We start from the raw sequence: 59,254 nt of genomic DNA, 5'->3' as shown, positions 1-59,254 counted from the left end.
AAACCCAGCCCCAAGACCTCCATACCCCAGGGGGATGCCCGGACCCCCCTGGGACAGGGTCCCCACGCAGACACCTCCTGGGGCAGCAGCCCAGAGCGAAGCAGGGAGGGTTTGGGACTGCTGCAAACCTTCCCCGCCAGCTCCTTTTCTCTCCCCTCCTGCAGGCGCAGCCCCCTGGGGACCCCCTGCAGCCCCCTGGGGACCCCTTTGGGGACCACGGGCGGTGCAATGGGCCCGGTGTTTGTGCTGTGGGAGGTGTGTGTGTGTGTGTGTGTGTGTGTGTGTGTGTGTGTGTGCACACGCGTGGGCAGGGTCCCAGCACGGAGCCGAGCCGGGGACGTGACGCCAGCCCGGGGCGCGGCGCCGCCCAGACGTGGGTTTGGCAAACACTTGGCGCTGGGTCACGGACTGCACAACGGCACCCGTGGGCCCTGCCAGCGCCGTGCTGCCCGTGGCCAGGTCACCCCAGCACCAGCAGGGTGGAAACGGGGCAGCCAGGAGCCCCCCAGCGTGCCGCATCTCCCCAGGGTGCTGAGGGGGAGCAGGATTTAGCTCTGCTCAGCCCCTAGCAGCGAGCCCGAAAGCCCTGGGTCCCCAGCACCTCTCCTTGGGGTGGTGATGAAAAGCAGAGGCTGGGCGAGGCGAGGCGCTTGGTGCCCCTGGGGGTGGTCAGGGGGCATTTGGGCAATGCCCTCGGGAAGGTGCTTTAATTTCGTGATGTGCTCAGGCAGCTGGGACCTGATCTTTGTGGGTCCCTTCCAAGTGATCTGTCCTGTCCTGTCCTGTCCTATCCCATCCCATCCTATCCTATCTCACCCTATCCTACCCAATCTGCCCCATATTTACGGGCACAGCCGAGCTCCAGCTGAAGCAGCGGCGCGTGCCGTGGCGTTTGCAGCTCCATCCCCAGCCCTTTGCTACCCGTGTGGCGCTGACTCACGGCGTGACCTGGGGCTGGCCACCTCGTCACCTCCCTGTGTCATCGGGCTTCCCGAGGAGAGGGCTCGGCCGTGGAATTTCCCCACCTCTCCATCCCCAGGACCTGCCCCAGCGCGGCACCCACAAACCCGGGGGCTCTGCCCCGGCTGGCCCCCAGCCGACCTCGTGCCCTGCCAAAAAAAAAATCCTGGCAGGAGGAGGCCGGCTGCAGGCGAGTGCCAGGCTCCTGCCCTTTGTTTATTTACGGAGGTGAACGCTGCTGGCAGCTTGTTTGGAAACAAGGCGAGCAACTCGGGGCCCCGCACGCCCTTGACCTGCTGCGGCTCCTGGCCGGGGCTGGGTGCGATCCCCGGGGGGTGGGAGGGCTCCGAGCGCCCCCACCTCACCCAGCCCCCCAGCGGGGGTCCCGACCTGGATTCCTGAGGGCTGAGCAGCAAGGATGAGGTTGCAGCAAGGGGAAGGAAAGGGGAGCAAAAGCCCCGAGCCCGGGGTCCCTGCGGTGCCGGACCGGGATGGTCCCGATGCGGTGCTGCCCCGTGGCCAGGACCCACTGCGGACACCACAGAACTGTTTAGGTTGGAAAGGAGCCTTAAAATCAAGCCCAGCCATCAACCTGACCTACCAAGCCCACCTCTACACGTGTTCCTAAGCACCACGTCCACCCTAAATACCTCCAGGGGTGGCAACTCTCCTGGGCAGCCCCTTGCAGTGCTTAACCACCCTCCAGGAGGAAATTATCCTTAACGAAGCCGTGTCCAGGGCCAGGATCTGACCTGGAGCAGCCTGTGGGGTGCTGTGCCCAGGGTGGGCAGCTCCTGCCTGCCTTTGGGGCACCCCGATAGTAGAGATGCAGCAAAATGTCCAGGGGACAGCATGATGCACAAGGAAGGTCATTGGCCAGCTTTGGGTTATCCTAGAGGCACAGGAGCTTCGTGTCCACCTAAAGCCTGAGCTTGGCTGTCAGGCTTCACTCTCAGTGCCGGGACAGCAGCAGAGCTCACACCACACGTGGCCGTCCCCACGCTCCCCACCCTGCTCTCAGCTTCCTCCTGCTTGCCTGCAAAGCCTGGCTGCAAACAGCAGCGTCCGTGTGTTTTGAGGGGACAGAAAATGGAAAGTTTGCTCGAGGGAGCCGGACCCTTGTGTGGTCCCTGGAGCTGTGGAAGGAAGCTGCTGAGAGATTTGGGTCCCCCAGCAAGGCTGGGACAAGTCCTGAAGCTGCAGGAGGGATTTAAGCCAGTTGCCAGGAGGAGATGACCACCAGCAGGGCTTCACGATGGGCTTGGGGAGAGCTGTAGGAGCCCCTCGACCTCCTGCAGCTGCATCCCCGAGCGCAGCTCGTGCCGGTCACCACGTACCAGCTCTGGCCACCTCCACACACCCACTGCTAGCCCCAGCTGGCCGGGAGGTGGCCACAGGAGCTTGGTGACCCCCTGGGACACCCCAACAGTGCTTGTGGCCACGTGTGCATTGACGGGGACCCTTCCGGCGTGGGGCTGCTGAGCCCACGTCACCGCGTGGATGGTTCCAAGCGCAGCCCGAGGCCGCCCGACCTTCTGCTGATGGTGCACTGGCCTCCTGCCAGCTTGGCTCCGAGCAGCTCCCGGGTGACATCAAGGAGCACACCAACCGTCCCGGTCCTGCTGGGCGAAGGCGCTCTGCCAGCACCAACCAGTACAGCTTTACTGCCCCCGCTTCGCCCCGCGCCGAGAGCAGGGCGCTGCCCCGGTGCCGTCACCGCCGCACGGATCCTGGAGGACCTGGGGAAATCTGATCAAACCAAGCCAGGCATTCGACTGAGACGTGCGTGGGAGCAGCCTGACGAGCCTGTCCCCAGGCTGGGGGGTGCCTGTGGGTGCTCCCCCGCTGCTGGCCGCTGCTAGGGGTGAGAAGGGGTGACAGCGAAAGGCCCCGTTTGGAGCCCTGGAACAAGGCTCAGGAGTGGCACAATTTCAGTACCCGTGGCTAGATTGCTACAGCCCCCGCTGCACCCTTCCTCCTGGCATTCCCCCCTCCGATGTGGTTTGGATAAATTCCGTGCCATCAGCATCACCACGAAATAGGGGCACCGGCACCCCTGGGGGTGAACCTCTCCCCGTCCCCGCAGGCTGCCTGGCTCCGGCAGCCCCGGCTCTCCCCACCCTGCAGCCTCCTGGCTCAAACTGGATCCAGGTTTTTATTGCAGACCGGGGGAACACGGGGAGGTGGCCACGGGGACACGGGGAGCGCGGGGCCCTCCCTGCCAGCTGCTCGTCTGTCCCCACGCGCTGTTTGCTCAGCGCCGCGTGCCATGGGAAGGCAAACACGGCCGTGCAGGAGGGAGCAAAACCAGGGCAAACAGAGGCTGGTGCAGCCCCGACGAGCAGAGTTTGGGGCTTCCCAGTGTCCCAGCAGCGTCGGGATGAGGGAGCACAGCTCAGAGCACAGCCTGCATGGACCCCCAGTGACCCCCTGTCCCAGGAGGGTTGTGGCTGGTCCCTGGATGTGGGAAGTTCCAGCAGCACCCAGAGTGCTCGGTCCCAAACAGCACCCAGAGGTGAAGGTTTTAAATGTCCCCTGCTGGCCTGACCCTGCAGGTGGGCTCGGGGGGACCCTGCCTGGCAGGGCTGAGCACCCCGGGGTGCCTCGAGGTGCCCGTGTGAGCTGACAAGGATCGTGCTGGGACCCTGCGCATCGCTGCTCTGCGGCTCGCAGCCATGTCAGGGCTGACCCCAGTCCTGGCTGACCCCGGTGTGGGAGCCCCTGAGCCAGCAGAAATCACCTCCTCTCACTGTAACCAGCACCACAGTTTGCTGGGGAGCTGTGCAGGTTCCCCGTACGACCTCCCAGGGCTGAGCACCCCCAGTTTTCCTCCTGGCACCTTCTGGGGACACTCCGCACCCACCCCTCCACTTGCACCCTTGGATCCATTCACAGCTCTCAGGAGGAACCCCCAAATATCTCCTCATCCCCCCCCGACCCAGGAGGCTCGGGAGCCCCTGCCATGCCAGCACTGATCCGGACGGGAGGGCTGTGGCCCCGGGAGCGTGTCCTGGTTGCATCAGAGCCCCGGCATCTCCAGGGCCACCGCTGCCAAGTGGGAGCAGACCAGAGAAGTGCAGCCTTCGCGGGCCGATAGCCACGCAGAGGTGTGTCTGCAGATAATGACAGCCGGGTCTGAAGTCCGGGAGATAAGAGGCTGGGAAAAGCAGCCGAAGGGAGACGTTGCCAGGAGAGATGTCAGGGTTTTGCGGGAGAAGCAGGCTCCTGGTGCTGGCACAGGGCAGGTCCCCCCGGGTCAGACCTGGTGGAGGGGTAGGGGGATGTCCCTGCAGGATCTGGGGAGGCTGTGGGGCTGCTGGAGGTGGCTGCAGGACAGGGCACGGCCAGGCTGGTGTGGGCAGAGGGGGTAAATGCTGCTCCAGCAAAAGCTCCTGGCTGCACAAGAGCCCTTTGTCCGTGCCCCACGTCCCTGCCGCTGCTCCCCGAGCCAGCGCCGGAGCCCCGTGGCCCCGGTGGCTCTCAGAAGCAAAATGAGGACAATTAGGAGGTGCCTTTTATTACAGGTGTCTCCGAGGGCCTGGCGGAGCCAGGATCCGGGGGGCCCTTTGATCTCAGCCCTTGGAAGCCCACGGCCATGCTGACAGAGCTGCTCTGTGTTCCCAGCTCGCCGGGATGATCATTTCCATGCAGGACAATGAGCTCTTTGTGCCTCCCTGCGTGCCGGGCCCTCCCCGTGCCCTCCCTGTGCCCAGCGGGGTTGGCGCACCTCGAGGCCCCGTCCCTGCACCGTGGTGGGGTGCAGGAGCCTGGGGATGGCAGCGGGAGCAGCCCCGAGTCCCCGGCTCCCTGGGGACAAGCCTGGCCATCACAGCACGCTCAGCATCCCCACCACGTGCCCTGTGGGTTTTAGCACCAGGAGGCCAAATTTCCCCCGTGTGGAGCCCCTTGGAGAGGACATCACACCCCCAGGATGCGCCGTGAGATCCTCCTGCTCCCCTGGGGACAAACCCTGCCTGTCCCCAGCCCCTGAGGCTGACTCAGTGCTCAGTGTCCCGGGTGCCAAGCGGGCGCAGGGCTGGTTTCTGCACACCCATGGTTTCTGTGCTTTCCCAAGGGGCGAGGTGCTGCGGCACTTCCCCTAAAACATCCCCTCCTGACCCAAAACCCTGCCGTAAATCTGCATCAGGGGGAAAAGCAGGGGGGGAGGCACACCCAGAGGGGAACTCGCCCAGCCCCAGCATCCCTCCCCTGCCTCACCAAAGCCCCTGTGCTCGGCTCTGAGGTCTGGCTCTGTGCCCCACGGAGATGGCAAGGACACCTTTGTCTTGTCTTTGGCTTTGCCTCCACCGCTCCATGGGTCCCAGCGTGGCATGGGGCTGCTGGAGGCTGCGATTTGCCCCTGCCTGTGTCCAACACCACATTGCTCTGCAGCAGCAATCAGGGGGACCAGTCGTGCAAGTTGCCTTGGCTGCGACAGCTTTTCCTGGGGTTTGAGGCAAGGTTTTGAGTAGATGACCTCCAAGATCTGCTCCCTGGGGAATGTGGTGACCCCACGAGTGCTCTAGGGCTCCTATCTGAGACCCATCTGGGGCCAGCCCGACCCCTTGGGGGTTGCTTGGGTGGCGATTGCCATTCCCATACGGAGCTGGCTGTAAACCAGCTGGAGGCAGGAGACGAGCCCTGGGGAAAGCAGCAGCACCAGCCGCTGTTTCCATCCTCCAGCAGCTCCATCTCTCACCAAATTCCTCTCTCCTGTGCCCACGGAGGCCGTGCAGAGGCCCAAGCCCAGGTCCTACAGCCAGCAGCTGCCCTGCGGTCACGGTGCCGATCGGCCGATGGATAACACCAACAGAGCCAGCAGTGTCCCCGCGGGTGCTCTCTGGGCTTTTTTTTTTTTTGCCCTCTCCTTGCACTGGCTGTCACCTTCTGGTTTTGCAAAGCAAATATCACTTTGGGGTGGCCGTGCAGGGGTGGTGGTGGTGGCGGTGTGGGGCACCTGCTCATTTGCCAGGTAAATTCCCCGGGGAGCAGAGGACGCAGAGCAGGGCACCCTTCCCCTCCTGGCCCCACCGAGCTGCTGGTGAGGTCTGGGGGGTACCCGGCTCCACGCCACCCCCTGGCAGCCCAGAGGCTGCTGCTCGCTCTCTTCTCAGTCAGATCCACCTCCAGGTAACCCAGCCAGAGCAAGGAGCGTCCCTCCCCTGCCGAGCTGGTGCCAGGGCTGGCACATACCTCGCATACCTGGCTGCAGGCATCACCAGCCCTGCTAACCCTTTCCTACTCTCCTACAGCAACGCCCGCCTGGCCCTGGCCTCCCCCGGCTGCCGACAGCCTCCTGACCCAGCCCCCCAAAGATCCAGGCACCGACACGGGCACGGAGCCGAGGGAGCAGAGGTGGTGCCAAAATTTGTGCTTCTCCACCTCTGCTGTGTGCGAGCCGCTTCGCTCCACCAGCAGCCCAGAGGGCAGCTCGCAGGGTTTGAACCCTGCTGCCCAGGGGCTGCTTCACACCTCCTCCTCTTTCCCATCCCTTGCACCTCCCTCCGGCAGCCCCCGAGGCGAGGATGCTCCAGCAAAGCAGAAGGCACGGTGCGTAAAGGTGTAAAGGCTCCGTTGCAGGAGGTGGGGGCTTGGCAGCAGCTTTTTGCCCCTCCTGTGCCCTCCCTCACCCTGCTGCCTGCCAGGGCATGAGACCTGGCTGGAGCAAATCCCCTGAGCCAACCCTCCTGTCCTGGCCGTGTCCAGAGACACAGAGCCCACATCCAAGCTCCCAAGCCCCCTCCATCCAAATGCCAAATTCACGGGGAGGCGGCCGGGGTACCCTCAGCCGTGCAGGCTGCCCAGCCTCTAGACTGCTGCTCCAGCTCCTCAGAGACCTGTGTAGCCCATGGTGGAGCAGGAGGGCTGCAGAATGGGGCAAAACCCTCAGCAGGATGTTTTGTGCCAGAGGAGTTTTTGCCTGTGCAGTCCCAAGGCTTGAGCAAGGCTTTAGAGGCGTGGGCAGCTCAGGTGGCTGCAGGGGGTTCCACTTGGAGCATGAGCAGAGCCATTTGAAAGCCACTTTGAAACCCCAGAAAATGGTCCAGAGGAAAAAAGGGGCATGCCAGACCTGAGGGACACCGTGAGGACATGTGGGTGCCTTTGGAGGACACCAAAAGTGAGTTTTGGGTCCAGGCAGTGCTGGGTGCACGCGGTAGTGCCAGCCCTTTGCTGGACAGAAAGGTGGGATGGAGCCTATGCTAACATTGGGCACGAGGAGATTTGGGGCTGTTCCCTGAAGGGATGGGTCCCAGGAGACATCAGGGGCTGCCAGCCAAGGCTCTCACTGCTGCTGGGTCCCGCCTGCTGGCCCCGTAACCCCAGAGGCTCTGCCAGGCGCTGCCTGCCCCAAGCTGCTCCAGCCTGGGCACGGCGCGGTGCCACTGGCACCCCGGGGCTGGCGGTTACTTTTCGGGTGACTAATGGCAAGTGCCCAGGTGACAAGGCTGGCACCGGTCCCCGAGGGCAAGCTGGGTTGGCTCGAGCTGGAGATGTGAGCGGCAGAGCCCTGCTCCACGCCTGGCGCTGAGCCCCGGGGGATGAGCAGGGGCAGCCCGGCGGAGCGCTCAGGGCGCCGGGAGCAGAGCGCAGTCTGGCACCTCCGCTGGGTTTCCATCTCCCCAGGTGCTGTTGCCGTTCCTGTATTGCCAGCTCCCGAGCGAGAGGAGCTGAAGGAAACCGCAGCTCGGTGCTGAGACCAGATTTAGATCTTGTGGCTGCCGCAGGAAGCCCGCTCCGGGGCATCTTCCAGCACCTTGCACCCTGCCTGGAGCGGGTTCCCAAGCTGCCGGGAGCCCTGCTCAGGTCCAGACAGCGTGCCTCATGCTCACCGAGGCTGCCTGCAGTCCTGAGGCAGCCCCACGCTGGGGAAAGTGGTGGGTGAGTGTGCCTGGGGTGATGCACACCAGAGTGCATGGCCACACTGCAGGGTGCCCAGCATCCCCCAGCAAGCAGAACTGGTAATGTGGAAGGGGACACGGCTCTGGGGCATCCCCCAGCAAGCAAACCAGTAAGGGAAAAAGTGACAGGGCTCTGGGGCTTATGTGGCCGAGCCAAGACCACCCGGCAGCCCTGGGTGCTGTGCCCAGAGCAGCTCTGGGATCCCCTGAGGAGCCACGAGCCTCCCCACCTGGCCAGAAAACCAAGATCTGAGCCCAGGCACCGCGTCCAAAGGCTGCTCGCACCCTGCCCCATGAGCCTGGGGCTGCCGGGGAGTTGCACAACGCCAGAGCCCAGCCCCGGCACCTGCTCCACCGCTGCCAGCCCTGGGGGGACCCAGCCCCGTCCCCACGGCCCCTGCGTCCCCTCCTGCCCAGGGGTGCGCAGCCACGGGCAGGGCCGTGGAGCAGCCCAGGCGGTGACAGCTCCGGGGACCTCGCCTGCAGCCTGCCCAGTGCCCTGTCCCCTCTGTCCTGGTGTCACCGTGCCCCAGGTGGGTGGCAGCACCGTCCCGGCACGCTGCCATCGTGCCTTGTTTCCGTGCCAGGGACCTGCATCACTTTGGAGCAAGAGGAGAGGAGAGGAAGGCATCTCGCACAGCCAACCGGCTCTTTTTGGAGCTGGTGAAGGCACAGAGAGGGGATGGGGGTGTCCCAGTGAGACCGGCCCCCCCGGTGATGGAGGAGAGGGGAGAGGGGCCTGCATTTTCCTCTCCGCTCCTCCTTTTGTGAGCTGTTTGCTCTGTGCTTTGGTACGAGGCGTTTCCATCACCCAGCGGCTGGGCTGGCCCCTCTGCACACCTTGGGGTGCCTGGGGGAGACGACTGCTGACCTTCCCAGGGTCTGCAGCTCTGACACCCCTCCGGGAAGCTGTGCCCCCAAAATAAGGACCCTACAGGGTGCTGTGCTGCCCGCAGGTGCCACCGCGCGCAGGGGGAGGCAGCCTGGCCATGTGGGGACAGAGCAAACGGAGCAGCCTGGGGCACACAGCGGGTGACTCAGCCTCCACGGGTGGGGCGAGAGGTCCGGGCTTCACCAAAGCCAGCCTTTCGCAACCTGTTTACCAGGACGCAGGCAGCCTGCGACTTCCAGGAGGGGCAGCCCGGCCGCAGCCCCAAACCTGCTCGCCGGGCTCAGCCAGGCACAGGAGGGGCCGGGTCTCCACCCCGGCCTCGCTGGCTCTGGGCTCAGAGCCTCGCCAGCAGCCTCCCGACAGGGCTGTGGGGGCTCAGCCTCTGCCCCGTGCACGCGGGGAAGTGATGCACACCGTGCTGGGGTCGGGAAACGAGCTCCCAAAGCAGCCAAAAAATACCCCAGAGCTTCCCAACGCAGCCCATGGGGAGGTGGTGGCGCATCGGAGGATTTGTACCCGCATGAAGTCACCCTGGGGAGACGGGCAGAAATTTCCCTGCTTTCCCTTCCCCGCTGGCTAACCAGTGTCCCAACGGCGTGGCCACCCCCTGCCAGCCCCCCCCGTACGTGTCCCAGGTGGGCAGGCACGGAGAGGGACGGGCACGTCCCGGCTCACAGATGGGTTTGGAGCAAAGCTCCCAGCTTGGAAACTCCGCGGAGCAAAGCCAAGGACAACAGGTCCAAGTAATGTTTTACTCCGTTTCAACATTTTGTGGAGCTTGGGACGGGAAATGCTGGTCAGAGGCAGCGAGCACCAATGTTTTGTTCTGCAGTGAGCTGGGATGGGCGGCGTCTGGTGGGGGCCACGTCCTGGCAGTCCCCAGCTGCTGAATTTGGCTGCGCTGTTGCAGCGCCGCCGGGGATGAACTCACAACAACAAGGGTTGGCCACAGCACTCCTGAAAACCCCAGAGCCTGGGAATGCCAGCCCCTGGGCTGGAGCTCCTGGCACATGGGGTCCCCCAGGGAAAAAGGGCTTTGGGGGCATCCTGGAGACCCCAGGCACTTCTGGCAGGGCTGTGTCGATCCCTGCTGGATGTGGGGCACCGCAGAGCGATGCCGCTTGCAGGTCACACCTGACCAGCGAGGCCCCTTTGTCACGCTGCCAAAATAACGATTTTTCAGCACTTGGCCTCAAATCGCAGCTCCCAGTTAACCCAGCTGTGTGCTGGGAATGGCTCCCTAAAGAAAACCCCGTGTGCGCCCCTGTCCTGCCGGCCTCTTGCTGGCAGCTTTCCGTCGCGTGACTCGTGCCAGCTCCAGCACCGGCGGCTGGGAAGGGACCCGTGCCACTGCTTTGTCCCCGGGGCATTTATTGGCATTTATTGCCCACCCTGCAGGGTCACCAGCCGAGGTCCTGGCTGGCAGCAGCTCACGCCGTGGGCACAAATCGGCGTTCCCAGCCTGGCACAGCAGCAGCGAGGGCAGATATTCAGCTGGGCACTGCTTGGTGCTGCTGGAGACGGTGCCCGGGGAGGGCTCAGCACCTCCGCTGCCCCGCGGGCACCCGCTCCTCCCCGCCGGTGCCCGCGCTTTCACCCCGGCTCCTCCGCTGCCCCAGCGCTGCGGCAGGAACGTCGGGGAGGGCAGGGCCCGCAGATGAAAGAGAAACGTCTGCACCCACCCCATGCCAGGAATATCTGCCCGCAGGGTGTGTGCTCCGTGGGCACGGCTGCTCCTACATCAGCTGCTTCGCGGAGATGGGGCCCCAGCACGGATAGGGGCCCCATCCAGCCCTGTCCCCAGCCCCTTCCCCTCCTGGTGCTGTGCCCGTGGCTGCTCTGCCTCGGCATGAGAGGACCCGCAGCCTCCCCAGTGCAGAGAAGCTGGGCAGCTTTTGGCTCCTGTGGGTTACAAATCGTGCCCAAATCGATGGGGTCAGAGGGTGCCCGGGGAGGAGCCGCGCAGCACATCCCAGGGCTGTAAAGCGGTGACGCAGCTCCTCTGCTGCTCCTGTTTTCTCACTCGTGTGACTTTCCCCCCCCCGCCGTGGCCTCTCCCTGGGGCTGGCGGGCAGGAGCGGGTGACGACACGATGGGTGGCTGCCACCTGCCCCGGGCTGCCACCGCCCTGCGGTGGCACGGGGACACGCAGGGAGGGGGGCGCGAGGCGGGGTAGGGAGGGCTGCGCTCCCCCCTGGGCCAGAAAATGGTCGTGGCAGGGAAAATTGGGGCTGGGGGCTCACCCTGAGACCCCCAGACTCGAGTCTTTTCTCTCTCCATCCTTGTTTAATGATGCCCCCCCCGTTTGGTACTTGCTCTCCCCCCGAAACCATCCGGCCAGCAGCAGCTTGGGGGGCTCCAGATGGCACCCCCTGAGGTACCCCTGGCTCTCCAGCTGGCTCTGGGACTGAAATTAAGTTTTATTTAATTATTGTCTCCGTAACGGCGAGGGACAGAGCAGGCACAGCAAAAATAGCCAGTTTCTATGGCAACCGGGAATCGGGTGGAATCGTCTCCTTGGAGAGAGCGCCGTCCCCATCGGTCCCCAGCCCAGTGACACCGCAGGTCCGTGACAGAGGACGCACAGGGGGGTGTTGGGCACAAAAAGGATGTGAAAGGACCCGGGTGGTGTGGAGCAGAGGCTGCCACGAGCAGGATCCCTCCCCTGTGAGCCCTGCCAGCCTCCCAGCACCTTCCCTCCCCAGCTCGGTGCCGTCCCGTGGGGCTCACAGGCAGCAGGGCCGGGAGGAATTTCAGCAGTTTCGCAGCTGGAGGAGCAGGACAGGGACCTGCCCTCTCTCGGCCCGTGAGTCACCGCCCAGCCTGCACCACCTGCAGCATTTGGCCACGGATGAGTGGAAAAAGAAATAATAAACCAAAAAAAACAAACAAACAGAGCCCTGGTCCTGTGCTCTCACCAGCACTGCTCAGCCAGCCGCACCGGGGCAGGGATGGGGGTCCCATGTGGGGAGCTCACTGGGGGTCCAGCAGCCCGTGATCTCTGGGGGAAGGCGAGGTGTGCTCTGTGGGATAACCACTCGTGGGGCTGCACCAGGGGGTCCCGCACCCATCCCTGGAGCAGCCAGAGGGAGGCCAGGTACTCGGGGCACCGCACGAAGCTGCAGCGCCCACCGCCGAACCTCAGCCCTGGAGGCTCCATCAGGACATGGGCTTGGGCTGGTGGCACACATCGACCCCAGGAGGAGCCTCCAGCCTCAACCCTTCACCAGCCTCATCCTCCAGGAGCCTCTGGGGTCTTTTCCAGTGACCCCGGCCCCGGGAAGAGGTCACCACAGAGGCTGTGGAGGCTCTGCTGGGACTTGGGCTCGGGCTGACCCTACTCAGACCACGGCTGGGGGGACACGGTGGGACCCCAGGAGGAGCCTCCAGCCTCAGCCCTTCTCCATCCCCAGCCTCCAGCAGCCCCCGCGGGCTCCTCGCCGGCCTCGGCCTCCCCGAGGGAGGCCCCCCTGTGGTCACGTGACCCCATTAATTAATTCCCATTTCAGCTGCTCTGACGTCATTCTTCATCAATTAATTAATTAATTTGCTGTCCCGGCAGGGATGTTGCTCGCCCGGCCAGCCCTTGGGTAACCTGGAGGCTCCCAGCCAGGTCCAATCAGAACGCAGCCGGGGGGGGTGAGAGGAGGGCTCTGATTGGCTGCTTGGGGCTCTCCTGAGTGCTGATGGTGAGAGCTGGGCTCTGATTGGCCGCTCTGGTCCCTCCTGAGTGCTCATTGGTGGAGCTTGGATCCTGCTGCTGGCAGCTGCTGGGGGCAGCACCCATGGGTGGCGAATGGGGCCGGGGGGGGGAGCCTGGGGGACGGGGGTCCCATGGGGCGGGGGTCCCGTGGGGCAGCGAGGGAACCTGCCCCTGCCTCACCCCATGGGCATGGGTTGGGACAGGGGCAAGCCCAGGCATGGGGTGGGGCACCCATGGGTGCTGGCAGGGCACCTGTGGGGTGATGGGGGGACACCCATGGGTGCTGGTGGGACCCCCATGGGAGCTGGTGGGACACCCCCGGGTGCTGGTGTGACACCAAAAGGGATGCTGGTGGAACCCATAGTAGCTGGTGGGACACCCATGGGTGCTGCTGGGACACTCATGGGGTGCTGCTGGGACCCCTGTGGGGTGATGGAGGGACACCCATGGGTGCTGGTGGGACCCCCCTGGGATCTACCAGACGTGTGCTGACCTAGCTGCCGGTCTCTGGCACCACAGGGGCCTCCTGGGGCTCTCGGTGCTCTGGTTGAGGATCCCCGGGGGGCTCAGCCGCTGCCCTCCGCCTCCAGAGAGGCCCCCGGAGCCGAAATCACCCCGGCTCGTCCCCATAACCCAGCACTGAGCCCCCCCATGAGGCTCCCCTGGGATCCGGTGCGCTCCCCTCGCCTCTGGGTGAGGCCGTTTCTCTGGGTGAAGGCCCTGCTATTATTTTTTTCCTCCTTTCATTCAAACTGACATGTTCAACGTTTCATTTTTCCCATTCGAGGCACCTCTCCTGACCTCGCCGTGCAGAGCCCGGCCCGGGAAGTTCCCTGGCCCTGCTGCAGCACCGGGGCTCACCGCTGGCACCTTTCACCTCCCCTCCCGCTGAACCCCACCGCTCCTTGGCTCCGGCCCTTTTGGCAGGCAACCACCTTCTGTGTGCTTAAAAAAAATGTTCGAATGTTACTCCGAATGTACGTTTTCATGCCTTTAGCAAGTCATTTTTTTAAAAAAAAACCCTTTTGGCTCGCCTTCCTCTGGTTTCGCGTTTCACTTGCCCCCATTTCTGCTCGGTGCTGCTCGCCGTGTTTGGACACGGTTATAACTTAATCAAAGATATCACTTTACTTCCAGCAGGCTCCTGCACTTGCTTTTAGAAAAACATTTGCTATAATACTGCTGGAATCTCTTTGGACAAACAGTGTGCATTTACTGAGTGCCTCCAGTACCACCTCTGCGTAATTCCGTGCTATCAGCAGACATTTTACTCTTTTGGTGGCCTCTCTAATTGCTTAATTTCCCTGTTTTCTCGGTTTCTTGATTTTAATTGAGTCCATCTTGCACGTAAATATTTCTGCAGATTTTACAGCGCTGTTTTTTCTGTCCTAGGACATGATCGTGATCATCAGAGCCACATTTTGGGCTGGGCTCAATGCCTGCTTGTAGAGCCTGGTAACAGATGGGCTGCAACTGGGATGGATGCAACGTGTGTGTGGGAATGGCCGGGTGTGAAAGCACCACGAGAAACCCTAAAGAGGAAATCGTGAGAGTGGCCTACGCTGATAACCAGTGCCACGATCACCATCGGGCATCCCTCTGGTAGCGGGACGTGAGCAAGGCTCAGAGGCCAAAGCAGCCATTGTGGAAATGATTTAATTCTTATAGGGCATCAAAACCTGTCCCCACCGTTGTTGCCAGCAGCAAAGAGGTGCCCCAGCCTGCTGGCGTGGCCTTGGAGGGTCCCCTTGGGGGTCGGTAGGAAAGGGGTGCCCAAGGGGTGCGTGCCCGCAGCGGGGCGGAGGTGCCCGTGACGGACACCCTGCAGGGGAAGAGGTCCCCAAAAAACCCTGGTGTCCCCCCTCTGGCAGCGTGGTGACAGGTTGGTGTCCTTCCCCTGCCACCCCATCCGCCTGCATTCCTGCGGGCTGACTCAGGGGCGTGCAGACACCACCCACCCTGCCCTGCAGTGCGGGAGGGTGCTGCTCCTCCTCGGGGCACGGCAGGGGCAGGATTCGGCCATCTGAGGCCACGAAGTTGTTTGGGACGGTGGGGACGGTCCTGGCTTCAAGCTCGGACCATCCTGCAGGGCTCCTTTTTCCGCCAGGAGGAGGAGGAGGAGGGTCCCCCTTGGGGTCTGGGCACTGCTCTGCCCTCTCGCAGCTCCCCCGGGGGCTCTTCTCCCGGGGGGATGCTGGGCACAGACCCCCCTGCAGGACCCCGTCTTGCATCCTTGAACAGACAGGAATAAAAATGAGAAAATAGTGAAAGAGAAAAGTAATTTCAGCAAACAGCTATTTTTTTTAAAAAGCACATAAAAATAGGTGCCCAGAGGTGTGTTTGGGTTGGGGGCCGGAGGCGTGCCTGTATGCCAGCGGGCAGCGAAATGCATCGTAGACCAAAAACTGTGCTGGAGCTCGGAAATAGCAGCCCTGTCCCCAAATGCCAGGGACCATTTGGGACTGAAACCGAAGCAGGAATTGCCCCCAGGGAGCTCCCAACCCTTGTGGCACCGATCGCCGGGGCTGGTGGGAGCGGAGCAGAACCGCGGTGCTGCGGCAGAAGCCACGATTGTCCTCCGAGCGTGCGGCAGAGCCCGAGCCAGGCCCCGGTGGCAGGGGATTTCTCTTTTAAACAAAGCCGACTCAGTCTCTCACCCTTCCCTCCTGACCGTCCTCCCTTGCAGGGTGTTTGCCCAAGGGGCACGGCCAGCTCTGCGCTGCGGCACGCAGGGAGCAGGGTGCCCACAGGGTGCCCACAGGGTGCCCACAGGGTGCCCGCAGCCCCGCTGCGTCCCGCAGGATCCTCCAGGCTGGTCAGGGACAGGACTTGGACAGGCATCAGTGGTTATTCAGGCAGGAATTCAGACCCTCTTTTATCTCCAAACCTTGCTCACTTTACCCTCTATAAGACTAAGGCAGGGCAGCTGCTTTTCGCCTCCTCATTTTGGGTGTCTTTTTGGCTGCTGTAGGGTTGGGATGGGGGGAGGCACAGGGCATGTGTTGGCACCATCGTCCTGCCCTGAGCGCTCAGAGCTCCTGGAGTTAGTGGGGTCACCGCATTTCTCAGTGCTTATCAGCCTGCTGGGGTCTTGGGTCCCACTGGTTATCGACAAAGGCCGCTCACATAACCCCTGCCCTGGTGCTTTTCCTGGTGCTGTCACGGTGGGGTGTTCCATCCACGTTTCAGACCAATTTTAACATTTTATTTACAGTCTCTGTGCCCCGATCCTGCTCTGCGCTCAGCAGTTCTGGGTGCAACGTGCGATCTGCAGGTTGGGCCACTGAGGTCCAGCCGAGCAGTTTGGCTGTTTGCTAAGGAATATTTGTGGTGCCTCAGAAAGCCGCCGCACAAGGGGCACGTTTAATGGTGCTAGGGCTGGCCCGAGGGTCTGTCCAATGCAAAAAAATCTCCGAGTAAGGTTTGGCAGTTTGGATTGCAGAAGATGGGAGCTGCTTTGACCAAGGAGGGGTTTTAAGAACTTTTTCAGCACAGTTCTAGGTTAAGATGTACTTCACACGATCTCCATCCTAGCACCATTTGGAAAACATCCTATTAAAATCCGGAGCTGATTTCCTCACCGTGTTACTTCTAAACCCAGCGCGTTTAGAAGGTGCAACCTGCAGCTGCGCCGTGCCACCGAGTGGCTCAGGTGGTGGGAGGGATTTCCTCCCCAGCACTTTTCCCACAGTGTCCGTCCCCGCTGCGTCCTGGCACCGCTGGCAGCGCCGCTGCCGGGCTGGCACCCTGCCCTCTGCCTGCCCCGAGCCTGGCACGGCGCTGGCTCACACACCTTCCTTCCCGCAGCACCTTATCTGCCAGGCAGCCACAGCTGTTCCCACATTTCAGGGTGTTGTTTTTTTTTTTTTGTGGCCATGACCCAGAGCTTGCAGCAGCCCCGGGGACACGGGGCAGGGGTGGCTCTGCGCCTTCCTCCCCTCTCTGCCCTCACGCAGCATCCCGCAGACAACGCGGTGCTGTGCCACGGGTGGTGCTGGTGGGACGTCACCACTCAGACCCCGCTGTCTCTCTGTCCCACATCCTCTCTGCCTTTGCTCTGTGCTGGCAGCCCCAGGTTTGCTCCCACACAATGAACTTAGGGAAAGTGCTTGTGTTTTTGTATGACCCTACAAGGATGGAGAGACCCTCCAGGCTGGGCAGGACTTTGTGCCCCATGAGCTCACTTTGTGCCCCATGAGCTCACTTTGTGCCCATGCTTAGGACAACACGATTCAGATGCCCTTGTAGGATGTGGAACCATCTCTCCAAGCACACAGAGCCCCAGGGGCTCAGGGGAGCCCTGGGACTGTGGCTGGTCCTGGAGCTCTGCTCTCCGTCCTGTTGTCCAGCCCTCCCATGGCAGGGTGCGCTGGGTCCCCATGGGTGACGTGCCCATGGCACACTGTCCTGCCTGCACAGCACCTCAGGGGAGCCACCCGCTCTGTATTTGACCCCCAGCAGGCAGCAGAAGTCAAAGCACATCCCAGAGACCCCAGGGGTGTCCTGGATGTGCTGGCAGCATCCCCCTGCTGTGTTTCGCACGTCCCCACCATGGGGCTCCAGGACCCCATGGGCTGGGGCTGTGTGGCTGGGGGGAGCGCAGCTCTGCTCTGGTCCCAGCACCCGGTGCTTGGGGACACTGTTCAGTGGTGACATCGGTGTAGGGGATGGTTGGACCAGGTGATCTTGGAGGGATTTTCCATCCCTAATGACTCTGGGACTCAATGAGCCAGCGGAGCAGCTCCTGGCGAGGTGAGCAGGGCACGGCAGGCAGCAGCCCGTGCCATGGCCACGAGCACCTTGCTGCCAGGGGACAGGTCCAGAGGGACGAGGAATCAGCCACCAGCCCCAGAAGCTTTCCTTGGAACTAGACAGCTCCTGGGGGCAATGGCCCAAACCCTGGCGGGGCCGGGACTCCTATCAGCCGAGCTGTTAAGCCTTTTGGCAGCTGCCTCGGCGAGGTGTGAGTAACCTTAAGATATCCCCTGCCTACAGTCACGAGTGCTGGGCAGGAGCAGGGGCAGGCTATCAGCCCCACGCTGCAATTAGTGCTGCATCACCCGTGGGCCAGCTGGGCTGGCGTCACGCAGCGCGCTGCCACGCCTGGCAGATACCAGCGGGATGGGGCCGTCACCCGCTGACTCAGGGCCACCGACGCCGCAGGCACTGACCTGGATCTCAGGGAGAGAGCATCTTGCGAGCTGCTGCCTCGCTGCAGCCTTGAGAAACCCCAGCACGATGTGGGCTGCTGGCTGGCGGCACCCTGGGTTGGTGTCTGGGTGCTGAGCAGCTCGCGGCGCGGGGCTGAGTCACAAGAGAGCGAGGCACCGGGGGGTTTCTCCGTCTGGGAGGGAGGCTTTGCCTTCCCCTCACCTGTAGCATCCAGCATCGTCTGAGTTGCTGCTCAGCACCACGTCCCTGGGGAACAGGGCTTTTGGGGTGAGAGCTTGGGGGTTTTCCATCCTGAGCCAGGTCTGGAGGCACCTCCAAGCACACGGTGCCGATCCTGTGCGTCTCCGGCACCTCGGAGGGGTCCTGCGCACCCCAACACCTGTGTGTGGCCACACAGCACCAGCACAGCCCCAGAACAGTGCTGCCCACAGGCACCAATCTTGTGGGACAGATGATGGCTGTGCCCCCCACCCTGAGCTCCTGCCCCCCAGGATGATCCTCTCCCCACTTCTTTGGTGCCAGCGATGAGAACGGGACCAGCTCCAGGGGACACCCGTGGCACCTGAGGTCTAGCAGTGCCCCTGCCCCATCCAGCAACGTCTCCTCTGGGTCCGTTGGGGCCGGGAGGGGGGTTTCTGGCTTATTCCCACCCTGATTCACCTATGGGCTGCCCTGGGGTCACAGCCGTGCCTCTGTGGCCAGGACATCTCCAGGTGGAGGACAGGTTCCCGAGGCCACTGCGCTGAGCTGGTGGCCTGGGAGGTGGCGGCACAGAGAGCCCCTCAGCACCGGGGGGGGGGCTTGGAGAAGGGGAGGGCTTCTTGGGCAGAGGGTCCCCAGCCCCGGCCCTCATTTGCATGCTCACAGAGCAGGGAATTTCCCCATTTTTTTCCGTCAGCAAGCAGCCGAACTTTCTGCAGGGTGACCTTCGTCCCCACCCAGGGTGGGGCGACCGCGGCAGCTGCCAAATGTCACCGCAGCGCTCCGCTCCCCGCCGGCACTCTGGGGACAAATCCCCCTGCCTGGGGCTCAGCAGAGCTGTGGGCAGCCCAGGGCATGGCCAGGACCCTCCCCAGCACCCTCACAGCACTGGTTTGGTGCAGGGCGAGCAGGCAGACCCCCCCCCAGCCCTGCGTGTCCCCAGGGTCCCCCAACTGGCAGCACCCCGCAGGCAGGGGCGCACGGTGGTGCCGGCTCTGCGGGGCCTGGTGGCAGCCACCAGCGAGGATGGGCAGCTCTGGGGATGCTCAGCACCTCGCAGCATCAGGCCCCCAGCGCCGTGGTGAGGAGCCACACGGTTTGAAGGGAAATGGGGGGCAACCAGGAGAGGCTTCTCAGGAGATTGAGCTTTGATTTGGGGTGTGGGCTCCAAATGGCAGCGTGGAGACCTGTGTGCCCCCTGCGAGCTGCTCACTGCCAGGTCCCCCCGGGTGCACCACGGCCCCTCACACAGCTCCAGGTCCATCTGTGCCCAGCGCTGGGCATGGCCCCGTCCTGCAGGGACAGTGCCAGGCCCCCCCTGCCAGCCCCGTGGCACTCAGGCACCAAACCACGGTGTTCCCGGAACGCACACACCATGGGATCATTGAATTCTTTAGGGTGGAGAAGTTCAGGATCACCAAACCCCACCACCAACCTGACCTACCGAGTCCCATCACCAACCCACATCCCTCGGTGCCGCGTCCACGTCTGCTAAATACCTCCAGGGACGGGGACTCCAGCATCTCCCAGTCAGCCCGATCCAATGCCCAACCACCCTCTGCGTGAAGAAATTCTGCCCCACATCCGAGCTACCTCTCCCCTGGCACCACTTCAGGCTGTTTCCCCATATCCTATCACTTGTCGCTCACTTTTGCTCCCCGACCTTGGCCGGTTTGAGCAGCGCACGGGAGGCACCCGACGCACAGCACCGAGGGCTGCTCAGCTCCCGTCCTCCTGCGGGGGGGTGATTTTCCACCCGGGCTTCCCAGCACTGGGGTTGCAATCGCTGGGCACCCTCACTGCCTCTCCCTCTGCCAACACCGATGGCTCCGTCCCCTCGCCCCTTTGGGAGCCCCACGGCCCCGGCTGAGCCCTGCGCCCCGTGGGGTTTTAGCCCCCAAGATGCAGAAGGAGCCAGGACTTCAGCAGTGATGTCCCCGAAGATTTAGGAGGGGATGCTGTGATAGTTGCCCGAATCCCAGCTCTGTGCAGCTCGGAAGCCCCCAGCTGCAGCGTGGCACAGCCTGAGCAGGGGACGCAGCAGCTCGGGAGCCTGAGGTTTTACCCAAAGTAGGGAAAACGAGGGGTCACCAGAAGAGTCAGAGGCACCGAGCTGAAGCAAACGGAGAGACCAGGTACCACCTTTCCCCCAAAAAATGAAGGTAGAGGGTTTGAAGATGGCCTATTTTCTGCAAGGACCTCGGTTTTGCTGCCAGTTGCAGCTGTGCACTTGTGAGCCCTCCTGCCTGTGGAGGGGATCGCAGGGCGAGGAGCCCGGTGGGCTCGGACAAAGGGGCCGAGCTCGGCACCTCCCCGAGCAGCCTCTCACTGCTTCCAGGACACGGCTCGTTTTATTGCCCTGGCAAATATTGTCTTTTCCCTAAGCTGAACTAGCCTTGGGCTTTCAGTTCCTCCCCCTGGACACAAAGCGACCGCCCCGCTGCCAACAGAGAGGCCGATAAAACACCTCCTGGTGCAGACAGCCCCGCAGCCCCCAGGCAGCCCCGGCAGCTCCTGCTCAAAGAAAAGCCCCTCATCCTCTTGGTTTCCCCACTGTGGAGCTGGGCTGAGCCCTCACATCGTGCTTTAATGCGGCTCCTGGTGGGAATGCTGCCCGCAGGGAGGAGGAGGAGAGCTGGAGGCCCCATGCGTTTGCTCTGCACGAGCTCCTGGGGAGGAGCTGGGGGAGCTGTGGGCAGCTCGTGGAAGCTTTCCACGGCTCCTGAGCAGCTGGAGAAGCTGCTCCAACATCGCTGCTTCACCCCCCCAAAATCACCCAGTTTCTGGGCTGAGCCACCAGTGTGCAGAGTCAGTGCCACCAGGACCCCAATGGGAACGCCAAGCATCCCGCAGCGAGGTGGGCTCAGCACATGTGGGGTTAATCCGGACACACAGAGCGGGGTCTCGGCCACCAGCAGTGAGACTGGGGGGAACGGGGGCTGTAGTGGTGCTGGTGCCCACCGCAGGGCGTCCTCGCCCGTGCCCACCTCCAGCAGCCCCACACCCACAGCCCCATGTCCACGCTCGGCGGCTGCGCCCGCCCCAGCCCCGTTTGTGTTTGCCGTGTCCCTTCCCTGCCCTCTGCTCACTTTCCTGAGAAGCAAGCACATCACCGTGAGGGCACAGGGCAGACGTGCCCAACCCCCTGCTGCTGCTTTGCTCCCGTGGAGGCTGGAGGTGCAAACACCAGGGAGCCCTTTGCCTCCCCTCGGGAAGCGTTTGGGTCTCGCCTGCCCCGGGCGCCCCAGCAATAGGGGACGTGTGAGGTGCCACCAGGCGGGTGGGTGACACCAGGTGGGTCACCGTGCTCCTGGCGAGAGCAGAGCACACAGTGGATGGCTTCAGGGTGTCCCAGAGGCTTTGGGGAGGCTGCTCGCAGTGACACGGCTCGGCACAGTGGTGTGGCCCCTGGTGGCCGAGCAGCAGGCACATGGCCACATGAAGGAGACCCCCAGGGTCTGATGCACGCCACAAGGAGCTCGTCCCTGCTGCTAATCTCTCTGCAAACAGCTCAGCATCGCTGGTGCTGTCACCTCCCAGAGGACGAGCTCCTGGCTCTGTGCACAGACAGCACCATATCCATGGATAGGCACCCACCCAGCTCCCCGTCAGCGCACTTGTGGGCACATCTCTGCCAGATTTTCTATTCCAGCCTCCTCCATCCCAACCGTGCGTGGACACGGTGGTTGGGAGGTGAAGCTGAGAGGCTTCGTGACTGCCCTTGGCTGTGACAAAGAGCTCTTGTCAGAAAGCAGCAGCTTCAGAAAGCCCCATCGGACCCCAGATGGGGAGGATGTTTGGTGTGGCTCTGAAACTCTCCTGGCTTTGCCCCTTTTCTATCAGATAATTCTGGATTTGTTCCCGTGGGGTGCTGTCCCCATGGGCCCGGAGCAGGGACCTGCAATTCTTAGGTTGGATGCAGCATCTGGAAGAGGGGATTTGGGAAGAAACCTCTCCCGGGTCACACTTGGGAGCTCTGCCTGATGCAGCTCCTCCCCGGAGACGTCTGCAGGACGCAGGCACACACCCATCTCCCGAGAAACAGCCTCAGCCTGTCTGTGAATCTGGGCTGGGGGAGATAAAATGTGGTTCCTAAACAGTGTCTGGGGCTGCTGTCTGGCCCCCAGTTTGGGGGCAGCCAGGACCCTCTGCTGGGGGAGCTCCTGGACGAGGGGCGAGGAGCTCGGGGCGGCGGCTCGGGCAGCTCGCCGGGGTCACCGCCGTGGCACCCGGGTGTCACCTTGCCCCAGTGAACTCTGCTGTTGTCTTCAGGCAGTTCCCTGACACACCTGGCCGTTGTGCAACAGCAATGAAATGAAACTAAAAATAGCTCCCTCTCCTTCCAGAAAAAACAGCGGGCTGAGGGTGCCAGCCGCCTGCACCCTGCCAGCAGCCGAGGAGCGCACCGAGGGCTCCCTCCTCCGAGCTGGTGCGGGCACTGGGGAAGGCTCTGCTCCTCCTCCTCCTCTTCCTCCTCCTTCTTCTCCTCCCTCTCCTCCTCCTCCACCACCACACCAGGGAGCAGCTCCCCATCTCCTACCTAATTACAGCCCAAGTTGCCGTGCCCTGGCTGCGCTCACATCCCCACACCCGAGCCCAGCGCCGTGCCCCTCTGCACTCGTTTTCAGCTTGCCCAGCTCACACGTTTTAGGGGTTTGTTCCCTGCTAATGAGAACATTTGGTTCATTTGAGATATGGTTTACTGGGCTCAGGCTAGAGCGGTCACAACCCCTGGGGCTGCTCTCCCGATCCTTCCCAGGTCCTCCCCTCTGGCTACAGCCACCTGCAGCCCGATCCTTCACGACCCTCGGGCATCACCGAGCTCTGGCTGAGCTGTTCTTCCCCTTCTGCAGGTGGAATCTTGAAGAATCAGACCAGAAATCACTTCAACGGGAGCACTGGACCAGAAATCCCCTTGAGGTTCGTGTCCCTGTGCACCCCCTGCTCCCAGGACAGACCTCAGCCATTTCCACTGCCTGCCCCTGCAGAGCCCAGCAGGATCCAAAGGATGCTCCCAAAACACAGCGCTCCCAGGAGACCTGGAGCAGCACCTGGGGGTGGGAGAAGCCACATGAGAGAGGCAACATGCCAGGCACAGCCCCGGGCTGTTGGTGAGCCCAGAATTTGGGGGCTGCTGCTGCCTGGCAGCATCACAGGCAGTGGGGAGAGCCCACAAGGGAGGAAGGGCTTGCACTGTGCCAAGTGATGGGGGAGCAGAGCCTCCTCCTGCCTCCCCTGGAGGGCTGGGGGGCTGGGGGGGTCTCTGCCACCAGCTGAGGTGACCGAGCACCAAGGGCCAGCTGCCCACGATGTGATTTTGAGCACAGCAGGAGCATCCCACAGCTGAAACCCACCTCGTCGGCACATGTCCTGCTTCCTGCCAGCTGCCGTCACCCTCTGGGCTCCAACACCTCCCCACGCAGAAAAGGGACAGACCTGAGCCCCCCAGATCTGGGGTAATCCCACTACCTCCAGCCTGGTTTGCTTCCCCTTGGGCTACCTCTGTGCCACCGGGCTTGGTCCCAGCCGGACCTCTGGGGTCCTGCAGTCACGGGGAGGAGGTGACAGTGCAAGGGGAGAGAAGAGACAGGAGCCCCCTCGCCATCCACCACCTGGGGGAAATGGCACAGGGCAGCCTCCCCAGGAAGCTTTTGCAGCCAGGCTGCCGAGGGTTTGTGCTTCCCCGTGTGCCGCGGGGACGCCTGCGCCACGAGGATGGAGGAGGAAGGGCGAGCGCTCCCACTGCTGGCTGGGGAACTGCTTCGAAATTAACTCAGGCGTGGTTTACAAGGCACAAATCGCAGCAGAGAACTTGTGAGTTAGGAACCTGGTGAATTAAAGTGATGAATTCCCGAATTCACCTGCTAGGCTAGGCAGTGCGAAGGGGACGGAGCCCCCGCTTGGTGCTTTTGTTTCTTTTCGCTGCTGGAGCTCATAAAATAAAGATTAATTTACAAAATATGTTGTCCTGTAAATTTGAGAGATCCAAATGGAGCTCATAAAATAAAGTTGAACTTACAAAATTTGTTGTGCTGTAAATCAGAGAGAGCCAAATGGCCTGTGACAGGACAGGTGATGGGAATGGGAAGAGGTGCCTACAGGGGATCGGGGACCCTCAGTCCTGTCCAAACCCCTGTCCCAGGGGGAAACCAGCAGGGGAAGCAGCAATAAATCTTGGGAGAGCAGGGCCAGCAGATCTGACAGCCCAGAGCAGCAAGGAGCTGTGCCGGAGGGCAGCCTGTCCTTCCTTGCACCCACATCCCACTCCTGCCCCAGGAGCTGGCCAAGTGGCCCGGCTGCTCGAGGACGTCCTGGGTGCAGGCTGCGAGTGGCAGGGAAGGGGACGGGGGACACGCAGTGCCCGTGTCGGGGGGCTGGCAGGTGGGAAGTGCTGAGCTCTGAGCTCTCCCCGGCGCTCAGCCCTCGGCATCCTCAGCCTGGGCTGCTCTGGGGGGCACCAGGGGGGATTTGGGGTGCCTTGGGGACGTGCCGGGCTGCCTGGCCCAGGCTCTGGTGTGGTTTCGCAGCGCTTGGCAACCTCCCCGGGAGCGGGTGGGTGACCAGCAGAGGGCCTGGCTCTGCCTCTCCCCAGCAGCTTTTATTCTGCCCAGAGCTCTCCGGAGAGCCCAGAGCAGCGGCCGGAGCCGGACAGAGCGGGTGCTCCTCCGGACGCCTCCCTCGCTCCCCGCAGCCCCGGGGTTGCTGCGCTCGGGGCTGCCGCATCTCCCGCCACCTCTTCGTGCAGCGGGCGCCTTGGGGACCATGCCTTCGCCCTCACCCGTCCTCCTGCTGCTGGCACTGCTGGGGACCACGGCGATGCGAGGCACGGCCGGGCAGCCTGGGGGTAGGATGCTGCCCCGCATGGCCCCGGAGGTGCGGCTGCGCCGGGGCACGGTGGAGGACTCGAAATCGGTGCAGCAATACGTGCCGGGGGTGCGCGTGGAGTTCCCCCGGCCCATCAACTCCGCCAGCCTGCACCCCACCAAGGCCCTGGTGCCCTCCAGCACCGACCCCGCGGAGCAGCAGCGAGGGGTCCCCACGGACGGGCAGGGGGTCGAGCCCCGAGCCAACCTCACCACGGTGTCCGACAGGAGGCTGCAAATCCAGAACCCGCTGTACCCGGTGACGGAGAGCTCGTACAGCGCCTACGCCGTCATGTTCCTGTCCCTCATCGTCTTCGCCGTGGGCATCATCGGGAACCTCTCCGTGATGTGCATCGTGTGGCACAACTACTACATGAAGAGCGCCTGGAACTCCATCCTGGCCAGCCTGGCCTTCTGGGACTTCCTCATCCTCTTCTTCTGCCTGCCCGTGGTCATCTTCAACGAGATCACCAAGAAGAGGCTGCTGGGGGACATCTCGTGCCGCATCGTGCCCTTCATGGAGGTAAGGGGCTGCGCAGGGCCCTCCGGGGGCTCCTCTCTGCCCCCTCGTTTTGGGGTCTGGCATGGGGCTCCACAAGGAGCCGAGGGACATTCCCAATGTTTTCCCTCCTGCTGCCTCTGTCCTGGGCTCTGCAGCCAGCACCAGTGCCCCCGGGACTGAGGGCCCATGAAACCCTCCTTTGTCCAGCCTTCTGTCCGTGGGATCCGTCCATCTGTCTGTCCCCGTCCCAGCCCAACACCCCCAGTGCTGTCTGTGGGGGCTGCTGGGGGGGAACCGAGGGCAGGGGGCTGCAGGTGGGGCACTGGGGAGCGGTGCTGGGGCAGGATTAGGGTCAGAAACCTGAGATTTTTACTTATCCCCGCTGCCCCCTCCATGCCCACACCCGTCAGACAGCCAAAAAATGGCCCCAAGATGTATGTTCAAAGAACCCCAGCACCATTTAGGTAAGAAAAGACCCCTAAATTGTAAAGCAGAACCATCAGCCTGACCCTGCCAAGTCCACCACTAAACCACGTCCCCAAGCACCAGGCCCACCCGATGGCACACATCCCATCACACCCCCTCCCCAAAATCCCCCTGAGCTGTCCCACTTCTGCTCTGGGGGCTGGGACCCGCAGGGTTCCTGGGTGCCACTGCAGGGGGGTGCTGCAGGGGTAGGGTGGCACCCGGTGCTGCTGCTGGGTCCTTTGGGTGCAGGCCTGGGCGATGGTGCCCACTGCCGTGTGCCAGCTGCCAGGCACGGCCCTAAATCGGCCCTAAATCTGCCCTGGCAGTGACAATGTGGTGGAAACACGGGGCAGCCCCATCCCTCTCCTCCACTTCAGGCTTCCCATGTCACGGCCATGCAGACAGAGGACTCGGAGAGGGGCAGGAATATGGAGAGGGAAGGGGGCAATCCCCAAACCAGTCCCCTTCTTGAGGAGGGTCTGCCGTGGCCTGAACCCCAGGAGCTCTCTGGCCGTGTCCGTGGGGGGGTTTCTCCTGGAGGTGGCACCTCTGGGTGCAGTGACCCAGCAGCACCAGGGTGCCCTGGAGACAGCGGGGTCCCCCCAGGAGGGCTGCTGAGACATGGGGGCTGCTGACAGCACAGCCCCGGGGAGGCACGGTCCCAGAAGGGTGCAAACATCTCAGGCTGCAGGATGGCCCCACCAGGAGCAAATCTGCTGGGTCGCAGGGGAAGGGTGCTGTGCTGAGCCCGAGCTGCGCAGTGGGGCACCAGGAGGGAGAGGAGAGGCTGGGGGACAGCACAGGGGTGGAGGAGAGGCAGTGGCACCGTGGTGGGACACAGCGCCCGTGCTGGATGCTCGGGGTGGCTCTGGGTATGGGGCAGAGGTGCTGGGACTCAAGAAGCAGCCCTGGGTGGTGGGGCTGGGGTCAGGGAGGCAATTCTGGGCTGGGGGCATGATGCTGAGTGGGGGGAGATGCTGCTGAGCGTAGCTGGACGGAGACGCTGGGTGTTGGGCACGAGCGGCTGTGCTCTGCAACGCTCATGAGGCCGAGCCAGGGCCACAGCAAAAGGCTGGGCGGGGATGGCTGACCTGGTTTGGGGTCGGGGTGCCGGCCCTGTTTCTTGCCAAACCTATTGGGGGGTGGCTTCGTGAGGCCAGGAACGGTCCCGGGGCTGGGGGGCACCAGCATGTGACTGCGCCGTGCTCCTGGGGCTTGGCGCCGAGCGATGCTGTGGCCCCGGGGCCGGGACGATGAATGCTGATTGTGACCCTCAGCGCCTTGCCAGCCCTTTCTCTGCCTCCTCTGGCCTCTTCCCCTTGGCAGACGGGGATGTTTTTCCTGCCATTTTCAATGCAGCGGAAATTGCCCCGAGCTGGTTTGTGACAAGGGCAGCTCCGGCTCCTTTGGGCTGCCGGGGCAGCAGGAGGCAGGGCAGGGATGAAGCAGTTGGAGGGCCCTGGGAAGGCTCTGCTGGGGGTGAGGTTCCCTGCTTTTCCTTTCCTAAACCCATTCAGAAAGGAGGAAGAGCCTGAGGGACAGTCCTGCCATCCCCATCCTGGCTGGATGGACAGACAGCCATCCACCGAGGACTTTCCCTGCTGCAGGACGGGGAGCGGGGCAGGGACGGGACATAAAAGGGACATTTTCATCCCGTGCCCTTCCAGCAGAGACAGACAGGTCAAAAAGGGACATTTTCATCCCGTGCCCTCTCAGGAGTCACAGGAAAGCAACCCCAAACCTGGGATGCAGCCACAGGCCGTGCCCTCTGTAAAACCAAGGAGGACGGCTCGAGGGCTGTGGGCTTGGATATCTGGGGGTTGCCACCGAGGTGATAAAACCAAACCCCCTGAGGTGATAAAAACCAACACCCTGAGGTGTCCCTGTAGCGAAACCCACTTCTGCCTCTCCCCTCGCCAGGTGTCGTCGCTGGGAGTCACCACCTTCAGCCTCTGCGCCCTGGGCATCGACCGGTTCCACGCGGCCACCAGCCCGCAGGCCAGCGCCCGGCCCATCGAGCGCTGCCAGTCCATCATCGCCAAGCTGGCCGTCATCTGGGTGGGCTCCATGACGCTCTCGGTGCCGGAGATCCTCCTCTGGCAGCTGGCGCAGGACACGTCGCCCGTGTCGGGGGCGGTGTCGGAGTACTGCACCATGAGGCCTTCGGCCGCGCTGCCCGAGTCGGTCTACTCGCTGGTGCTCACCTACCAGAACGCGCGGATGTGGTGGTATTTCGGCTGCTATTTCTGCCTGCCCGTCCTCTTCACCGTCAGCTGCCAGCTGGTGACCCGCCGGGTGGGCGGCGGTGAGAAGAAGAAGGCCGAGAGCCGAGGGACGAAGCACGGGCAGTGCGAGAGGCACCTCAACTGCACCATCATCGGGCTGGCCGTGGTCTACGGGCTCTGCGCCATCCCGGAGAACGTCTGCAACATCGTGGTGGCCTACATGTCCCCCGACGTGTCCAAGCAGACCTTGGACCTGCTCGGCCTCATCAACCAGTTCTTCCTCTTCTTCAAGTGCTCGGTGACGCCCGTCCTGCTCCTCTGCCTCTGCAGGCCCCTGGGCCAGGCCTTCATGGACTGCTGCTGCTGCTGCTGCGAGGGCTGCGGCCCCGACGCCGGCTCCAGCGAGGGCAGCGCCGACAGCAAGCTGAAAACGGAGATGTCCTCCTCCATCTTCTTCGACAAGCCCCGGGAGTCCCCTCCGCCCCTGCTGGCCCTGGGCACGCCGTGCTAAGCGCCGCCCGGGGGGCTGTAGAGATTTCGTTTCGCCACCTCCTCTCCCCCCAAACGAGACCAAACGTCGTCGTTTTAGTGTCTGGACGCGGAGCAAAGCAAGAAGCAGCAGCTCAGGGGCTGCGCCGGGGAAAGGGGGGGCTTCCGACCCCGTGTTGGGCTGGGGAGGGGGGTCCTGGCCTCGTGGCTACGTCGGGAGGACAGCAGCACCCCCCCGTCCCCCACCCTCCGTCCCTGCTGCCCGGCCGGGCTCAGGGGGTGCTGCTCCGGTGATGGAGCTGCGAAGGAAAGGTCCCCTCCGACGCCAAGGAGGGTTCGCAGAGGACTTTTAGCAAACGCACCCTGCCCTCGTCCTGCCCCGTCCCCCCCAATTCCACTGTAGGGGAAGGTCCCAGCCACCAGGTCCCAGCGGGTCCCAGCAGTGCCCTGTAAGAGCTCAATAAACCAGTAAGCTAGAGCACGTCGTGCCTGCACGTCCAGCAGCGCCTGGGGGGAGTCTGCGTGGCACCCCGCTCATCCCCCGGGCTGGGGGGCTCCGGGTGGGCACGGGCAGCTCGGGGGGGACACGGGGGACACACACAGGGGGCAGGAAAGCGGCCCCATTGGGGCAGGCAGCACCTAAAGGAGATGGGGGCAAGGCGCCCAGCTCCCCCATCCCAGTCCCTCTGGGGTGTTACTGAGCCCTATAAACACTGGTCTCAGAGCTTTGAACTGGTCCCAGTAAAGCCCAGCGCTGAGCTTTCACCCCCCCAACCCCACACATCCCCATGGGGAGGGGGAGGGAGCACAAAGCGCTCCCCAAACGCCGATTTCACACCACCGGCACCCCCAAACCCCACAGCCACCCCCTCACCCCGGGTTCCTGCTCCCTTTTTGGGGCCGCTGGGAGCACCCCGGAGGTGGGAGCGGGTCGGGGGCAGGCTGGCCGTGCTGGGAGCCCCCCCCCTCCCCGTACCGGGGGCTGTGAAAGCTCCTTGTGTGCGGCTGGCACCCGCCCCAGCCCGCGGGATGCCGGGGCGAGGGAGACGGGTTGCTACGGCCGGGTGAATGCGGGGGGCTCACTGCGGGCTTTGTGCGCCGCCGGCACCCACCGAGCTTGGCTTTCTCAGCCCCGTTACCAAGGAGACAAAAGGCCCAGTTTTCTTCCCAAAGCACAAAATCGGGTTTTTCTTTTCCACCGCCAAAGCCCACCCCCCCCCCTCCACACACACACACACACTCCCCGGGGCCGGTGTTGGCGGTGCTGTGGGGCCACGGCGGGTTTGGGGGAGAAGAGATGGGGAGAAGAGGGGGTCCCAGATCAGGGTGCAGGCATAAAAAATGGGGTGTGGGTGGATGGCAGGCTGGCTGGGGGGGGCAAACGGGGTCTGGGTGGGGGTCCAGCCCCGTGGGGGCGGCGGGAGGCAGGGAGAGGTGGCCGCTCTCATGCGCTCGCTCTGTGCCGCTCCGTCCTGAGCCCCGGCCAAGGGCGAACAATGGGCGGCTTGTTGCTGCTGGGTGCGTGGGGAGGAGGGAGCCAGGCTGGGGGCAGGGAAGGAGCAAAGTGGGGGGGGGGCTGCGAGTGATGCACGGCCCCAGTGCCAGGCTGGACCCCGGCCCCGCTTTGGACCCTGCGTCCAGGTACCCCGGGCGGGGGGCTCAGGAGCACCAAGCGCTGCCCTGGGTGCAATGGGACGGCCCCGAGGGGTGCAGGGCAGGGGTGCCCCCCAGCAGCACCGGCCAAAAGCCCTGGGGAGGAGCTGGCACAGGTAAAGGGGGCAGGGAGATGGGGCAGGAGCCCCCCAGCAACCCCGCACCAAAACCAGCGTCACCATCCCGCAACATCCCGCACCAAAACCAGCGTCACCATCCCGGGGCGGGTGTGGGTGAGGGTCTGGCAGCAGCGATGGTCACAGCCGGAGGTTTCCGAGTCCCTCTGCACGTCCAGGAGAAGAAAATGAAGCAGTGGGGGCCATCAGCTGGGTTCCAGCACCGGGTGCTGCACGGGCACGGCCCCCAGGGCGGAGGGGTGGCAGCGGCGGAGAGCAAGCAAGGACAGCAACCACCCCCAGCAACGCAAAATTGTTAATTTATTATCATTAGGAGGCAAAAAAATTGTACAGTTACAAGAATCATTTCCCGACAGAGGTCAAGTCTGAGCCAAAATATCTCTTAAAAAAAAAAAAAAAGTAATAATAATAATAATAAGGGGGCGGGGGGAGGAACGACGACACTTTACAATTCATTAAATTAAAAAAAAAAAAAGGAAACCTCTCTTTGTGCAATTCTGCAAAAACGAGAACAGAAGAGGACCCCCCCCCCGGCCTCGCCGCCCCCCCTGGAGCCGCGCGGGGGCTGTGGGAGCCCCCACCCCAGGCCACCCCCACCCTGTCCCCCCCAGCCTGGGGCTGGGGACAGGCCGGTGCCTCCCCGCTGTGCCGCCCCACCACGCGCCCCCCCTGCTGCTGCCAGCATCCCCCCTGTCCCCCCCCATCCAACAATATCCCACCCCCCAAACTGGCCCAGAGCAAGCTGGCCCGGCCCCAAGGCTGCACAGAGACCCCACAACTCAGCAGTGGGCACAAAAACCCTCCCTGTACCCCCCCCAGATCTCTTCTTCCCCCCTGACCCTGCCAACCCTGGCCCCCCCCAGGCTGGGGAACAGCCGGGGCTGCAGCAGGAGGGGGGCACATCCCAGGACACCCCCTCGCTGCAGGTGACACTGGGGAAGGAGTCATCATCCCAGGGCAAAGTGACTCCGTGTGTGTCCTCCCCATGAGGTCCTTGGACAAGGCCAGCACCCCTGCGCCCCCCCACCCCCCAAAAAAAGCCCTTTGGAGCGTGCGGGGCCACCCCAACCACCCTGGGACATGGGGACGAGGTGGCTCCGGGGACAGCTGGGGCAGAAAGGGGATGGGGGCCAGCCCCTGCTCCCCGCTGGGGGGCTGCTGGGCTCCCCCGGTGTCAGCACCAGCCCCCGGCTGGGGCAGGATCAGGCCCCAAGCTGGGGGGGGGACACGGGGATGGGGGGGGCGAGGTGCCGAGGGCAGCGAGGAGAGACCGGGGCAGGGGGAGGCAATGGGGTCGTGGTGGGTCCCTGGCCTGACCCCAGCCTCACAGGGGGGCAAGGAGCCTTTGGGGAGATGGCATTGCCCCCCCCCAAATAAACTTTGCCCGTGGGAGGTGGAGTTTTTTGTGGGGGGGCAGGGCAGGCGGGCTCCCCGCACCCCCAGGATGCTGCACCCCTGGGGGGGTCGGGGGGAGGGAGCCCCTGGGGACCTGCCCGGCTCCTTCCTGGGGGCTGCTCTCTGCCACCCCCCTCACCTTCCTCCTGCCACCACCCTCATCCTCCTCCTGCTGCTGACCCTCAGCCGGCCTCGGGGTGTGGGGGGGGGGGCCCGCAGCCTTCCTACAGCTCCCGGGGCCCAGTTTAGTAACAGCGCTAGCTCTTAAATTAAAAAATTAAAATATATATACATATATATATATACTGTATACACAGACAACAACAGAACAGTGCCAAAACGGGAGGAAGAGACAGAGAGAGGAGAGGAGGGCAGAGTCGGACATGTTCTTTACAATAAAAACAAGGGCTCCGCCTCAAGGCGAGCGGAGTTTGGGGTCCCCTAAAAATACCCATCTAGAGAGAGAGCTGGAGGGACAGAGCAGGAGAAGGAAGGGGGGAGAGGGGGGGACATGGGCTTGTACAATGGCATCTTCCCGACCCGAGCTGCAGCCTGCGGGATCTCAGCTTCTCCTGGACTTCGAGTGCTGGATAAGCCACTGTAGGGTGATGTCTGCGAAGGGAAGGGGTGGTTACAGCCTCTCCCTCCCCCTGTCCTGGACGTGGGGCACGGCCTGGGTGCGCTGCAGCACCCCTGCTCCCCCCCGTGGCACCCCGAGGTGCCGGCACTCACCGATGTTGTCCTTTTCTTTGCAGGAGATGGAGTAGCAGCAGATCTCTCGGTCCTGGATGGCAGAGAGGTTCCTGCGGGAGAGGGCGAGTTCAGGAGGGCTGCACCCATGGGAGCCTCCCCAGAGTCCCCGGGGAGCCTTTCAAAGGGTCCCCTTGGAGCCAGGCTCTGAGAAGGGGCACCCCGGCCAGGGCAATGTCACCCCAAACCCCTGGGGGGCTCCAGGCAGGGTAGGTGAGGACGCTGGCACATGGCTCCTGCTGGCTGCTGGGCGGCTTTGTGCTCAGCGCCCTGCAGGGGCTACGTGAGGGGCAGGGGGAACCTGGCCCCAGGGACAGCCTGGCCAAGAAACCACACAGCTTCCCTCAGAGCATCCCAAAACACCGCTGGGAGAAGGAGCAGCAAGGACTTGGGACTGCACGGGGTGCCCACAGGACAGGGGTGGTGCAGAGGTGCCCAGAGCCACGCTGCGGGGTCCCTGGGGTGGCGAGAGGCCTCGGGGCTGGAGCAGGAGGGCAGCAGGGAAGGGGCAGGACCCTGCGGGACCCCACACCATCACCGAGCCCCGAGCACCAAGCCCTGAGCGTGGCCAGGCCCCCGCGCCCCCCTGTGGCACAGGGAGCCCAGGCACCCGGCCCCGTTCCTGCAGCTGGGGTCTGGGGACAAGACGTGTCCCTGCTGGGGACAGAGCAGCCACCAGCACACTCACATCTTCTCGATGAGCTCCTTCTCATCCAAGGCACCGGGGAGGTCTCGCTTGTTCCCCAGGACTAGGACCTGCAGAGGGGGAGAGGGGACACGTCAAGATCCTGGCTGGCAGGTAAAGGATTTGCTGCCGGCACCCAGGACCAGCCCTGGGCACTTCTCCGGGGGGCACCTGGGTAGAGAAAACCCCCTCAGCAGGCAACGGGAAGGCAGAGCCCTTCAATTAACAGCCTAAATGAGCTCACATGCAGCATCTCCTGGGTACTTTCCATTCCCAGTCAGAGGCTGGCCCCTCCCCGGAGTGCACCCGATTCCCCCGTGCCACGCAGGACCCTGCCAGGAGCATTTACCTCAGAGCAAAAACCACCAGTGGAAGTGGCCGGGCTAAAACCACCGTTATCAGGACCCGCCCAGTAAAGGCAGAGCTGTTTGCACCAGCCTCGGACCTCCTGCCTCACGGCCCTTCAATTCCCCTGGGGAATTCGGGTTTCTGCGAGCAGCGCCGCACCCCCAAGCTTACCTTACACTTGGAGTACATTTGTTCTCAAAGAAAAAAAAAAAAATAAAAGCACCCAGAAGTGCTGCAAATGCAGCGTTATGTCAGAAGCTTAAATCAGCTGGCAGCCAACCCCTGGGATGCTCTGCGAGGTCCTGGAGCAGCTCCTCCCAAGGGATGCCCGCTCGGGATGCTCTCTTGGTGTCCCACCCCGGCACGCTCACCGTGCCCAGCGCCCACCCCAAACATCCCACCCTTCAGCTGCACTCCTGGGCGAGGAGCCCCCCCTAAAACCAGGTGTGGATTCCTGTAGGAGGACAACCTCAGCCAGAAGGGGTTTATTTTGGTCTTTTCTAAACCTCCCTTCGAGCTGTGAATGAGATCTGCAGCCCGGCCCTGGGCTCGGACGCGTGGATCCCCCCCCACGGGGTGCCCTGCCCAGGCAGCAGCTCACCGGGATGCCCTGGAGCTGCGGCTTGTCCAGCAGGTTGTGAAGCTCATTTTTGGAGGCCTCGATCTTCTCCTGGTCGGCAGCATCCACCATGTACCTGCACGGGAAGGACACGCTGAGCACAAACACCCACCGATGTAGCGGTGCCCTCTCCCCGTGCCAAAATGAGCCGGGATGCCCAGAGAAGGGGCTGGGGAAGGCAGCAGCCAGCAGGGCTTGCTCTGGGTAAACGAGGGGAGATTCAGCGAAGGAATCGAGCTCTTAGGGGTTTACACCCATCCTGCAAAGCATGAAAGTGAAGCCAAAAGAAAGGAGAGGAACTGACCGACGCAGGCTTTATTTTACAGATCAAGAAGCTGAGAGAGAAGTGAGAAACACCACCAAGATCCTCAGGCCTTGCAGAGTTCATTAAAAATAGGAAAAGAGGCTTCAGCTGCTTTGTAAGGCGTATGACACGCACTGCTGTGCTGAGAGGACGGGGAACGGCAGCCTGGGGGGCTGAAGGCAAGAGAAAAGGGACGTGACACAGCCCGAGGAATGGAAAGGAATGGAAAGCCCAGGGCTTTGTCATTCTTAGCTCACCATTGACAAAAAAAAAAAAAAAAAAAAAAAAAAGTGGCAAGGAAATGTCCCAGCCTGGTGACCACCAGCAAGAGCAGGAGCTGCTGGGGTCCCCCAGGGGGTGCTCGGCACAGGAGGTTCCCAGTCCCACTGGGAAGCCCCCCAGCAGCAGGGCAGGAGGCTCAGCAGGGAGCTGGGCAGTGCCAGCCTGCACAGGGATGTGCTTATTTCATGGCCCCATCGGTTCTGTGTGGGTTTCCCGTGCAGGACACGACCCCGCAGCACCCTCGCATGCCAAGAACCCAGCCCAAGCACCATGCAAGAGCCGCAGAAACGCCCCCGGGCTGCAACCCAGGAGCGAGCCGAGGGCTCTGCCACGTGCAGAGCTCGTTTTTAGGACACCCCCATCCCTCCCCGCTCACCAGCCCTGCAGTTCAGAGGGGCTGTGCAGAAAACCAGCCCTCCCCAAATCCCAGGGCACAGTCAGTTGGTGAAGAACACCAAAATCTGATTTTCTAGCTGGGTTTAAACACCGCCAACCTCATCTCCCAGGGAAATATTTATCCTTAGGAGCACGCAGCCAGCTTCCTATGCGTGTTTTGCCAGGCTCATCCCCACCCCGGCCTCTCTGGGACGGAGCTTGCTGCAGAATTTGCCAGCAGGGGACACGCAGAGACACTGGGAGGCTGCAGACAGGCAGCAGCGAGCGTTGCGGGCTCCTCTGGGCACAAAGTTCACCCGGCAGCACACAAACACTGAGCTGGGGACGTGCTGCTGGCCGTGCTGCTGCCCGTTACCCTCTTGGAAAGGGCCACGCCACGCAGGGACCTTTGCTCAGCAACCCCCCGAGGACAAGGGGAAAGGGGAAAGGCAGGGAACAGAGCTGGGCTGAGGGATGCTGAGCACAAGGGAAGGGTCCCCCCGGCTGTGATGCTGCAGGAACTCGAGGTCCTTTTGCTGCCTGTGCCTTGGGCAGGGTGATGGGGACAAAGGGACGGTCCCCCCCCAGCTGGCCGAGCTCTGCTTTGGCGCGCAGGCTCGCGGATACTCACACGATGGCACTGACTCCACGGCAGTACCGCTCCCACATGCTGCGAAAGCGGGGCTGGCCGCCGATGTCCCAGAGCTGTGACGGGGAGAAGAAAGAGGTGGCATCACCCGCTGCCCTGCCAACATGCCCCAAAACAGCCCCAGCCCTTCCAGACCCAAGCGGGAGGCTCCAGGTTTGATAAAGACAGAAGAAATCCCCACGGGGAGCTGGAGAGCGACTCAAACCGGGTGCAACGAGCCTCCGGTCGCGTGGAGAGCGCCCCTGGCCGAAGCCTGGGGTCTCTTCCCGTGCCCACCGCCCCGGGAGCCCAGAGGGTGCATTTGGCAGCTCAGAGCACTCGGCTTTGCTCTCAGAAGTGCTGCAGAGATGCCCACCAAGCTTCAGACTGAGCTGCAGCAGCAGACACCCTGCCCACAGCCACCTCCTCCTGCAGCCACCTCCTCCTGCGTCTCCTCCGGAGGGTATCTGCACGCCCCAAGGGGCAAATCCCCCGAATTGCAGCCTCCTTCAGCCCCCAGCAGAGCCCATAAACCTGCCTTCGCCCCCTGTCCCATCCCCAAATTGCCCCCCCGAGTTTCTTTCCTGTGCCCCACCTTGATGGTGACGTTGCCCTTGGTGATCTTCCTCATGTTGAAGCCCACGGTCGGGATCATGTCCTCGTTGAACTGGCCGGACTGCAAGGCAAAGCGGATCGTGTCAGGAGGCTCAGAAACCCCCCCAGCCTGCCCCGAGCAGCTCAGCGGGGCCCCAGGTGACAGCCTGGCTCCTGATGTCCCCAAACCCTCCGCCAGGTCCCTCCTAAAGGGAACAAAACCAGAGCAGAGGGGATGGAGGCAGCCCAGGGACACGCTGCCGCTGCCTGCCCTGCACCAGCTCTGGCCCTTGGAGCCCTCCAAGGTTTTTTCGGGCATACACTGAGGTCCCGCTCACAAAATCCTCATAAAACCAGGATGAAATCCTGTGGCCCGAGACCTTCCACTCAAAGGGGAGCAGAGAACATGCTCAGCCCTGTGGGAGGCCACCCGGCCCCATCAGGGATGTGGAAGTCCTGCAGGAGGCACCGGGGACAGCACGGCTCCCCCCGGCCACCCTTCGCTGGCTCAAAATCTGTTCCCCTAGGGCTCCTGGGGGGGATTTATTTAATTCCCACAGCCCTCAGAAAGGGAAATCCGTGCCATTTTCTGCTAAGCACAGTGTAGTGCCTGGGGGGTGACCTGCATGCCCAGACCCACGGTGTCAGCAAGTCCTCGGGACGCTCCTGCCCCCCTCCAGCACCCCGCAGCACGCGCTGCTTCTGCTTCTCCTTTCCTTCCTGCCTTCTGGCAGCAAATAGCAGCAGCCAGGAGGTCGCTGTGAGTGCTCCCAAACCACCCCGGGGACCAGCAGCTGGATTAGGAGCCGGGGGAGAGGACAGGAATTCCTCCAGCACGGGTTGACAGCGGGGATGGCGCTCGTGTACCCGAATTCGACCCAAAATGTGGCTTCAGCAGGCAGGTTTTGGGGTGTCGCCGGGCTTGGACTGGAAAATAGGATCGCTAGGGAGCTCCTGGGAGCTGCAGGGTCCCCCAGGGATCCCACCAAGGGATGGGGCCGACTCCAACCTTCCCCACAAAGGCCGGGCTGAGAAGGTGACACGGCACGGTGCAGGTCCCCGCGCTGTCCTGGCACCCATGGGTGCCCCCCCGGCACCTGCAGGGCTGCGATAAGGCCACTGGGTGCATCCTGTCCCCAGATTTGGGGTCACAGCACCCGTGCTGACCCCCCCCCAGACGCACTGACCGCTCGTGAGGACAGGAAGCAGCACCAGGAGGGATTCCTCCAGCAGGCACACAAATCCTGCCAGAAAAGGTCAATTTTGGGGCTACACCACGGGGACCAGGTCTCTCCACAAGCTGGTTCAACCCTGCAGTACAGCAACCCTCTCCGACCCTTCCTACCAGCCCCAAATTCGACCGTGCCAGCTCAGGAGTAGCACAGTAGCAGATTTTTGGCCCCCCCAAAAGCCCAGCTGAGCATCCTGAGGCACAGAGCCAAAGGAAATCCCCCCCGGGCGGCCAGGCCAGGCCAGCTCAGGCAGATTTCTGAGCCGTTTCTCAGCTCCCACGCCACCACTTCACAAAAGCCAAACAGCTTGGGCTGGCCGAGGGGCTGTGGTACCCTCCCCAGGGACCTGGGGAGCAAAAAATGCCCTGGGGACACATCTGTGGGTGGCCACCAGCCTGGCCAGGGAGCCCAGGAGATGCCAGCAGAGCCCAGGCTCAGCCCCAGGCACGCCGGTGCTCTCCAGGACAGACTCATCCTCCTCCCTGCAATGCAGCTGTGTGGATTTTTTTCTTTCCTTCTTTTTTTTTTTTTTTTTTTTTTATGATACTTAAGATAAAGAAGGTGGTAAAACAGAAGCTCCGGTTCTTTCAGGAAAACGAGGCTGCTCGGATGGAAGAGAAAACCCTTGGGCTGCTTTTGCTTCTTTGGTACCACACCGCAGCCCCGAAACCCCCTGAAACCCCCCCGGACCACGGCATGGACCTGGCACAGCCACAGGACAGGGACACCCAGCGGCCCCCCTCCAAGCCCTGGGGCTTTCTGAGGTTGCTCCGTGTCCCTCCATCGTCAAAGGGAAGCTGCAGGGGATCCCCTAGATAAGCAGGACAGAGGTGGTTATTGAGCTCTGGGGTAAAAAGTCACCCAGGGGAGAGCGGAGAGGCTGCGTAGGGGAACAAAGGTGGCAGCAGTAGGGTAAGGGAATAAAAAGGGTCTGGTGTGAGTAAAGTCTGCTGCTCAGCACCCACCTGGCCGTGCCCTGTCCCTGCTTCGTGTCCTGAGGTATCACTTGCTGTGTTTATGGGGGAAGGACTTTGTGCCCCAGGGGCCCAGCACCAGCAGCTGGGCTCCAAACCCCCGGGCAGGAGGCTGCCGGAGGGACCAGGAGGTGCGGGGAGCCTGCTGGAGCCACCGTGGGCTCCGAAGGTCCTCTGAGAGACTGGAAACACAGCTCCAAGCCCATCGATCCCGAAGGATAAATCCCCACAGCACAGCAGGAGAGGAGCAGGGCCGGGCTGCAAAGCCTCCCCGGGCTCGTGCCTTCCATTTCCTTGAAATTCCGGGGCGCGTCGCCTGCCCCCAGAGGAAAAACTGAATTTTTAACAACCCCCTGACTTCCTCCGAGGCAGTGAGGAGGAGACCAGGGTAAATATTGAAGCAGCGCCCGCAGAAACCGTTCCGCCTGCTGGAAGCTGCTGCTCCCGAGGAGCCGAGTCAATTAGCGGAGCAAACGCGCATAATGGCGATAATTAAAAAGCCGGAGCGAGGAAGCCCAGAGCTAGGCCGGTGCTGACACATTCACCACGTTTAGAGGAACTGAGGGCTGCGTTTATTTTTTGCATTGAAAGGGGAAAAAAAAAAATAAAACCAGAACATGGCAAATGGGGAACCCGGCGGCGGGTGCAGGCTGTGAAAGCCGAGGGGGGAGACGGGGACGTGGCAAAAATCCTGTGGTAAGGCTGGAGAGGGGGGATTTACACCACCAGGGCAGGGGAACCCCAGTGGGCTGCTCCTGACCAGGCAGGGAAATAAAGCCCCCAGCAGGCTCCCCACTGCCGGTGGTGCTCAGCTCTTCCAGCTGGATCCAGCTCTGTGGGGTTTGGAGGGCAGAGCTGCAGCCCAGGCCGCTCCTAACTTCACACCCCGCAGATGTTCACCTTCTGCTGGGGCTTCCTTTCAAGTCTGAGCTCTCTAATTTAAAAAATAAACAAATAAATAAAAGAAGAATTGCAGCACACCTTAAGGAGCCGCATCCAGACCTCGGGTTGTGCCGAGGGGTAACTCGAGGACCTCACCTGGGCTGCTCCCCCTCAGCATCCTCACTGCCCCCGGTGCCCAGGGGGCTTCAGCTGTGCGGGTTGGGGTTTGCGTGGGGTGGACGCGCACCCCAGGGCACCCACGCCCACCCGTGGGCTGGATCCTGCAGCACTGAGGCTGGCTCACGGCCCTGCCACGCTCTGCTCCTCGGGGCAAGCTGCTGGGGGTTCCTGCTGGGCAAAATGGAGCCAGTGCCCAGCAGAAAGGGGAGCGCAGGGTGCCCGGTCCTGCTCTGTCCTGCCCCCCGACCCTCTCCGGGTAGATTACAGCTGTTGAAGCCCTGCTCTGTGCCATTTCGCTGGCGTCCTGCTGCCCGTTTTCCTCAGCTCACGCTGCACGAGCTCGCAGCAGCAAGGCTCCTTCTCCTCCGGGAACGCGGAGAAATTCGCCCCCCAACCCCACCTCCTCCTGGGTGAGGAGCTCGGGTGCAGGAGGAGCAGCAGGGAAGGGGCGCGGGGCGCGGCGCCACCAGAGAGGTGGTCACAGCCCCGAGCTCCTGCAGCCTGCTTCTGGCTGGGAGAGAGTTAATTTCCTTCCCAGCAGCCGGCCCGGTGCCGCGCCGAGGGTTTAGGACGGGAATAACGTTGGTGGCACCCCAAATGCGGGCACCGCTTCCTTCCCTGCTGCTCCCAGCGGGGGGCACGCAGCGGGGCTGTGCCGCGCCGTGCCCGGCGGGGAAAAAGGGGAGGGAAAGCAGGGGGGGGGCACGTTCAGAGCGATTCAGAGCGATGGCGTTTGTCTTCCCCACAAAGCACCACGCGCGACGAGCTCCTGGAAATGGCTGAACAGCTGCCTGCCGGCGCCGAGCACCGAGCGGGGTCCTCCTCTCGCTCGGCTTCTCCTCCACCCGGGGCATTGCTTTCATCTCGCCCCGTTTTTCCTCGATTTCACCTTTCCCAGCCTCTCCCCGTGCCGCTGGGGGAGGTGGGAGCTGAGCTGCCCGGGGGGGAAAGCACAGCAGAGAGGCTCCTCGGTGCGTGCGCGACGCTGGATCACACGGAGCTGTCTTTTTTTCTGAGCACATCCCACAGCGAAAGGTTCCTGACTGCGCCACCGAGGGGATCCCAAAATTCTTGACCCTCCTTTGTGCCCCACACTCCCCCGGGGAAGGGGCAGCTGAAAGCTCCTGGTTAAAGCCGAGGTGAAAGCCAAGAGCGGAGGCATTTTACAGCCTTTCAGCCCCTGGAGCTTCACCTCCCTACAGCCAGGGAAAGAAAAAAGGAGCCTGGGAAGGAAACAGCACCCAGGCCACCCAGGAAAAGTCCCCGTGCTCCACCCGATGTGGCTGTCCCCAGACTTCCAGCAGCCTGGATTCAATTTTTGGGTGAAGAACAGCGGCCACGAGCCCTGCACGGTGAGGACACAAAGCCTCCTCCTCCCGGGGCAGCTCCAGCCCCGAGGCCAGGACGGCTCCGCAGCCCGGGGAACCTCACCCAGACCCCGGGCACTTCTCTGTGCCAAAATCTGACGCTTTTCCAGAGCTCCGTTTGGTTCAATTTTTTCACCCAGAAGCCTGAATCACGGCTACTTCCCCTCCGAGCACTTCTGCTCCACCACCTTCAGGGCAGGCGGGATGGTTCAGGCGCTTCTCACGCGGATCCTGTTGGGCTGGGAGTTTTTGGGGTTGTTTTTTTTTTTTTCCAGCTGCCTCCACCGAGTCCACGCTGCCGGGGCGTTACCTCAAAGGTCACCGCTTATTTTTTTTTTTTTTAAGTCTGCGTCTGCCACAAAATCTGAACTTTCCAGATAACTTCCCACAGGGACAGACGCGTGGCAGGGGCTGAGCACCTCGCTCGGTGATCGGAGCCAAACCAAGCACGAGGGTGCCGCAACCCCTCGCGGAGCTCCCAGCTCCCCAAACGTCCCTAAAAATGAAACCAAGCCCAGGCGCCGGAGCTCATCCCACCCCATCAGACCACAGAACAAACCACAGCAGGGACAAGGCGGCCCCCTAAAGGACTGGTTCTTAGGGTCAGCATCCCAGAGCCACACAGCTCCCCGCCACCCGAGGCTGGTGCGGGTTTGCTTGGAGAAGGAGCCCAGGATTCGAGCCCTGAGCGCTCCCAAAAAAGAAGCAACCACCAGGGACAGGGCAAGGACCAGGACACCCAGGCCTCTGGGGCTCGAAGCGCATCGCTGCGCTCGTGGGCATCGCCCCTGGGCCGCCAGGCTCCTCAGGAAGGACATTTTCCATCCTGGCCGTGCCCAGCACCGACAGAAACCCTCCCCCGGCGCACAGCTGCAGCGCGACCAAGCTCCCAAATCCTCTGCAGAACCCTGCTGTGGAGCCGAGGGACAACCCACAAAGAAAAAGGGTCAGGGCTGGGAACTGGGACAGCCCCGGAGACGTGTGCTGCGTCTGCCTCCCCCAGCGAGCCCCCAGAAACCCCAAAATGCCTCCTGAGAGCCCAAAAAACGGCGTCGGCACCGTCCCTTCGGGGTGCGCCGTGGGCAGGGCGGGCGCGCTTGGAGAGGGCGATTTTGGGGAGGGTGGCGGTAACGCAGCGGGGTCCCAAAAATTTGGGGGTGAGGGGGGCTTCGTGGGGACCCCCCGAGAGCAAAGCTGGCCCCGGGGGGGTGCGGAGCCCCCCGGCTGCGGGGCTCGGTGCCATGGGGCGCGGAGATGTCCCCAGCGTGGGGACGCACCGGGGCAGCTCCAGCCAGGTGGCACGGCACGGCTGGGGCCCCTCGGTGCCGCAGCGGGAAGATATTAAAAAATAATAATAATAATAATGGAAATAACGGGGAAAAAAAAGGAAAAAAAGGCTGGGTTTGGTGCTAAGGGGGGAGGCTGCGGAGCGGCACCCTGCAGGACGAGGCCGTGGTGGCGGCGAGGCCTGGGGCTGGCTGGGGGCACCCGTGACAAAGCACGGGCTGGGGATGGGAAGGGACCGGGACCGGGACTGGCACCGGGACCGGGACCAGGTCCAGAAGCAGGACCAGGACCGGGACCGGGATCGAGACCGGGACCGGGAGAGGAGCCCCGGGCGGTCCCGGGGGCACCCAGCGCTGGCAGGGCCCAGCCGGGCCCGGGCTCCTCGGGGCCGCCCCTTCCCGGTCCCGGTGGCCCCGGGGCACGGCTCGGAGCCGGCCCGGGGCTGTCCCGGGATAAGGGGGGGGTACGGGGAGGGTACCGGGGGGGGTTGGGGGGGGGGTCCCGGTGCTCACCGCGATGACGTTGACGAAGGTGGTCTTGCCCGAGTACTGCAGCCCCACCAGGGTGAGCTCCATCTCCTCCTTCCAGAACAGGGCCCGGAACCAGTCCAGGAGCTTGTTGAAGAGGGCCAGCATGCTGCCGGGCCCTACCGGGAACAACCGGGACCAACCGGGACCAACCGGGATAAACCGGGCTGGGCTGAACCGGGTTGAACCGGGCTGAACCGATCCGGGCCGGGCTGAACCGATCCGGGCCGAACGGGGCCGATCGGGGCCGAACGGGTCCGCTCCGCGCCGTGCCGGGCCCGGCCGCGCCGCCCCGGTATTGTCCCCGCGCCCCGCCGCCGCCCGCAGCCCGCCGGGTGGGGCCCGCACCGCGCAGCGCCGGCAACGGCGCCCCCTGGCGGAGCGGAGGACAAAGGGCGGGGAGGGGCGGGGAGGGGCTGAGGGGGGTGAGGGGGGTGAGGGGGGTGTGGGGGTCGCATCCTGCACCGGCAATATTCATCCTGCACCTTGCATTACCGGGACTCAGCACCCAGCACCCAGCACCTTGCATTACCGGGACTCAGCACCCGGTGTCCTGCACCACCGGGAGCCAGCAGCACCGGCATCCAGCACCCTGCATCAGTAGCAGCCAGCACCCTGCATCCTGCACCACCAGCAGCCCTGCACCCAGCACCGTCAGCACTCAGCATCCTGCAGCACTAACATCCCAGAAGCACCAGCACCAGTAGCAGCAATAGCCCAGCACCCTGCACCCTGTAGCATCAACAGCTCAGCACCATCAGCACCCAGCACCTGGCACTGCCAGCACCCAGCACTCTGCACCACCAGCACCCCAGAACCACCAGCACCCAGCATCACCAGCACCCAGCACCAGAGATAGCCCAGAACCCTGCACCATCAACATCCCAGCAGCCAGCACCACCAGCACCCAGCACCCAAAACCATCAGCACCCAGCACCCAGCACCCAGCACCCTGCACCACCAGCACCCAGCACCACCAGCACCCCAGAAACCAGCACCCTGCATCACTGGCACCCAGCACCAGCAATACCCAAGAACCCTTCACCCTGCACCACCAACATCCCAGCACCCAGCAACACCAACATCAGCACCCAGCACCCTGCACCACCAACACCCAGCACCACCAGGACCCCAGCACCCTCCACCACCACCACCCAGCACCCAGCACCCCAACACCCCTTCGCTCAGCACCCCCCAGCACCCCAGTGCCCCCCTCACCACCTGCACTGCCAGCACCTATCCTGCACCTCCAGATGTCCCCTCTGGATACGGCCACAGCGGGACAAATCGAGCCTGGCCAAGGGGCAGAGGCGGAGCAGGAGACGTGAGATCCCACTGCCACCAGGCTCGAGGGATCTTTTTGAAAGCCATCTACGCAGCCTGCTGCAATGCCAGAGGTCAGGCTGGGCCCTGCAGCCCGGAGCCCCCCTGGTTTTCACCCAGCTGCACTCCGGGGGGGCTGCAAGGGGATATTTGGCTGCTCCCGTGCCCCAGGTACCCGGGATGGTGAGGCTCTGCTTGGCTTTGCCCTTATGCCAAGGGCCGGGGCAGCATGCTGCCAGCGAGGCTCCGTTTCACCCAGGCTGGGCTTGAACCAGACCCGAAGGACGAGGCCTTCACCCCCTTCCCACATTTAGCCTGAGCCCCAAAAGGCATTTTTCCCCCACCGCAGGGGGAAAGGCCTTACCGAGGCATTGCCAGCAGGCTCAGAAGCGATGAGCAGCCCCTCCCAGGCGAATTTCAGGGATAAAGTGAATCAATTGACACCACAAACATTTTAGCTAAAGGGGTTGTGTGGCCGAGGAGAGCTCCAGACCGAGCCCACCCTGACATGGACCCTGTGGGACCCCCACGTGCGGCTCCTTGGCCATAAAATGCAAATCCGAGCTGTGGTGGGACCTGCCTCACATCGGGCATCCCAGAGCCCGTGACTACCAAGGGTGGGGAGCAGTTTCCATTATGCTGTAAGTCACTGGGCAGCTGCTTTTTTTCAGCTTTTTTTTTTTTTTTTTTTTTTTTTTAAGGTTTTCAGACAGAAACCATTTTGTTTCCGGGGATGCTGCAGCCTGCTGAAGATCCCCATGCCCCGCAGTAGCTCTGCTTTCTGTAGTTACTCCAGCGCAGCTCCTCATGCCGGTGAAAAATTCAACGTCCCCCAGTTTTGGTGTGTCATTTCTGCCTGAAGATGTTTTTTAACAGATTTCAGCCTGGGGAATGTCCCTCTGCCGGTTTGGGGCTTCCCACCCAAAACACCTGCAGCACTCGGCTGTTAGCAGATTGCCTCCCGATAGCAGGCCTTGCGCTTCACTCCCTGCCAGAGAAACTCTGTAAAACCCATGTTTTGTTTAAAACAGAGCTCACAGCACAGACAGGACCTGGGCAAGTCCGTCTCCACACTGGGAAAAACACGAGAAATGCTGCTGCTGGGCCTTGTTCCCTTTGGTGCCACCGCTGCTGGCCCTGTCTGAGATCCCGGGGCCTCTGTGAGCTCCTGGAGCCCCAGAGCTGCCCTCGGGGTGTCAAAGCCTGGGGTGTCAAAGCCTGCCTCAACATTTCTCCTTCCTGGCCAGGGATTCGGTCTCTGACCACTTGGAGCCCACAGGGATGCTGATGGGAGACTTCCCCGCAGTTCCATTGCTCATCTGGCAGGAGATTGTTACTGAGCACGCAAAACACTTGATTTTGGCTCATCCTACACCAATGTCCTCTTCTTCCAAGACAGGGACTCCACTGGCACCCTCCATCAGCTGCAGTGAATTCGGAGTTCCCAGGATCTCCGTGCCACCAGCACCGCCTGCGTGTGCCGCCCTGGTGGTGTGCATGATGTTGCCACCACCTTTTTTTCTCCCCTCCTAGGCAGCCTCCAGCTGGGTTTGCTTCCACAAGGATAGGAAACGGCTTTACCAGCCTGGGAAATCCCAGATTCAAAGGACAGACATGGTGAAAGGACCTTTCCTGAGCCCTGCTGGGCACCTGGCCTTTTGGGGATATGGTCTGTGGGAGTCCGCAGCCCAGAGCCCCCAGCACTGCAGCTCCCTGCCTGGTCACACAGCAAAGCAAGGCACACGTGTGAAGGATAAAGGCAGCTGGGTCTGTGTCTATGATTTAAGGGAGAGGAATAACAGCCAGGCCAGAGAGAGCCCCTGGCTTTGCCCCTGCTGTTGCAGGAGCCCTGGGACAGGGTTTGGCACTAATGCAGGCAATAGCCCGTGTGGCCCCCAGGAACAATGAGACTCGGGGAATAAATACAGGGAGGATGGGGAGATACCCAGATAGCACGTGGTAACAGCCTGATAAGTGCCTTGATGAGATAGATCTGGTAGAATTGAGATTGGAAGGCAGGAAAACTGCGTGACTGATTCTAATCTGCATCAGAGAGCTCAGCTGGCAAAACTCCCAGCACTGACAGGAGATGCGAGGGGGGCTGGCAGCATCCCCCCACCTCCCAGCCCCTGCTGCACGCCTGCCCTGGTGGCTCTCCTCCTGAAATCCTTCTGTAAGCGTGAGGAAAGGTGCAGAGAAAAAGTACAGAGGGAAGGTGCAGAGGAAATGTGCTGTGTGGGAGCGCAGGGAGAGCCCCTGCCATGGAGCAGCTCGCAGGCTGCTCGAGCTCCCCTGCCGGACACAGCATGGGGATGAAAGACTTGAAAGGAGGATGCTGTGGGCCACTCGGGTAAAGCCTGGATCAGCCGAGCTCAAAACTTCCACTGCAGCTCCATGGGGGCAGCAGCGTGATGTTAAAGGGTTCCCCAATTAACTGAGAAGGCAAAATCCTGAGCTGGGATTTTGAGCTTTGCTCTCCCTGAGACTCCTGGGGGCTTTGCGGGCTCTCCAAGAGCCTGGCAGAGGGTGGGAGCCCTGCAGAGTGGGGTACCCCCGCAGCAACCATTCCTGCTGTGGGGCCAGCACCAGGGTTGTTCCCAGGGCTGTGGGGAGGCTGTGTTAGCAGGGGAACTCTCACGGTCACTCTTCCATTCCCTCTGAGACATTGCACCAGAAGGATTTGCTCCCTACAGTGGGCAGATTCTTTGCCGTAGCTTTGTGCCCTGGGAAATGCTCCACCTGGAGAGTTTGTACATGAGAATGACTGGTAAGGACCACCAAGTTTGCTACTCGTACACGGTGAGATTAAAACCATGCAGAAAAAGCTGGTTTCTGCTCACTCCCCATTCCTGGACAATGCTGCTTCACTCGCTCACTTACTGCTTTTATACAGCAAAAAGTCCTCAGAAGGGTGCGTGAAGCTCACCAGCTGAAAACCAGTATGGAATAGGTTTAAAATATTTTATGGAATATTTCCATTCCCATGCTTTGTGCTAAAAGGTTTCACTGAATTCATCAGTGAAAAAATAAAAATAAAAACAAAACCTGTGTATTATTTTGCTCTGATTCCAGCAACAACAACAAAAGAACAAAACCAAACCCCGTGTATTATTTTGCTCTGATTCCAACAAAACAACAACAAAAAAAAATGAGAACAGAAAGCCCCAATCCTCATGTAACAAAAGGCTGGGTGGCCATGGGGAATGGGTCGCTGGCAGGACTGCAGCACGCTTGGGGGTCTCCTCTGCGTTAAGGCTGGAGGGAAGGCGATGGCTGAAGGCAGAGAGGAAGCAAGCAGCAACTGCCAGAGCTCCTTTGGCACTGAATAGTCGAGGTGGGTCTTTAGGAGGACAGCTTTTCCGTACCGAGGTGTGTCTGATTTGTCAGGGTGGATCTTTAGCCAGAAAAGCATCGCGGGGTGTTTGGAGCAAGCCCGGCCCCGCACGGGGCAGCCTCTGCCCGTGGGCACAGCCCGGAGAGGCTCCGGTTCTTTCCCTGTAGTGGTGCCGGCCCCAAGTAGAGCAGGACGCAGCTTTTTGGGTGGCTACAAGGCAAACCAGAGCCTTCAGATCCTCCGCACAACTTGCTCTTCTGGTTGAGGAGAAAACAATTTAAAAAGGCAAAGCTTCTTTCCACGGGTGGGATCCGCCTTGTGCCAGCAGCAGGCACCCTGAGCACCCCCTGCAGCCCCTGGGCAACCCCCTCCCGAAGTTTTTATTGTCCCCGGGGTCGCGATGCCATGATCCCGGTGGGTTTTCTCAGCTGTGCTTCTCCGGGGAGGCTTCCCCACGCCGTGCTGCGTGGCTGGGCAGAGGAGGAGAGGGCTGAGTGGAGGCAGCCCCGAGGCTGGTGCCGGGGAGGTCGGAGCGAGGCCGGGCAGCGGCGGAGCCCGGCGCTAGTGGCCTCCCTCCTCCGGCAGCTGGGAAGCGTACAGAGCTAGCGTGTGATGGAGGAACTGGTACTGCTCGCTCGTCTGGATCATCCCACCCCTGCAAGGGAAGGGCAGGAGCCGCTGACATCAACAAAACTCCTGGCACACGGATGTTCCTGCATCACCCACCCTGCCTGGGTGCACCCGAAACAGCCCCGGGGCTCCCCAAAGGGTGCCTGAACAGCTGCTGGGCTGTTCAAAATGCAGATCAGCAGCGGTTTGGGTGGTAATCCTACTGCTGCTTCTCTTTAAAGGCAGCAGATCAGCGCAGTTCTGAGCTCAGTGGTTGAGCTGGAAGGGGCGTGCCAGCTGCCAGGTTTGGGGCTGCTCCCCCTCATGTCCTCAGGTCCCCAGAGCCACCGTAACCCTGACAGCAGAACCAGCCCATGGGCACTCTGCTGCTGCCACATCTCCATCTTTCAGAAATCTGGATTCCATCAAAATTCATCCTCCACACCTCTTTGTTTTCCCCGTCCCCACGCTCCCCCCTATCCCCCCTCCCAGGCTCGGCACCCAGCAGCACCCCGTGAGGGGCAGAGTGCCCCGAGCACCGACCTGTCGATGCGGAGGTGGCACACGATGCCCAGGATGTCCACCTCTCCCGTGTCCTTCAGCTGCTGGCACCCGATCCTGGTGGCGATGAAGCACCCCGTCCGGCCGATGCCTGCGCTGCAGGACGGACACGGCTGTGCTGAGCACCCACAGCACTGCTCTGCCCAAGCTGGATGTAACCCCTGGCTGGTGTGCTGCCCTGATTTACTCCTAGAGGGATTTGGGGTCCCTGTTCCAGCTGTAGGACCAGCTTTCTTAGCCAGGCAGCGCCAGATTCAGGCTGGCACCGTTGCAAGGGGGTCTCGTCGTGGTGCCCAGCCTGTGCCTCGGTCCCTGCATGGTGCAGGGACTGTGGAAAATGCTCAGAGGCCACCTCCTCCAGGCGGGCTGCTGTGGGTTTTGTGGTTAGGTCCTGGCCCTGCAGAGCTCCCCTGCTCCCTGTGCGGTGTCCACAGAGCTGGGAACAAACCGGGTCTCTTCATGGCACCGTGCCAGTGCTGCCATCCCAGTGCCAGGGCAGGAGGAAGTTTGAACGCATCTCCTGGGGCAATGCCAGGGATTTCTGCACCCCAACGGGACCGGCTCGTGGGTGAGGGTGACCCCAAGGCAGGGACACACGGGGGTGAGGGGGACGCGTTACCTGCAGTGCACAACGATGGGCCCCGGGCTGGCCGCAGCCTGCAGCGTCTCCTCCACCTTGGACACCAAGTGCAGCAGGGGCTTGGCTGACTCGGGCGTCTGCTGGTCCGGCCAGGAAGGGAAGAGGATGTGTTTGACCTGACGGCGTTCACCTTGCAGCTTTTCCAGCACAGAAGGAAGAGAAATAAGGATGTGGGAGCACAGACTCACCGTGCAGGGCCAGAGGGAGGTGCGGAGCTGTGCTCAAGCAGGGCTGGGCAGCCTGTGCCCACCTCACCTCTCCTCAGCCTCTGGGAGCGACCCTGGGGCCAGGGACACTTTAGGGTGTCCAAATGCCCTGCTGGGGAGAGCCAGCCATGCCCCAGGACCCCTTCTCCATCCCAAATGTGGCATGGCCCCAGCAGGGAGCAGCAGCAGCACGTCCCCGTGCCGTCCCCACAGCCCCCGTGAAGCCAGCCCAGGGTGGCCACAGAGCACCGATGGGCTTTAAGGCACGGTGCAAAGAGCAACGGGGCTGATAGAGAAGCTTGAGAGCCTGGGGGTGTGGGGACACTGCCGGGGTCCCCCGCTGGCCCCAGGACAGGGCTCGGACCCACCTGGATGGAGAGGTCCCGGACCAGGTACTCCGCGCACTCGCTCACCCCCTGCACACGGATGGTGAAGGGGCCGTAGGTGCCCTCCTTCTCAGGCCAGTAGTGGAAGCATTTCTGCAGGGATACAGCAGGGTTGGGGGCTGTAGAGGTGCTCGGGACACCCACTGGGTGTCTAAGCTGCCCTTTGCTCGGTGCTGTTGGGAAGGGGCATCACCTGGGGAGGTGTGGGGGCACAGGGAAGGTGGAGGTGGACGGATAGGACAGATCCCTCTCCCCCTGCTCCCTTCCTTGTGCCATTCCCTATGGCTTTCAGACCATGGCAATCCCCATCCACGCACGTCCTGCCACCACAAAGGATGCCATCCCCACCTGGAGCCCCAGCTGGGAGCTCCCAGGGGTTGCCCTGATTCTCTCCATCCTATTATCCAGCTGGCAAAGCGTGCTCAGAGAAAGAGAGGCCACCAGAGCGGGAGAAGCTTTGCTGCATGGGGCCAAGGTGGCATCCCAGGGGATCTCCTCCTCCAAGGAGGTACCCTCTGGGAGCAAAGCAGGGAATCAGGCGGGTGCTCAGAGCCTCCTTTGGTCTCCCACCGCCCTGTGGCTGTTTTTATCCCCCCACCCCACCCTTTGCCCCAGGCCGGGGTGCTGTGCCGAGGCCAGGGGAGGGGCGGCGGTACCTCTTTGCGCTCCTCGAGCTTGGTTATCATGACGATGAGGGGCGCCTCCTCCTGCCACACCATCTCCCAGAAGTCGGTCACGGTGTTCGGCATGGGTCCCTGGGTGGCGATGTACTCCCGGGGGCGCCCCGCGTAGCCCTGCCGAGCACAGGGGCCGTCAGGGACGGGGGGCCCTAGGGTGCGAGGGGGTCCGTGTCCCGACCCTGCCAGTGGTGCTGGAATTCCTCTACAGGCCAGAGGCTGAGCTACGCTGGATATTTCCTCCTAAACCTGCCCTTGAAATCCTTTCATGGACCCAACCAGGAGCTGCCGGGCATCCTCTCCATCTTCCAAGCCTGGCAGCAAGCCTCGTGCCCCCGCGCTCCTTCCAAGCGTCCCCGGGTTTTGGGGTGACAGCACCCAGTGTGACGGACGCTTGGCGAGGCAGAGCTTGCTCAGTGAGATGCATGTGAAGGTGTTTTGCCTGGGATGGGGTGCTCCCAGATGGGCCCCACTGGAGCTGCCTCCCCCCAAGGCTCTGGGGGCACCTCGAGGGGAGGCTGGCAAAGGCTCCTGCCCTGCCCCTGCTCCAGGCACCCCCAGCAGTGTGAAATAGCCAAAGAAAGTAGAAAAGCTCGGAGGTGTTTTGAGTCCTGGAGGCTCTCCAGGTCCATCGTGTGCCCCCAAACCACCTCCAGCGGGTCTGCTGGTCCTGCCAGAGGGCAGGTTTGTGGGCTGCCTTCCCGAGTCCCCCCCTTCCCGTGCCATTCTCACCACCCACACACCCTCCTCTGCCTCCCAGCACCCCGGCTGGCCACAGGGAGAAGGATGCTGATGTGAGAACTGCTCAGAAGGAAGCTGAGGAGCCAGGCAAAGCTGGCACCTGCCTGAAATGAGCCAGTTTTGGGGTGAGAGCGAGGTGCTGGGGAGGTCGCACCCCGGTCCCCAGCTGGGCATGGGAGACCAGGCAGGCAGGGCACTCACCGTGATGTAGTTGGCATTTATGTAGCTGTCTTCCTCCTGGTTCCCTGCCCTCCTGAGGCAGACCCGGCTCTCGGGATCTGGAAGACAAGGCAGGAATTCCCCCCAGACGGTGAGCTCCCTCCCGCTGACACCACCTCCAGTGACCTCCTCAGCCCTTACACCCCCAGCGATGCGCCCTTGGGATGTGTAAAGCCCCACGGCATCAGGGAGCAGCCCAGGCTGGGCTGTCTTGTGCTGCACACCCCAAAGCATCCCCAAAAACCGTCCCCCAGCACGGCACAGAGCCCTGCAGCACAGCCGAGGTGGGCACAAGCACAGCAGGGCCACCGGGGCCACCCGGGAGCGCAGCCACGAGCCCCCTGCTCAGGGCACCTGGGTGGATGTGGGGCACGGGGGAGCACGTACTGGGGAGGATGGTTTTGTATCTGTCCTTGGAGGCATGTCCAGGGATCTCCAGCTCCTCCGGACTGACGAAGTTGGGTGGGATTTTCTGCAGGGGGAGAGAACAATTTTGAGGAAAACCCTCTCGATGCTGCTTGCGTCCCCTTGGCGTGGCGGGACTGGCCCCACAGGCAATGGGACGCTGACCAGGGACCTGTTGGCACCACCAGAGACCCCAGCTGCTGGGATGAGCCCTGTCCTCACCCCAGCTGTGGTGGGACACCTCACAGACAGGGAGAAGAGCTTGGCACCGTGTCCCCCCCACCCTGTCCTCCCACATCCCCTGCCCCTGGTGCTGCCGGGCTCGGAGCCTTCATCTCCCATGGGAAAGCTCCCAAACCCCACCAGCCCCTAAAGCACGAGCATCCCCGTGTGAGGAGGGTGAGGGGCTGGGGATATCTCACCGAAAACTCCTCCTGGAGCTGGGCCAGGCTCTGGGCGCGCTGCTGCAGCTCCTCCTTGCTCAGCACGCGGCTGGACGTCCGCAGGAACTGCAGCGTGATGTCCCGCGGCGTGCAGACGGGCTGGATGGGCTCCACGCTGCCCAGCGAGCTCATGTCCAGCATCAGCGACACGTTGGAGCCCCTCCTGAGAGGCAAAGGGTCCCCGGCTGACCCCCCCTGGCACAGGCAATGGGGGTTTTGGGGAGCCCCAGTGCGGGGTTGGCGTTTTGGGGCATTTTTGGCACATCCCGCCCGGCCGTGCTCACCTCTCCTGGAGCCTCACGTGCTTCTTAGCGGACGGGCTGGGTTTCTCCGTCCTCTCCATGTCCCCCCTGGCTGCCCGCGGGGTCAGGCTGCCCTTATGAGCTCCGGAGCACACCGAGCAGGTCTGTACCATGCTGCGGCAGCCACGGAGCCCTCGGCCCGAAGCACGGCGGGTGGCGGCGGGCGGCCCTCAGCTGCCGAGGGGTCAAGGAGCCATCAGAGGAGAAGCGGCTGGAGAACACAAGGCGGGTGAGAGGGATGCAGCGAGGCTGCCAAACCCCTCGGTGGGGTGTCCAGAATGGGGCTGTGCCCGAGCAAAGGATGGGGTTTGGGTGCTCAGCTGCCCTGGAACCGTGGGTCCCGCTGCCAGCATCCCTGGGGACAGGCGGGTGGCATGGGGACAGCTCCTGGCACGGTCACTGCGGGCTCTGCAGGTGCCCACTGATGAGCCCGGGCATGGCACAAGCTTGCACCGAGAGGAGGACGCCTACGCTCTGTGCTGCACAGCATGGGCTGGTTCTGGGGGAGCCCAGATCGCCCTCCATGTCCCCAAGGAGCTCGCACCTCCCCAGAACATCTGTTTTGCCCTGTGGACACAGCGAGGAGGCAGGAGAGCTGGGGCTCACGGTGAGATGGGGAAGGGCTGGGGGCTTCCAGGCTGCCCTCAGGGGGTAGAAGCCCCCAGGGGATGTCGGGCAGCAGGAGGCAGGGTGAGGGTGCTCGGAGATGCAGGGTGCAGGGCCAGGCTCCCTGCGCAGCCTCGCTGATCTGCTGAGGGAGGGAATGGCCCCGGGACAGCCTCCTCCATCCCGCAGGGCTCAGCTGCTGTCAAGAGGAAACTGTTTTATCCGGGTGGTTGAGCAAGAGGCTTTGGGGTGGCCTGGCTGGAGGAGGGTGCCGGGGCTCCACCAGCACCAGCCCTGGGCAGGGTGATGTTGGGTCACGGCCGGGCAGCAGCGGGCAGAGGTCCTCGTGCCATCCCCGGCTTCCCCCGTGAGGGGAGATGTCCCCAACGGGACGAGGGGTGCTGCAGGGTCAGAGCAGTGGGCACAGAGCTGGGTCCCAAATACCCCAGCAGCTCCCAGGGGTCCCTGCGGAGAGCCAGACCCCGGGGTCCCAGCGGGTGTACAAAGTCAGGGAGGACCCCAGCGTGGCCACGGCCGTGAATTTTGGGAATGTGGCTGGGGCAGGAGCTGTTCCCCGGGACTCCCCGCTGCCCAGCAGCATTCCTGGCCTGGAGGGATGAGCGTTCACATGGTGGCAGTGCCACCACCACCACATGCACCGTCCCCGTGCCCCGTGCTGTGGGGTGCTCCCCGTTCGGGCAGGGCAAGAGCTCCCCAGGAACCGAGGCACCACGGGCTGATCCCAGCAGATCCTGCATTTTCCCCCGGTGCTGGGAGCAGCAGGCTGTGACCCCAACACCGCCCCTTGCACACCAGCCACAAAACACCAGGGAGATGCCTCAGCAAGCCCCTGGCACGCAGCAGGACCTTGGGAAGAGCCTCGGCTCCCTGCACCTGCACGGAGAGCATCCCCACCTCCCCGCCAGCATCCCAACCCTGCCCCGGGCACCTGCTCTGCCTGCGGGCGAGCACATGCCCAGGGCACGTAGTCACCAGGGCCTGGAGCTGCCCGTGGGGGTCCCCTCTCCGAAGGGTGGCACGGGACCATCGGCACTGCGCCCGCGGGCCGGGGGCTGCCTACCTGCTGCCCCGAGGCATGGGCTCCGTCCGGGCCGGCACAGGGCCGCGGGTGCCGCGCGTGTCGGTCTAACACCAGGGTTTGAAAGTGTTCAGGAAGCTGCTTATCAAAGGAGCTGCTGCCTCTGCCGCTTCCTCTCCCTCCTTCTCCCCCACCCTGCCTGCCGCCCACACACATACCGGCCACATCGCCGCAGCTCGGCTCCGCCGGGCTGCCTGCAGCCCCAGCCCCGCTCCCCACCGGCGAACCCCCGTCGTGTGCCCGTGGGTGCAGTCTTTCCCCCCAAAAAAGATCCTGGGGTGCACCCAGGGGTGTCTCCGCCAGGGCCCGTGGGGCGCGCGGTGCCCTCTGCGCCCGGCCACGGCCTGGGCCGGCTGCGGGGACACGGAGAGACGGGTGGGAGCCTGGCCATGGGGACGGGGATGCTGGCAGTGTTTTGAGCGTGGCTTCCCGTGGCATGGTGGCACTGCCACGTGCCACCCCGTGGGGACCGAGGATGGGTCCCCCACCCGTGCCACACTGCCTGCATCCCCTCACCCGCTGCCCTTCCCAGCCAGGGCGCAGCACCTCGCACCCGCCGTGCCCAGCCGTGGGGTGACGTGGCCAGGACCCACCCGGGGGTGCCACCCTCACCCCCCTACAGCTGGGACCACCCTAGCAGGGTGCAGGGAACGGGGGCAGGCAGGTCCCGGGAGGGTCGGGCTCAGGTAGGACAGCTCTGCCTGCCCTCGGGCCGCTGCACATCCTTCCTGCGATGCCCTCAGGCGCTCGCTGCCTCCCGCCGCAGCCCTGCCACTCTTCCTGTTTGTCGTGGCCCAGGCCGCGCGCACAGGCGCTGCTCGGCCCGTTTCCTTCCTCTTCTGCCCCCACCCCGCTGCAGCAGCCCCCGCTGCTCCCCACCAATTGCTCCGGGCACGGTGGCCCAAATGCCTTCGCCGCTTGCCTGGCCAGCAGCACAGCCTGCCCTGCAGACAGGGCCACCAAGGGTCTTGTGAGCAGGACCCAGGAGCCCAGCAGGCCGGGGCTGGACCCTGCGTCAGGCCCGAGGAGTCGCTCCCTGCCCCGTGTGGGATGCAGGAACCTGGCTGGAGGGGTTCAGAGATGGCCCCACCGTGGCCAAACAAGCTCCAGCACTGCCTTTCCCTCCCACCCTCTGTCTTTTGACTAAGAAGCTTTCCGAAGACGACCCACAGCTCAGTATGAACAGGAGGCTGCATAAGCACGCCTTCAGTAGGGACCAGAGTAAACAGAGCTCTTCCCTGACCTATCAGGCAGAGGATTCCTTCCTAGGAAGGCTGTCGGGACTGTATCTGCCCCTTGAGTGTGCCATCGAGGTGCCTTCGAGCTCAAGGGGTCCCTGGGGACGCAGCCAAGAGGCAAACCCCTGTGGCTGCCCCTCCTGCCTTTCCCTGGCCCCCAAATCCCCCCTGGATTTTAAACCTTCTTCCCAAAAGGGGACGGGAGCCTTTCACCAAAATGCGTCCTTATCCAAAAACAAGTAGTGTGGAAAGAATCTGCTGTGGAGGCCAAGAGCTCCCCGTGTGCTGTCAGTTTTAGCGATCCCTCCTTGCCCCAGGAAATCTAGTTTTGAGGTTCCCAGCACCTGGGTTCGGGCAGTGCTTGACCCCACACGCCATATGGGAATACAGCCATGAAGATTTGGCTCCCTGACTGCTGCCAATGATGGGCAGGAGGATCTGTGGCCCCGTGTGATAAAAGGTCGTAATTTTAAAGGATTTCGAAATGGAGATCCCAAGGCACGTCCTGTGCCTCCAGGTGGTGCAGGGATGTGCCAAGTCCCAGAAACCCAGGGGCAGAAAAACGTGCACCTCCCAGCCCCTTGCATGGAGCAGCTGGTGGTGCACGAAGGGACCCCACAGCCCGGGGGGTGTCCAGCCACGTTCTCCCCTCTGCTGGAGCACCGGCAGGCTGAGACAGGACAAGTGGGGGGACACAGAGCACGGGTGTCCGTGGCCCCGTGGAGACCCAGAGCAGAAAATAAAAGATGCTGGTGGAAAATGAGGCAGGAGCAGTGCTGGAAGTGCAAGTGAAGGGCCGCACGTTCCTTTTAGCTGTGCTCATCCCACCTTGCACCCCCAGCTCCACACAGGGCATGCGGGTATGGAGCATGGGACGGCCACCGGGACCCTCAAAAGGGGGTTTCTGGGGGCTGGTGTCGAGGGACGAGGGACTCTGGGATGGAAGAAGACTCCAGCCCAGGGTCTGTTTGCTCAGGGTAGGACGGGGAGGCAGCACAGCCTCCTCCACCGCAGGAAGCGATGTCCCCAGAGGGCAAAGCTGGCAAGGGGCCGAGAGGGAGCGGTGCCGAAGGAAATGGGTCTGGGGGGGGGCAACACAGGGTCACAGCCCTGCTGCTTCCCATCTGGTGATGGGGAGCCCGTCCTGCTTCTTCCCTGGGACCGCTGATGGAGGACAGGAGATGGGGACCAGTGATGGGGACCGGTGATGGAGGCGCAGACCCAAAGGGTCCGGGGTGCTCAGCGTGCCAGGCATGGGACCCTGCGTGTCCCCTGTCTGTGCACACCCGTGCCAGTGCATTCGGGTCACGAGCTGGGGGTTAGGGAAGGGAGAGGTCCATTGCAGACCTCCAAGGGGCTGTATGGCAGTGGTTTTATTTTCAGCACGCCCAGCAGGAAATGGGAGATCTCCAGAGCTGGCGCTTCGGGAAGGGATGCCCAGATTTATCCCTGAGTGGCACTTGCTGACTTCACTTGCATTTTCAAACTCCGCTCCCATGGGGTCATTTTGCACCCTGAGCATCCTCTGGCCCCATCCTCATCCACCATAAAGAGAGCAGCTCCCAGCTTCGGGCTGGGGGTCGTTCTCCCCCAAAGAGCCCAGCCAGTCCTTGCTCCCCTTCCTGCCCTCCGGACCCCAGCACAAACCTCCCCCAGCCTCCCCACCCCGACCCGCACACCCCGGCACCTCTCCTCCCACACCCCAAGCAGCAGTGTGACCCCAAAACCACCGGAGCAGGCACAGCACCAGCACCAAAATTCATCTGGTGCCCCCCCCAAGCGCTGTCCTACCGCACCAGGGGCTCATCTCACCGCGCCTCCAGCATCTTCAGGTCCAGAGCCCGGGCAGGGCTGGTCCTGCTCCTGCTGACGCTGCGGGGAGCTCAGGATGTCCTGCAGGGCTCTGGAAATTTGCCCACCTCCTTCGCCGCCTAAACAGGGCTAAACAGGGCTTGAAGGTGAAGCGGCCTCCTGGGAGCAGACTCCGAGAGCAGCGGCTGATCAGCTCCCAGCAGGGGCGAGGAGAAGGGCTGCGCGATCAGCCCCAGCACCCCGCAGCGCCAGCACGGGAGCTGCAAACAGCCCGCTCGGAGCCCAGCATCGGGGGGCTCGGCATCACGTACCCCCTGCCCCGGGGACGGCCAGCACCCGGCAGCCGACCGAAGCACCTCTGCAGCTCGCTTTTCCTGGAGAAAAAAAAAAAAAAAAATCCCTCTGCTCCAGCTCCCTCTGCCTGAGCGCATTCCCAAGGACAGCCCCGGGCACCCAGCACCGCGGCGTGCCAACCTCTCGCTGCCGGTGGGGCTGGGGGGCACGGAGCTGCCCCAAACCCTGCCCGGGACCCTCAGCATCCCCCTGCCAGGGAGCTGCTCCCGGGGATGGAGGACTGGAAGCGCGGACACGACCTTGCTCCGCTGCCAGCCGGTGCAGAGTTTGCTCCTGCCGCTGCCCGGCTCCTGCTGGAAGCACTTCAGCCGTCGCTGCTCCGTTTTTTTGTGGTTTTTTTTTTTTTTTTTTTTTTTTTTTCCAAGGCATCTGCTGCTGGACTTGCCAGCCCCTGCCTGCTGCGTCCCCTCAAGGAGAAGGAAGATGGTTTGTCACCTGGATTGATTGCCTAGCCGGGTTTTTTCTCTGAATGACTGCTGAGCAGAGCCACTTTCTGTTTGTGGAGTTAGCTGCTGTCCTACATCTCTCACGAATGAGCTGAGCTTGGCTCCAGCTCATGCAGGCAGAGGCAAATCTGGCGGACCGCGAGCCCCAGCAGACCCAGAGCCGGTGCCACTGGGGGCTGCGTGGGCACAGGAGCAGCCCCCAGGAAGGTGCCCTCCTGGTGTGAAGGAGCCTCACAGCAGCGTGCTTTATTCCCCTCCCCGAGCTCTCACCGCTCTTTTTAGCTTTATGCACAGGGGGTTGTGGTGAGGGCAGAGGGGATCCCAGCCAGCCTGGGGAGCCAGGTCCCCGAGGTGCTGAGATGTTGGCTCCTTACACAACAACACCCAGAGGGGCACAGCAAGAGCCATGGGGCTGCTCGGTCACCCAAAACACAGAGCCACAAGGTGGGGGGGACCCAGGGGGGGCCCAGCCGCAGTGCTTGCAGCAGCACCGTGCTCATCCCCGTGTCCTTGGGCTTGTGCCTGGTGCACGAGCTTGGGCTGCACTCCTCCCGTTGCCTCCCAGTGATTTTGGAGAGGCGGCCTGTGCCTCAGTTTCCCCCAGGGAGACTTGGCCCAGAGGCAACCAACAGCAGCTTGCCCGAGGCCGCGATGCCCACACATCTCCTCGGGAGGCTCTAGCCCGCAGCAGCAGCCTGCAAAACACCGCGAGGCGCGTGGGAAGGAAGAAAACTCCCAAAGCAAGAAAAAAAAAAAAAACACCAACAAAACGTGACTCTCCATCCCCAGAGCACGTGGGACAAAGCAGTGCCCCTTGCAGGAAGGCACAGAGCAACCTAAAATTCCAGGAAAGTTCAGATCTGGCCACCTGCACCCCTTGGGGACCTCGGCACGAGCCTGGCTGGGGGCTGCTCCCCTCGCTGCTCCTCCTGCCCCAGGCTGTGGGTTTCTGCTGCTGGGGGAGGGCACGGAGCGTGGTGACCTCTCTCTGGGTGCTGGGGCCGTTATCAATAACAGGAAACGAAGTTGTCAGGAGGGGCAGGAGGGAGAGAGAGACCCAGAAAGAAAGGAAGCGGTTAGAAAGCAGTCACTTCCATTTTTTGCTGCGAGACGGCCCCGCGCCCACGCGCCGCTGGGCTCGGGGGGGAGCAGCACCGGCTTTCCACGGCTTTATCTGGCCTGGGATCGGCAGCGAGCTTTTCACAAAGAGCTCACAGATCCTCTCCCAGCCTGTGATAACAGCTACGAGAGGAGAGAGTA

At 62.9% G+C, this 59,254-nt stretch overlaps 3 protein-coding genes across 3 annotated transcripts; 1 reads left to right on the top strand and 2 right to left on the bottom strand.

The window, feature by feature from the left end:
- Positions 1 to 21,265: 21,265 nt before the first annotated feature.
- On the top strand, positions 21,266 to 28,396 carry GPR37L1 (G protein-coupled receptor 37 like 1; the record flags this gene model as incomplete). The annotated part of the gene is made up of 6 exons (XM_084301950.1): positions 21,266 to 21,283; positions 21,955 to 22,076; positions 22,174 to 22,256; positions 22,681 to 22,747; positions 24,439 to 25,213; positions 27,581 to 28,396. The coding sequence occupies 6 exons, from the start codon at positions 21,266 to 21,268 to the stop codon at positions 28,394 to 28,396; spliced, it is 1,881 nt and encodes a 626-aa protein (XP_084158076.1).
- Positions 28,397 to 31,022: 2,626 nt separating this feature from the next.
- Positions 31,023 to 42,942, bottom strand: ARL8A (ARF like GTPase 8A). Its single transcript, XM_084301787.1, has 7 exons — positions 42,579 to 42,942; positions 36,146 to 36,226; positions 35,554 to 35,627; positions 33,944 to 34,037; positions 32,998 to 33,065; positions 32,292 to 32,362; positions 31,023 to 32,171 (listed from the first exon to the last, which is right to left on the bottom strand). The coding sequence occupies exons 1-7, from the start codon at positions 42,699 to 42,701 to the stop codon at positions 32,122 to 32,124; spliced, it is 561 nt and encodes a 186-aa protein (XP_084157913.1). The 5' UTR covers positions 42,702 to 42,942; the 3' UTR covers positions 31,023 to 32,121.
- A 4,869-nt stretch (positions 42,943 to 47,811) lies between these two features.
- PTPN7 (protein tyrosine phosphatase non-receptor type 7) lies at positions 47,812 to 52,552 on the bottom strand (the record flags this gene model as incomplete). Its single annotated transcript, XM_084301728.1, has 9 exons — positions 47,812 to 47,905; positions 48,403 to 48,516; positions 49,040 to 49,197; positions 49,635 to 49,745; positions 50,309 to 50,446; positions 51,272 to 51,348; positions 51,677 to 51,761; positions 52,117 to 52,300; positions 52,422 to 52,552. 9 exons carry the CDS (start codon positions 52,550 to 52,552, stop codon positions 47,812 to 47,814), a joined length of 1,092 nt encoding a protein of 363 aa, XP_084157854.1.
- Between the last annotated feature and the right edge of the window lie 6,702 nt (positions 52,553 to 59,254).

This window comes from Netta rufina, assembly GCF_964035555.1.
Source record: "Netta rufina genome assembly, chromosome: 26".
Taxonomy (NCBI): Eukaryota; Metazoa; Chordata; class Aves; order Anseriformes; family Anatidae; genus Netta; species Netta rufina.
The sequence above is the reverse complement of the archived record's forward strand: the minus strand, read 5'-3'. Positions and strand labels throughout refer to the sequence as shown.

Coding starts and splice junctions, on each gene's coding strand:
- ARL8A (XM_084301787.1), bottom strand. CDS start 42,701: ATGCTGGCCCTCTTCAACAAGCTCCTGGACTGGTTCCGGGCCCTGTTC. Junction 36,227..42,578: donor CCTTCGTCAACGTCATCGCG/GTGAGCACCGGG, acceptor TTTGCCTTGCAG/TCCGGCCAGTTCAACGAGGA. Junction 35,628..36,145: donor AGGGCAACGTCACCATCAAG/GTGGGGCACAGG, acceptor TCCCCGTCACAG/CTCTGGGACATCGGCGGCCA.